This window comes from Humulus lupulus, chromosome 7 (genome assembly GCF_963169125.1).
Source record: "Humulus lupulus chromosome 7, drHumLupu1.1, whole genome shotgun sequence".
Taxonomy (NCBI): Eukaryota; Viridiplantae; Streptophyta; class Magnoliopsida; order Rosales; family Cannabaceae; genus Humulus; species Humulus lupulus.
In genome coordinates, this window is record NC_084799.1 from 21,237,287 (window position 1) to 21,309,375 (window position 72,089).

Sequence of the window (72,089 nt, forward strand, 5' to 3'; positions counted from 1 at the left end):
CTCCAAGGACATGGCTTTCTGACTCTGTAAGTTTTCTATAACTTCATAATTAAATAATGTTGAAAATTTATTTAAATGTTTCTATATGTAGTGGTACGATATAGGTACGATTGGTGTACGATGGTAGTACGATAATTATAAGTGTCAAATTATAAACTGTTTATATGTCAATGGTACGATTGTGGTACGACATTAGCACGATAGGAGTACGATATAATTTGTTAAGTAGTTACTATTACCATCGTGATTTTAGAATTTGTAGTGGGACGATATAGGTACGATGGTAGTACGATAATGTACGATGATGGTACGACAGTGGGACGCTAGTGGGTACGATGTTGTATAATACTAGTTTTTTCCATAAAGGTACGATGATGGTACGACATTAGCACGATATGGGTACGATAGAAGGTTTTATTGTTGTTATTTTGTTACTATATTCATGTACGATTGGGGTACGATTATGGTACGATTGGGGTACGATAGTTACTATATTCATGTTTGATAGTTTTTTGTTTATTTATTTTGGTACGATAATGTGGTTACTGACTTAATTTTCCTTTAATGTAGCATTTAGATGCAGCATTCCATCTCATGAGGAGGCGTCTAGACTTTTATCCTAATATGTACCCTCAGAAATGTGTTGTTATGCCTACAATTTTTCCCGAATCATTGAAGGCTCGGTGGGACGCTTTTCCAGGTTCTGACTACTCTAGATTTAGTTGGGATGACAGTATATTGGACCTGGTTAGGGGTGATGCAGTCCAGTTCTTACCGAGTTGGCAGAACAAGGAGTTCATTTATTTTCCCCTCTTCTTGAAAGACCAATTGATTTGATGAATGGGTGGATGCTCAACATCTTTGACTCCAGTATTGGATCAATTTCCGAAAACGATTTGATCAGCTTGATGGTTGACTGGTGTACCATTTTCCCGTCGGTCTTGGGACAGTCCGGTTTATTTGAGAACCATGACGTTATACTCGCGCCTCAGTTGACAGCATCAGAGAGCCAGGTCAGACCCTTCGATTGGAAACTCACTCCACGTGAATTCGTACCGCAAACAAAATCCAGGTGAACTTTATTAAATATCACATATTAATTATTATTTCTTTATTACAAAATTTATTAAATTATTGTTTATTTTCTAATGCAGTGGCGATTGCGGATGTTACGTAATTGAGCATATTGAACATAAGCTTCTACAACTACCATTTGATAATGTAACTGACAATAATATGAAACTTTTTAGGCAAAGGTGGTGTGTAGACTTATTCTACCAAAACTTATGTTGAACGGTCTTAATTTTTTTGAATTGTATAATTTTTTTGATTGCTCTTTTTGTAATTACTACATTTTAATGTGCTTAATCTTTGCATCGTACTATCGTCGATCACTATCGTACTCTATCGTACCCTCACATGCCTCACAAATTTTACGAAACTGTACTGAAACAATACCATCGTACCATTATCGGACCAATATCGTACATTATCGTACCCTAATGTCGTACATTAACTATCGTACTACATCGAGCAACGTCGTACCATATTGTAAGATACATTTAAATAATCATACAACAAACAATATCGTGCATTGTCGTATCGGCATCGTGCACTATCGAACCAACACTGGATTATTACATATTTAAGAGTTTCATAATGGAGAAAAAAACAGAAAATAACCTGCAAAATCCAGCACATAACAAATATTACTAGTTCAAGCAGAAATAAAACATAATAGGTCAACTAGAATACAAACAAAACAATTTAACCTCGGTACTTGCAAGACGCTTTGTTGTGCCCTTTACCACCACACTTGCTACAACATCGTTGTATCACAACCTTGTCTCCATTAGAAGGATATCGATTTTTCCTAATTCGTCCGACCTTTTGCTTCTTCGGTCGGCCTACAGGTTTCTTCTCAATCGGTACTCCAACTTGGATGTTCTTAATGTCTTCAGGCAATTCCCAATCATCCTCATCACCAACTGGCATAATTGTCCCCTCATATGTGCTCTTCCAACTCTCTCTTGTGTAATATTGAGAGCACAATGCGTACATGCTAATATTTTGTTCTTGAGCAGCAGCACATGCATGTGGACAAGGAATCTTCATGATTTGGAATAGGCCGCAACTGCATGTTCGTGCCTCCAAATCAACTATACCACCGCTCTGAACTGTTCCTCCGGGGTGGACATTAAATGTATAAGGTCCAGCTCTGTCGACGCTTAAGAACCGAGATTTCTCAAATTGACATGACAAGTCCCCCTCCATAACTGGTGATAGAGTCGTGCTACACTTTTCAGCATTTTCCTTTCGAGTAGCAAACCATGTTTGAATAGTAAACCTGATGAATTCAACAAAAGCAGTGATCGGGAAGGCTCTTGCGTCCTTAGTTTTGCTGTTGAAACTTTCAGCCCAATTACTTGTCATTACATTGTAACGGTCCCCTGGAAAGTACGCACGAACCCATCTTTCAAATCCAATGCCCTCAAGATATAGTGCAACTCGAACATCCATTGCTTTTATCTTCTCAAATTCTCTTTCAAAATCTGTCTTCTTATACGAGTATGCACAACTGTAAATATGATCCGTGAAGCAATCAGTCTTGAACTTGCTAGCCACGTTCATAATAATGTGGTGGTAGCATGCGCCATGGGGTGCATCAGGGAAGACAAGTTCCAAATCATGAACAATGCTTTGATGCCTATCCGATACGAATGCTAAGTTCTCAACATCACCAATCGCTTGTTTCAACTTCCTCATGAAATAGGTCCAAGAGTCGTGGTTCTCACTGTCAACTATTGCGAAAGCAATCGGAAATATGTGGCTGTCTGAATCCAATGCCACGACACACAACATTTGGCCACCATACCTAGTTTTCAAGAAGGACCCATCAATACATATAACAGGTCGACAAAACTTGAATCCCCGCCTACAAGCACCTAGAGAAAAAAAGCAATACTTGAAGCGACCCTCGTCTACCTTGAAATCAGTAATGGAATCAGGATTGTTCAACTGCAGCATGTGCAAGTACCCAGGTAACTTCGAATATGAAGCTTCAGGCGTACCCCTAACTATGTGGAGTGCTTTCTCTCTACATCTCCAAGCCTTCTCATAACTCATTTCGATCCCGAAAGAATTCTTCATATCTTCTCTTATTTTGGAGGCTAAATAATCTGAACCGTTAACTGAGAATTTATCCTTGATCAGCTCGGCAACTACCAAAGGTGATGCTTGACGGTTATCTTTTTTTCGAACATCGAGGGAACATGTGTGTACATTTTCAAATGCTGTCACCTCGAACATGTTAGAAAGTTGCTTCTTCTTCCCTCTTAACCTCCACCCACAATCAGGATCCTTGCATGTAATGTACCAAACATCAGTACCAGACTTCTTAACTATAAAGTCGAATCCCTTCTTCATTGCAAGCAAGCCAGCAACCTTCTTTAAATGTTCCTTGTCTCTGAAAAACTTTCCTAAATGAATCTCCCCGCCCGATGTGCCACCCATAGATATATAGTGACTATTATCCTCAATGTCTTCTCTTGTAAACATCTGAGCTTTGAATTTACTATAATATGTCGAAGAAGAGAGTGGATCACTAAATTCTCTAGCATCATTTGTTCCGTCTGGACGACTACTACTAGTACCAGGTGTTTGGCGATCTTCTCTACGGGGTCTACTTCTACATGTTGTTTGCCTCGGTATTTGGTACGACAGTGGACTCAGGCTCAAAGCTTGAGAACGGACCTCTGTTTCTTGGTTGTCTCTTACATCTTCATTGCAATCAAAATCAGCATCAGGTTCAGGATAATCAAGAAAATCGTCATTGCCCTCAAAATCATTTTCAGGGTCAGGACAATCAGGAAAATCATCATGAAATGACATCTGTGCTACATGATCAACTGTCGGTATGAAAGGGTTTGATTCAGGTACAGCAGTGGCTACCAGCACCTCCGAATTTGTTTCTGGAACATAAGTCCCAACCTCACTACGAGTATCCTTAACAGTATTTGGTGGAGGATTACGATCAACAATGATATTCTTCTCCACCAAAGTCACAAAAAGGGGAACAAATTCATCTGGCTTCTTCAAAAGCATTGACAAATATAAGCTTACACCCTTGTCATTCCTTATAAGTTCAGGTCAATACATTAACCCTTTCATGTACTTATAATTCACTTCTAATTTCAGGTCATACTGGACTTTGTCAACCTCCAGCTCTGAGTACAAAAGTTCAACAAGTTGTGAGTAAGTTATGTCCTTCTCCAACTCGAACGTTAAATTTTCGGCTCCATTAAAAACCCAATCTCTACCTTCACGCTCCCAAACACCATTATACATTAAGTACGCGAACAAAGTTGACCCTATCATGTACAAAGAAAAAAAAATCAGTAAATGGCAAAAAAATGTCGAAATTTAGTTCAAATGCTTTGGCAGCGTACTAGTATCGGCCCATATCGGGCGGTATCGGGCAATGTTTTATTTATGTTTTTGATCACTTAAAACACTAATATCGGGCAAGTATCGGGTAACATCGTGTACCATCATACTATTAGGCCCGCAGTAACTTAATAATAACAATCGGGCACATATCGGACTACTATCGATCCATTATCGTACTCAAAAGGGGGTATAGATTTAAAATAATAATCGGGCAACCATCGGGTAGCCATCGTACCTTTATAACAATCGGGTAACCAAACTATCGGGCAACCATCGGGTTGCCATCGGAACTTCATCCCTAACCTTGAAACTCAACAACTATCGTGCCTGTATCGGGCCTATATCGGACACTATCGGGCATTTAGAAAAAAACTCAGGGAACCCAAGAAAACGCAGATTTTCACATAACACGATTTTCACCCAAAAAAACCGCCAAAAATACCAACAAACTACAGATCCAACATCTAAGCAGCATTATGAATCATAAAAGCAACCAACAACAACAAGAATCAAAGAAAATCACTTACCCATTTAATCTCTTCACTATGAGCAAAAATAACACAAAGCTTGGTGTTTCTCCTCAAACAATCCACAATGTCTGAATGTGTATCTTTCTTGCAAGATTTTAGTATAAAAATCTTGTGTGTAAAACGTATGGTGAAGAGAGAGTGAGAGAGAATGTATGGTGAAGAGAGGTATGGTGAAGAGAGGTAGAGAGGAAGAGGGAGAATAGAGAGGAAAGGTGTTATGAGAGGGGTATTTTTGGTATTAAATGAAAGATGAGCATTGATATCATATGGTGGTTAACTTTGGTTCAAATTTTAATTATTAAGCTAATATAAGCATGATTTATCAAATTTCCCTTATAAATTTCCTTATATTTTTCTTCTATTGTCTTCTCCGTCTCTATTTCTCACGTTTTCCCTCTTTATCTCTCCCCATACACAAAAATAACAAGGCAGCCATCATTATCTTACTCTATACTAATTTTCGAGTTTGGATTTCAGGAGCAAGTTGTGAATCCTTTCAAGGCAAGAATTTCATTTTGGATTTCAGATATAGGGGCAAAAAATTGTATGGGTAAGTATATATTTGTTATATGTAGTGAGGAAACTTGTTTATCTACATTGCTTTTTCTATTTCGAACAGATTTGTGTATGCCTTCATGTTTTATTGTAATTTTTCACTGTCGAAATGGATTTTCGTTCCTTTCTTGATTTTTTTCTGGGTTTTTGTCTGCCTCGATGAGACTCGATGGTCCTCGATAAAACCCTCATATGTTTATATTAATTGGCTACCTCGATATGCCTCGATGAGACTTGATGCTCCTCGATGGACCTCGATAAAACCCTCACACATATAAGGAAAAATGGCTACCTCGATGAGACTTGATGGTCCTCGATGGACCTCGATAGAGGCATAAAACTTAATGCATGTAGTATATGCCTCGATGGGTTCATAAGAAATTTGTTGGGCAATCTGCCTCGATGTACCTCGATTGTACTCGATAGACCTTGATAGGTTGACCTCGATAGGCCTCGACATATCTCGATAGAAATCAATTTTTTGTTGTTTTATGTTATAGTTTTAATTTTTGACCTATTTTTTTTTATACATATTCGACTGTTTCCATATTTATTGCATTCAAGGGTGTTTGGGAACTGGAAAATAGGGATTGGATTTTCAGAAATGCTGAAAATCAAGTTCTGCCTTTGGAGAAGAGTGTGATGTATGAGAAACTGCTTGACATTCTGTACGATGAGCTTGAAGTGGATAAATGTGTGCATGACTTGAAAATTGAGGTCCCGTACACATGCCTCTCACAATCCGTCAAACCTACTGTTATAAAAAGTGATAGGCATGTGCGTGCATTCATTGGGTTAGCATCGAAATCTGTAGAGAAGCTGATTCCTCTATGTGTGACATTGGTTAAGAAGGGAGGTATAAGAAATGCATCAACCTCTCCCAGCATTAATAAAGAAGTTCGATTTGAAGAGAAAATTTCTCCCCCATGTCATGGTTTCAAATGAACTCAAAGTAAGGTTGGGACATTTGTTCCCGAGACAAATCCAGACGTTATAGTCCATGATGATATCCCTGTTAGAGATCCGCCATATTTTCATGACACAGCAACGATCCTTATGTCAACGACGATCCTGTTGCTGATGCAACAGATCTTGGTGGGCCAAATATTAGGGCATATTTGCCAACACAGAGTTCAGATGTTATGGTAGTTGAGGAGCGCAGAATAGAAGATTGACAAACACCTGGGATCAGCAGTAGTCCTCCAGGTCCAAGTAGAACTGATGATAGTTTTAGATGGAGTTCTCCATTGGACTTAGGTGAAGATCATAGAACATGGAGTGCTCCCATGATCACCAAAGAGGATATAGAGGTCTCACATCAACATCATTCCTCAACCGACAAAGCTTCAGGAGAATTGCACCTTGGCAAGTTCTTTCAGAACAAGGTTGAATTGAAAGCCAAAGCATCGATATTTGCGATGAAGAATAATTTTGAGTTTATGGTGAATAAATCTGGGACTGATGTGTGATACATTACCTGCAAGGACCCTGATTGTGGTTGGAGATTGAGAAGTAAGAAAAAAATGCGATCTGAAATGTTCGAGATTACTGTATACAACGAAGTACACTCTTGCTCACAAGAAATTCGAGATAAGGACCACCGTCAAGCATCATCGTGGGTTGTTGGCCACCTAATCAAGAGGAAATTTTCTACCAATGGTACTCGGTACATTGCAAACAACATAAGGGAGGACATGAAGCACCATTTTTGGGTCGAAATGAGCTATGAGAAGGCATGGAGATGCAGAGAAAAGGCTCTTATGTATGTCAGAGGGACACCTGAGGGATCATACTCCAAGTTACCTGGATACCTGTGTCAGTTGGAGCATAAGAACCCAGGTAAAATTACTGATTTTGTAGCAGAAGATGGTCGTTTCTTGTATTGCTTATTTTCCCTCAGTGTTTCTAGGCGTGGATTCCAGTACTATCGTCCTGTCATTTGTGTGGACGACACATTCTTGAAGAATAAGTATGGTGACCACATGCTCTGTGCTGTTGCGTTGGATGCAAACAACCAGTTGTTTCCAATTGTGTTTGCATTGGTGGACAGTGAGAACCATAACTCTTGGACTTATTTCATGAGAAAATTGAAGGAAGCCCTAGGGGACGTTGACAACCTAGCTTTTGTAGCGGACAGGCATAAAAGCATTAATCATGCTTTGGAGCTTGTGTTCCCAGATGTTTATCACAGTGCATGTTACCACCACATCTGTATGAATGTGGTGGAAAAATTCAAAACTGACCACTGTCAAGACATCATGGGGTGTGTAGCGTACGCGTTTCAAATAACAGAATTTCACAAGTTCTTTGACAAGTGTTGACATCGTTTTTCATCAACTTAGAAAAGAAGAGCAATTAAACTTAAAATACCAGAAGAAACAGATAATATAGATGCGATTTTTTACGTGGTTCAGCAATTAAAATCTGCCTAGTCCACGAGTCTGTGTTATTAACTTCTTGGAATTCTCTTATGTATTTTTGGAAGCAATTGTACAGATTTTTTCCCAGTATTTGTTTCTCTGTCCTTAGAAATGAATCATCCCACTCTATTTATAGAGTGGTTTTCCAAATATCTTCCCACATAATTTGGGTTGATATAATATAAATCAATTAAAATAAATGCCATTAAATGCATTACTTGCTACGTACGCGATTATATCCCATGATATTTGGGATTAGTAACAGATTACATCAGATCCCTTAAACCTAGGGATTTTACAACAATAAATATGTACACACACAGTTTACGAGCGTAGGCATTTGATTCATACGCCTTTGAGGTCGTTCACCCATAGCGAGCTCATAACCTCAGTTTGCCTATGTTGTCGACAAGTAATGTTGACGAAACCATCTTCTTCGAGCTCACAATACTCGAGCTCGAATCGCCTTGTCTGAGGACAGGAAATGAATCAGAAGATTTTATACAAGTGTTGAACTATTGCCATTGAGAGTTTTGAGCCTAACTTATAGTCTCGAAACACCTCTGAGACTACATAGTTTCCGAGCTCACCAATCCCGAAGTTGTCGCATTTACTACTTAACGACACTATCTTTGACTTTTTCATCAATGTTGATTACAAGATGAATATGCTTATTTTGAGCTTACATCTTACGAGCCTGAATTTCGAGATCAAAATCTCCATTCTCGAAATCTGGGTGTAACAACAAGATTAAGGTAATTATTTCGCTCATTGCTCAATATCTTGAGGGAATTGGTTTTGAAAGGTTGAGTAGCGCTTATTTTCTTGGAAATAAATACAATATCATGACGAGTAACTACAAAGAAAGCTTTAACAATAAAACTAAGGAGGCAAGGAGCTTTCCAGTTGCCACTTTCCTTGAATTCAGAAGATTTACTCTTCAATCTTGGTTTGCCGATAGACGTGGAAGAGCTGCAAAAGCAACAACTGTGTTATCACCTGAGATGGAAAAGGATGTGAAGCAAATAGGTGAGAAATCAATTTTCCTGGATGTCCAAGTCCTTGGTCATCATGAATTTCTTGTGGTCGATGGTAATGGTGATGGTGAGGTGAACTTGGCCACAAAATCATGCTCTTGTTGCATGTTCCAAACAACTGGGATACCCTATGTACATGCTTTTGTTGGAGCCAGAAAAAGAAGCATAAGCATTTACTTAGTGTGTTCCCCTTACTATAGAATCGAGGTATTGAGGGACACTTATAAGGAAACTTATTACCCTGTTGGGAACGAGGATGAGTGGGTAATCCCTGATCACATCAAAGATATGGTTGTCGGCGTCCTCGTTGAGAAAACCCCTGTAGGAAGGCCCAGGAAGCAGAAAGTGGGTAGGCAAAAGATAAACCGCTATGCTTTATGCGGGAAAAAGATTGTCAAGCCACGTAAGTGTAGCAAATGTGGTGGTAGTGGGCACAACAAGAAGTCATGTAAGGCTAGGCTTTAAAAATTTGTATTCTGTAATAATTCAATTGATTTTGCTACATTTATTATATTTAGGTACCTCTCCTAATACTTTGTTGGTTTTGATCTAAAAAAATAGTCTTCACAAAATTTTTCCTGTCTGCCTCGTGAGGATTCGATAGGCCTCGATTGGCCTTGACACAGTAGTCAGTTTACCTCGATAGGCCTTAAACTGGACCCATCAAGGCAAATCGAGTCCTATCGAGGTAGATATCGTTATGTATTATTATGAACCTATCGAGTCCTATCGAGGCATATTTGGTCCAGTATTATTATGGATATATCCAGGCCTATCGAGGTAGATTTTTTTAAGTATTATTTTACCTATCGAGGCCAATTGAGTCCTATCGAGGCAGATTTGGTTAAGTATTATTTTTTACATATCAAGGCTTATCGAGGCAGTTCGTTTGACCCATCGAGTTTTTTCGAGGCAGACATATCTTGTGAATTTAGTAGTTTTTCATTTATCAACTTTATCAAAAAATAATGTTTGATAAAAAAACCATATACAAAACTAACTATATACGAAACTATACAAGAGTTGTATCAAGAAAATGTAAAGAGCATCATAGTGACAAATTCTGATAGAATAGGTCCACACACCACTTGATCCTGAAATGCTGCATGTTCTCATTGATAGCGATATCGAGTGGTAGCCTGGAAACCAAATGCTCAATATGTTTGATGACAAACATACCACAATCCCCACTGCATATAATCGATTTTGTGTCAATACAAGATAAAAATAACTTTAATATTCAGATTTCAAAAAACAGTAATTAAATAGGGGAATGCCTTGTCTTAGTCTGAGGACACTCCTCAGGAGAAATACGACAATATGAAAAAGGCTTTGCTTTCTACTCAGGATATGTCTGGAGGTCATCATGGTCGTCAAACCTACCAGAACACCACAACAATGAAGGCAACAATAAGCACCAAGGCTTGATCACTTCTGTAACGTCCCAAATTTGATATTAAGGCTAGGCGCCTTGACTATAGAGCCTAGAGGGCCTAATTGGGATTTTATGGTGAGTAATGGATTTTATGTGTGATGATGTGTTATAAATGAATTATGTGGTAATGTGATTAGACATGCATGTTTGTGTGTATTAAATATGCATGTGGGCCCATTTATGTGAATAGGGGCGTATTTGTAATTTTGAACCGTTGGGGGCATAAATGTAATTATGCATGTGTTATGAGTGACCCCAGTGTCATGAGGATATATTTGAGATGTGTGGTCCGAGACGATTCTAGGGAGCAGATTAGCGGAATAGCCACAACGGGGTCAGATACCCAGCTCGAGGTGAGCCTAGGGGTGTTTTGAGAAACTTGGTATGTGCCTGGGGTTTACTGGGTAACGGGTAATTATTTAGTAATTATTTGGGTATGTCAGATTAAATGGGGAATTATAGGACAATTTGAGGATTAGCGGGAAATGTGGCAAATGACAATTTTTCCCTTGGGGCCATTAAAGGATAAGAGTATGCTTAGAGGTTGTTTTGGTCCTTTGGCCAAGGGATAGACCCAACCTTAGAGTGACTCAGCCATTCTGAGTTGTGTAGAACATATGGAAACACTTAGAACATACATGATACTCTCAACCTTGTCTCTCTCTCTCTACTCGGTTCTCTCCTTTCCTTTTGGTGTGCATAGAAGCTAGTGGGGTTCTTGAAGAATTGGTGCAAAAATTGAAGATTTGAAGGCTTGGGGACTGAGGAAACAAGCTAGGGTCATTTAAGGATTAACTCAGGGTCATCATTTGCAGAAGGGGTGAGTGAATTCCTATGTTTTCTTATTGAATTGTGAGTTTGGTTTTGGTGTTCATGAGTTTCAAACTCAAGGTTTATTATTTAGGCTGTGATGGAGTTTTGGCTTAGCTTATTAGTGTGATTGTGCTGTCTATGGTATTTGGAAATGCTTGAGAGGCTTAATTCTGGCTTTAGTTTATGTCTAGGATGGATTTTTGGTGGATTGAGTTCAGGGAAAACGTAGAAAATGGTGAGGTTTCTGGGTTTTGGGGCTCGAGCCGCGACCCTGGTCATCAGGTGCCGCGACTCGTTTGAACACAAAGGGCTGGGGGCCTCGAAATTTTTCCCAGGCATCGTGGCGCGCCTCAGCTTGCATTGCGGCCCGTGTTCCCCAAACGTGAGAGCAATGCTCTCTGACCTGAGCGTGCCGTGGCCCTTAAGCGCTGGGCCATGAATCAAATAGGAAATTTTGGCCAAATGAAGATTTTAGGCTCGGGAACCCAAATGTTAAGGCTCGGGAAGGATTCTACTACCCGGATTAGTATGATTTGAGGTCCCGAAGGCTAGTATTTGTATTTGAAGTTCTAAAATGATTAGAGATTGATGAATATCTATTTGTTATGGTTTACTGCTCAGGCTCGAGATTAGGAGTCGTGCTCGGGATCGTTTTGGGTTGTCAGCTCGGGACACCAGGTAAGAGAACTGTTTGTGCCCGTAGAGCTATGTGGTGTATATCTTTGTATGTATTTTTTATAATTGTTATGTCATACATGTGATTATGACTGATCGACAAGATCTGGAATCGATAAAGGCCGAAAGTGGCAAGAGCCGGAAGCGGCAAGAGCTGGAAGCGGCAAGAGTCAGGAGTGGAAAGGGGCCGAGATCAGCATTAAGCATGCGGAATGCTGGCCGCCATGGTGAGATCCTTAAGGGTGCTGTACACACCTGTTCAGCTGGGACTGCAGACTTGGTGCCTAGTAGCACACCGCGATCGGCGGAGGCCACTACTGTAATATTGAGTTGCTGTGTTATTATACTACTTTGTTATTGAGCTATCGTGTTATTATACTGCTGTGTTATTGTACTGTTGTGTTATTATACTACTGTGTTATTGTGCTGTTGTGTTATTATACTGCTGTGTTATGGTACTGTTGTGTTATTGTATTGTTGTGCTGCTGTACTATTAGGCTGTTATGCTATTGTGCTATTGAGTTGTTCTACTGCTGTATTGTTGTGCATTCCAATAGGAAGCGGTAGCTGTGTGTTGTTCTAATTAAGTATGTATTTGTTGAGGTATATTATTGTATGTTGTGCTTGAAGTTTTCTTGCTGGGCCTCGGCTCACGGGTGCTTTGTGGTGCAGGTAAGAGCAAGGAAAAATGGTCGAACAACTATGAGTTGGAGGGCATGGAGCAGTGTGTACATGTTTGGCCTACCTGGTCGCCACGACTGAGGTTATTTTAAGGAACACGTGGTAAATGTTCACTTTTGTCGCCTAGGTCCACTATACCATATCTTTGGATTGTAAATGTATTTTAAAACAATTTTTTGGGATCCCATTGTAATATTTTTTATGAATTTTAATGAATGACCAATTCTTTTTATCTAATGTTCATTAAATGAGTCTTTCTTTTGAAATAATCACACTTTTTAACCTAAAACCTCGATGTTATCCCCAAAATTTGAAAATGATGACATGGCAATAGAAGTGACAAATGGCAAGGAATGGCTGGGTAATTTGGCTTAGGAGTGATCCGGTAGACCGGTGAAGATTTTTGTCCGACCAGTCATGTGCTTGTCCGACCAGTCATGTGCTTGCCCGACCAGTCCGACCAGTTAGGTACTTGTCCGACCAGTCAGGTGCTTGTCCGACCAGTCAGGTGTTTGGCCAACCAGACACGTGTTTGGCCAACCAGTCACTTGTCTTGGCCAACCAGTGAGGGTTTGGCCGACCGGAGAAGTTTTGGCCCTCCAGTTTTCCTTCTGGGTGTGATATGGACTGACTAAACAGATCATTGCTACGCAAGAGATCCCAGTAACGACTTCAGCTAGAATCGGTCATACCTGTGCGAGAATCTCTCATATTATCCCAAAGAATCGCACATTATTGTATTTTAGATGTTATTATTAATTAAAATATTGAAAGAATAACAGAAAGATCCCGATTATGAGGGACTGCGTTTGTACGATCCTGGGCTTATAAATACAAAACTCATGGCATTAGAAAAGGGGATTTTCAGATTCTAATTTTCCTAAGAGAGTATTTGTATCTTGAGAGAAATATTGTATTCTTTTTATCTGCACTGAAGAAACTCAGTTGACTCAGGTTCATCTGATCTTGAGTGTAGATTCATAATCATAACTCTAAGTGGATTAGGCTATTACCAATACATTGGGGCTGAACCACTATAAAAATTATCTGTGTCGTTTTTTCTCTTAAAGGTTTACTGTAGTTTTGACGTTTACTCGTCGTTGGCCAAAATCGTTGTCAACACTCGATTAGCGAGCTAATTGCACATTTATAAATCACATGGTAACGACTCTAAGGAAGTAGGGCGTTACAACTCCCTCCAACAGAGTTAGACTAAGCACGCTATGGGTGGAATCATAAATGTTGATGCACCACAATGGAATGGAGACTTCAATGGCGATCCAATGCGCAACTTGCTCGACGTGCAAGGAAAAATATACTTCACTCACATTGTGCCAGGATACGAGGAATTGATTATCATCGCTCTTCAACATTTTTAGCACATCGTCGTCCCATGTATACTTAGTGCTGATCTCTTTGAAATGATTCCAACGAACTAGGCACACTTGGGGGAAGGTGGTGTACATGATCGCAACATCCTGCTTAAATGCGGCATGATAAAAGTGGCGTTGGCGACATAGCATGTGCAGAGCGGCATCAATATGCTGTAAAAACATGAAATTTTTTTAGTAGCATCAACATATTTTATGATTAAATTGAAAACATAAATGTAATTTACATTTGGAATCCCAAAGCCAAGTTTGAACCGTGTGCAACTGCAAGAACCATGCCACACTGTGCGTCCCAGTATGGACGTTTCAATCTCTCTTGTTGTCGATCTTCCCGATCATCCACTTATGGAAGCTCTTCTCCTGCTGTTGGTCACACTTCCTCAAAAGTTTAGTAACTAGCCCCTGTTTATATACTTTCATCCTCTTCGTTGGGTTGGTGAAGTCATCAAAATGCTTGGGCCTGCGTTTCTTCCTGACAACTTCAAGACTAGCTACCTCCTCAGGCTGTACTACTCATACACTGGGACTGTCAGCGTCACTGGCAACAAGAGGTGTTTGGGCCTATGGAGTGGAGGGTGGATCACCGGGCTCGTAGTCCTCAGGCAAGATATCAGACTCTGTATCTGATTTTAAGTGGGTGGATCGATCTAAGACTACTAAAATCAGCTGCGCCAACTGAGCCATGATCGTAGTCTGATTCTGAAGTTAGGTTGCCTAGTGTGACGTGCTGCGTCATGACACATCTTCAGGGGGCCATTTTGTATGTATGAGCATGCCTTGGTGCTTGATCATTAGTCAAGTCTTGCACCAAGTAACCTCAGGGGTAGGGAATGACACTTTTGTAATTATGCATATGTCTCCCAGACAAAAATCATATATGTTCCTGAGAAGACTTCATTTGCTTAGAATGCTCCTTAGGGCGGGGGGGCGGGGGGGGTGACCTGGTGACTTAAGGAAGTACCATGGCCACCAGCAGATAGGGGCTTAAGCTGTGTACTCCCTTGCCCTATCAAGGCCTTATATGAATAGAATGATGCTTTGCCATGTCCCTTTGTGTATGCTTTCTTTACAGTCTATGTGTTGCTTGTTTGTTGCCTTCGTTGGGCCATTGCGTGCCACTTGACTGTGTTGTATGCTCTGATTGTTGTGTGGGATGTTGCCTCTAGATAGCTTGCCTCGTGCTTGCTCCCGCTTCATAATTTCCCTTACTCGTGTGAGACTTGTAACGTGGCTAACCATTGAGTTTACTTGCCGCAGGTGTGAATTCTAGGCTGACTTGCTAGCTACGAGCGCTAATAAGTGCCGCACGTTCCGTCCTTTCGAGTATTGAAATTGGCGGCCCGTGACACCTAGCCCTCCTCAACCCTCTGGATCAACTGCTCATAATGAGGCTGGGAAATCTGACTAGAGTAAGGTGCATAGGCCTGTGAAATGCCCTCCTCAACCCTCGGGACAACCTCGTAAAAAATAGAAGCTTCCTTTGCAACCTTTGCCAGATTTTCTGCCTCCTTCTTAGGCACTACTTCCTTTGCTGCAGTCCCAGCCTCCACTACAGTTGATTCCAACTCAGATAATAACATGGAATCAACGTTTGGGAGGCTATTGTAGTAGACTACCTCACCGAGATGTGACTTCAGCATGGAAAATACCACTAACTGCATGGTCAAATTAAATGTGTCAGCGTGTCAGAAAAACTTTAATAAAATAAATCGTTAATCAATTAATTTGTGACAATTAACAAGATAAAGTGGAACTTACTCGACGCTTGGCGAACATAGGAACCAACTCAGTTGTTGAAAGAGTGATATCGGTCTTCGTAGCCCAGCTAAGCATCTTGGGAATATGGTTCCCACTATTCTCAGCGTATTTTCTCTCGATAGCTGGCATGGCTTCAAAAGCCCAGTACAAAAGTGCGGGGGCATAGCCATAGAAACCATACTTCGACTCCTTCCGTTTTTTGCTTAAACCCTCTTTCGTCTTCTCTTCATAATGTTTCAATTATTTTTGCATGTCCTTTTGAACTCCTCTAATAACCTTCTTGAAGGACAACTTCCCCCACGGATACTTGAAAAAGTAGTCAAGATCCTCAACCATCTTCAGGGAATCACCCCATATCTGTGTTGTCTTCTCTGGGGCATTTAGTACCCTTTCTATCAAATAGCACCAATCCAACTTAAATGCATCTTCTGGGTTTGTCGAGGCCTTCAAAGCATCTTCCAACTGGCCGAAACTAACCTTGGAATCACCATTAAAGTATTCTTGGATGATCCGATCACTTGAAATATGCTCTCTCAACTCATCTTGGGGACAGGGTGTTCCCAAAATTCAGCCCGCTGACTAGGGCAAACTCTGCAATCCCAAATCTGTAAAGAGTGTTGCGCAAGTAGAACTGGCCCTCTTCAACCTTCTTGCTTTCCACCTTCCGCAACATAAGCTAATGCAGTAGAACTAGGGCTGACAATTTGTGTAAACGTGTTAGATTCGTGTCGACACGATTATGACATGATACGATTAACGTAAACACGAACACGACACGATTATTAAACGTGTCAAAATACGAACACGAACACGACACAATTATTAAACGGATCAACACGACATGAACATGACACGACACGATAACATGATTATGACACGATTAATCATAACTATATGAAAAAAATCATAAAACCTATGAAAATTATTCGTGTTATCGTGTCTGACACGATTATGATACGACACGATTATTAAACGGGTCAATACGATTATTACACGACATAATTAAGGTAAACACGAACACGACATGATTATTAAACGTGTCAAAAACTCAAACACGAACAGAACACGATTATTAAACGTGTCATCCAAACCCATTTATTTTCGTGTCATGTCGTGTCGTGACCCAAATTGCCACCCCTTAGTAGAATCCCAGAAAAAATAAAGGGCTTAGCCTTGAAGAACTGTCCCAACGGGCATGCCTCTGCCCGTTCAATTAGCCCGTGCCTCTTAAACTTCTCTATAAGGGTTTCCAAGTAAGCACTACCCTATAGGTGACATGACCAGGAAAGTGCTTCTCCAATGGTACAAGGAAATTAGGCATCTGAAAAAAAAGTTAAAAATACAATTTTAAATAATCTGGTAACTATTGAGGACCATTGAGGCATGTCGATGCCCATCGAGGTTTAAAAAAATCAAACGGCATATAAACTATCGAGGTCTGTCGAGGCCTGTCGAGGTAGCACACAATATTGATGCTGACTATTACTGTTGAGGCCTGTCGAGGTCTATCGAGGCATAGGTAAAATCAGAATAATACCCAATTCTATCGAGGCCTATCGATGCCTATGCAAAATCAGAAAATGCATAGTTCTATCGAGGCAATGGTTTCTTGCCACTTTTTGTGCTGCCATGGTCGTGGAAGACAAAGTCACAGTGAATGCGCGAAAGGAGAGTGAGAGTTTTTGGGGATTTTTGTTTCTGGACCGAGAATAGAGAGAGTTCGAGAGAGTAGAGAGAAAAAGTGGGAAACAAATAAGAGGGGTATTTTTGGAACTAATGGAAATACTAGGATAAAATGCATATGTATACAGTGGGTAGTGTATTTTTGCTATGGTACCCCATTTAATGCATTAATAGTCAAATTTATATTTTTTCAAGTTATTTTGTACTCTGACTTAGTTTGATAATTTTTTGCAAAATGGCCTCCGACACTCCAAACTGGTCGAATTTTTCAGACAGCTAGTCAAAATTTTTAGACAACTAGTCGAAATTTTAGACAGAGATCATTTTGCAAAAAATTATCAAAACTAAGTCAAAATGCAAAATAACTTCAAAAAAGAGGCAATTTTCACCAATTACTCTATTATAAATTAAAATATATAATTTTGATATTAAATTGTACCAATTTGTTATGTTAGGTAGTGTATATCTATGAGTGTCCAACACCCCCTTATAATGATTAATGCAATTTAATATCGGTTTCATATTCTTTTAAATTAAAATATGTAGGAGTGGATACTAAATTGTACCAATAATAATAGTATTCTGTGTCAGGGTGATTGGGCAGCTCTGGTGCTACATAGCAGTACTCTGTCTATACATATATATAAGTGCATATTTTCTTATTTAAGAATATCCTTGACTTCCTAGAAAGAAAGAAAAAGAAATGATATTATCTTTAATCGCCTGTAATTAGTCTTTAAGAGATTTTGACACAATTAGTCTTTAATTTCTTGAGATGCATTTTTTTATAGTTGATTTATTTCTCTTTATTGTGACTAAGATTTGAAATGACCATGGGACTTGAAGCCACTTCATTAATTCTCATCTACTACTAGACACTTTGGATTTGATTAGATACCAAAATTTTCTATCATAATTATATGATACATACACTAGTTGATACGTGATAGCAGCCTATGTCACTATTTCAACCACCACCAATAGCTGATGGTCTTGATCTTTGTACTGTACTGATGGTCTTTTTTAATGAAGTAGGCATACATGCTTTTAACTGTTATTGGTTTAACACTCTAATTTTGAGTGATGTAGAAATTCTCTTTATATTATTGTTAAATTCAATTGAGTAATGTAGTTTTCAAAGAAAATCCTCAAAGTGGTTATTATATCTTTGATAAGCTTCCAACTAATAATATTCATTTTTTTTACTTTTATGACCAAACATATCGATTTTAGTTGGAACACTTCAATGAATTGTTTTTTGTAATACTAAAGAAAACTTAGTGGAATACTACTAAGTTCTTTTCAAGTATCGCTTTGCTCTCCCTTTTTTAAAACTTAAATCAGTGTAGACAGAATTTAAGCAATACATGCCTAGAACAGGCAAGTTTCTGTTTCATTTATTTTGATAGCAAAAACAGAACCAAGAACCAAGAAGGAAGATGAAAACAATTTATATTACAAAGACTGGAATGAATCATTCCCAACATAAGTCACAAATTCACAGACAACTTAATACTTTCTGATCATATACGAGTAACCCTTGAAAATTTTCTATATAAATTCCTCTAACATTGATTGAAAAAGTCTATAACTGACATCTATTGCCTCTATAAAGCTGTGTGACTTTCCTTCATTCTTCTGACAATTGTAACTCTTTATTTCTATTTGAAGCTTCAAATCACAGTTCCTTTAAAATATTCAGCAGCATATTTACAACCGAAGACATCAGAGGTCATTGATGAGGGTTGTCTTCTATGCATGACAATGCCACATGAAGCAAACTACTGCAACATTCCTCAAGCCTCTCTACACTGCCAACTAAGCCTTCTATGGTGGCTTGCTTTTTTAGAGTGATGTCAATAATATCAGAAATGTTGTTTGGGCAGCAAGAAAGTATCCATTTCCTCAGATCAAGCCCATCTTGAAACAAACTACTTGTGGGTCTCTTTCTGGATATCATCTCAAGAAGAATTACACCAAAGCTATATACATCTCCTTTAACTGATACTTCAATCCCCTGTCCATATTCTGTTTCACATTGCAACTCAAATTGTTACATTATCACAGTATTCTTTATTGCAAGTTTTTTTGACTATAAACAAATGCTCCATGCTTAAATAAAATGCTACTGATCTAAATAATACTAATTTATAAGAAAAGCATATTTGAGTTATAAAGGATACAGTTAACGGTATACCTGGGGGAATATAACCAATTGATCCTCTTAGAAAACCTGCTGTGCTAGCTTCTCCATTTGGTTTGTCTAAAAGAAGCTTTCCAATTCCAAAATCTGCTATATGAGCCACCATATCATTGTCAAGAAGCACATTTTGTGGTTTCAAATCACAATGTACAATTTGAGTAGGACAGCCATCTTGAAGATACTCCAACCCACTGGCAATATCTATAGCTATAGACAACCTTTCTTCCAATGTCAATTTACAAGGATCTTCCTCTTCTAACCTATTAGGATACAAATGCTGTTCCAAGTTCCCATTTGGCATAAACTCTAGAACAAGAGCCTTGAACTGTGAAGTCCAGGTTGATCCTATAATTCTAATTAGATTTCTGTGCTTGATTTTGGACAATATTTCACATTCTCTTTGTAAGCTTTTGTAACTCTGACTAGATTCTTCATGAGAGACCTTCACTGCAACAGTAGTTTTTCCTTGATCAATGACTGCCTTATAGACTGATCCAAAGCTACCTTGGCCAAGAAGATTAGCCTCATTGAATCCACCTGTAGCACTTTCAAGCTCTCTTTGGGTGTAAGTACTGGTCCCGTGAATGCTCGAGAAATAACTTGTAACTGTGTAATGTTGTTTTCCATCCCTTATTTTGAAGAGAAAGTACCTAGTAACGAACCCAACCAACAGAACAAGTAAGCTTAGCGTAACTGATGAGATCACATAGAATAACACCCTCTTCTTTGTCTTGTCTTTTTGGTGCTGGACTTTACATGTGGGAAGACCCATTTGTGTTGAGCCACCACACAATCCCACATTCCCCACAAATGAGTTTCTGGTAAAATTATCAAAACTTCCATTTTTGGGAACTTCTCCAGATAATCTGTTATAGGATAGATTGAGGGTCTTGATCACCCGTTCATTTCCAATCCAACTTGGAATAGTGCCATTTAATTGATTATGACTCAAGTCCAAAACTCCAAGATATGTGATTTCTTTCATTGACTCTGGAATAGAACCTTGAAGCATGTTGTTAGAGAAGTTAAGATACTCCAAAGCAATGCAGCCTCCGATTGAACTTGGTATGACACCAGTAAAGTTATTATTGGAAAAGTCAATTTCCTGTACAGATATTAGCTTTCCAATAGTCTCTGGTATGTGTCCTTCAAAATTGTTGTTTGACAGATTAAGTGAAAGAGACAAGCCAGAGAAATAGCTAATCTGTAGAGGAACATATCCTTTGAAGTGGTTGTAAGATAGATCAAGCAACATTAATAGAGAACATTGGGTGAGTTCAATGGAAAACTCTCCTGAAAGGTTGTTATGAGACAAATAGAGATACCTCAATTGTGAAAGATTGCCAAAAGAAGGTGGAATTGACCCACTAATCAAATTATCACCAAGATCCAGTGATCCAAGATTTAGCATATGTCCCATTTCATCTGGTATTGCCCCCATGATTTTGTTTCTTGCCAAGTTTAACCTTTGCAATTGGCCAAACCTTCCAAGTCCTGCGGGGATTTTTCCAGTCAAGAAGTTACCTGACAAGTTTAAATTGACTAGGCTTCTCAAGTTCCCAATGATGTCTGGTATGTATCCTGTGATGCGGTTTCTGTTAAGATTAAAGTAGTACAACTCTTTTGAAAGACCTCCAACAGAATCTGGTAGCCTTCCAGCGAACGAACACGAACCCAAGTGTAGTTTCTTCAAACGTGAACAATTTGTGAGAGCGGTTAAGAAACTTAGAGAAGAATTATCAGAGCCGCTAACCAGGTCATTGGAATGAAGGTAAAGATTCTCAAGATTTTTAAGCCTCCCCAACTCTGGAGGGACTTCCCCCAGTAGTTTGTTAATGCTTAAATCAAGTAATATCAGCTGAGAAAGATTGGAGAGATTCACTGGTATTTTCCCAGTAAACTTGTTTATTGACAGGTACAACTTCTGTAAGTTTTGCAGCTTGGAACCCAACTCTGGAGGGATTTCTCCACTTAAGCCATCCTGAATCAGCGAAATTTCGAGTAAAGCAGTGCAGTTGCTAATCTCTGGAGGTATTGATCCCTCAAGATAGTTCACATGTAAATACATTATCTCTAGCTTTTTCAATGCTCCAAGCTCTGGCGGGATTTTCCCTATAAAGGAGTTGAAAGAAAGTTCTAAAGTTGTCAATTTGGTCAAGTTTGACAGAAAGGATGGTATGGATCCTGTAAGACTATTGTTAGCGAGAGCTAAGCATGTCAAATTCTTCAACGAACCAATTTCCTGGAGAATGACCCTAGATAGATTGTTGTTTGACAAGTCCATGAGTTTCAAGCTATGACAACCTTGTAGTGAAGCCGGGATGTCACCTTGAAGATTATTATAACTCAGATTTAAGTGTGATAATTCTGAGAGGTCTCCAAAAGAACTTGGCACTTCTCCATGAAATCTGTTGGTATGCAGTTGTAGCTTCGTGATAAGCGAAAGATTGGACAGAAATGGTGATAAACTTCCTTGCAATCCCATGTCTACGAGTTCAAGAGCAGTGACCCGGTTTTTGAGATGTTGGTGGCATGTGACTCCAGTCCAGTTGCAGAAGGGGTTGGCTTCATTCCAAGCTTGAAGATTACCATGAGGATCACTTGTTATGCCTTTCTTGAATTTGAGGAGCATCTGGCAGTCATTGTATTTCTCACAAACAAATGCAGAACTACATGGCATGAGGAGTAAAACAAAGAGAATACATTATATCATTGCAGATAGGAGCTTCGGACTGTACCCCATTCTCTCTGTTATTATCTAAACTATATCAAGACAATGTTATACACATAGGTATGTATATCTGCAGTAAGATATATTTTCAACTCCTTTCGACTTTGATTTATCATGAAAAAGTAGATGGTAGTTATTAGACAAAAATTTCAAATTTAATATAGGGAAATTTAACATTTTAGGCTAAAATTCAACTCATGCTGTTTAATTAAACTATCTAATGATATATTTTTTAACTATTCTTTTCCATCCTAAAAATGCCCTTCTTCTAAACCAAAGTTTTGTTACCTTCATCCTCTCTCTCTCTCTCTCTCTCTCTCACTCTCTCTCTCTCTCGTTCTCTCTCTCTCAGACCAAAAAACACCACCACGGCTTGCAGTCAGCCGGACCTCCACCCACCACGACCTCAGCCAGACCTCAGCCGGACCTCCCACACACTCAACCGACCTCCACATTCATTTTTCTCACCCAAAAGCAATGGGTAAGTGTTTTTTATGCAAAATATTGTTGGCTTTTGTTATATTTAGTGTAAGTTGTATGGATCTGCACATTGTTGGTTGTATTTTGTCCATTTTGTGTTCTGAAATGAAAGTAGACTATGTTCCATTTTTTGCGTTTTTTCTGGGTTTTTCGTTTTTTTTGCGATTTTGAACGATAAATTGCAATTTTGTGCGATTTATACCAAACTCAGAGGTTAGGGATGAAACTATGCGACATTTGAACGATGCCATTGCGATTTTGTGCGATGTTATATGTGTGGCAAAAACTAAGAATTTTGGGCGATTTTAGTGCGATTTTTGGGCGATTTGTGGGCGACTTTAAATTTTTTTGTTTGTGACAGATTCAACTGTATTTGTGGCTGTATTGTATGATGGTGTTTGGGCTGTCGAGGGTTTCAACTGGGTATTCAATTCCCCAACAAGTAAGATGTTGATGTTTGACATTGACACTACTCTGGAAAAGTTGTGTGAAGTTTTGTATGAAGAGTTGGATGTGGATCCTTTGGTGTATGAACTGAAATTAGAAGTCTGTTACATGTACATGAAAGGCACCAAGTTTCCGCCGAAGGTTTTAGTGAAAGATAGTCAACTACGAGTGTTTTTTAGCATGAAGGAAAAGATGAGTGTGGACAACTTGCTGCCACTATTTGTGACTAAGGTGAAGAAGAATGTGAATTTGGAGCCTACTCCCCCATCTGTAACCCCTCGAAGTGTGGTAGGGACCTTTGTCCCAGAAACTGATCAGGGGGTTAGTTTGAATGAGCAACTACCTAATAATATAGATGACCACAGAGCCAATATCGCATTTGATCATTTAGATGAGTTCGATGGTCCCTATTACAGCGATGATCCTGTGGTAGATTTGGATGAGGATGATGATGTGGAGCTGGAAGTTGATGGAGCTGTACAGGTACCTCCCTTGAGGTTGGAACTAACTCCAAGCAACCAAGCAGAGCGACAAAGAAGACCCCCCCGTAGTGAGAATCACCAAACACCAGGAACTAGTAGCAGTCGGCCAGGTCCTTCCATTAGTACTCCTGCTTCTGAATTTGAAGTTTGTACCAAATTCAAACCTCTTATGTGGACTAGGGAAGACATAGAGGAAAATCATGTCTATACGACATCTCTTAGTGGTACGCCTTCAGGGGAGATACATCTTGGCAAGTTGTACACAAACAAGGAAGAATTTAAGAATGTAGTGGGAAGGTATGCACTGAAAAAGAATTTTGAGTGGATGGTGAGGAAGTCTGGCACTGATGTGTTGTACGTTACTTGCAAGGATCAAAATTGTAAATGGAGATTAAGGGGGAGGAAGAAGGCACGTTGTGACATGTTCGAGGTTACTGTGTTCCACAATGAACACACATGTAACTTGAATTCTAGAAATTCTGATCACCGTCAAGCAGCACCGTGGGTTATTGGCCGCATTATTAAGGAAAAGTACACATCAGTTGGAACTAAGTACATGGCAAAAGACATACAGAGCGATATGTTTAAGGATTATGGCATCAAGATTAGTTATGAGAAGGCTTGGAGGTGTAGAGAGAAGGCACTTACGTATGTGAGGGGTACGCCAGCAGAATCTTATACAAAGTTATATGGTTACTTGTACATGCTGGAACAGAAGAATCCAGGTACTATTACTGACATTGTGAGAGAGGACGACCGGTTCAAGTACTGTTTTTGGTCACTGGATGCTTGTAGGAGGGGATTTAAGTTTTGTCGTCCTGTGATTAGTATTGACGGAACATTCTTGAAGACAAAGTATGGGGGCACAATGTTACTTGCTGTTGCGTACGATGCAAACAACCAATTGTTTCCGATGGCCTTTGCAATTGTTGACAGTGAGAACCACGACTCTTGGAAGTATTTCTTGCAGAAGTTAAGGGAAGCCATTGGGGAGGTTGAAAACCTTGTGTACGTATCGGATAGGCATCAGAGCATTGAACATGCTGTCGAGGTCGTTTTCCCCGAAGCATGCCATTGTTTTTGCTTTAAACATATTACTATGAATGTCACGTTCAAGTTCAAGATTGATGTATGTAACACGCAAATATGGCTGGCAGCCTACGCATGGTCGAAGATTGAATGTGATAGACATTTTGAGGTGCTCAAACGGATGGATCCTCCCATTGCTACATACGTCGAGCAAATAGGGCTTGAAAAGTGGGCTCGTCCTTATTGTCCAGGCGATCGGTACAACATAATGACAAGCAACGCCGCTGAAAGCTTCAACAACGTGACAGAAGAATTCAGGAAATATCCAATAACTACTTTGGTTGAATTCACCAGGTTCACACTGCAAAATTGGTTTGCTGATCGTCTCGAAAATGCAAGTAAGTGCACTACCCCTTTGGCAACTACTTTTGAGAAGGATTTAAAAGCACAACATGAAGATGGTAGGTTCAGGACTGTCTATCGTAATGGTGCACAATTATTTAACGTTGGTACGGGTCCTGAAGGTCAGAGAGGTGGTGATGTGGACTTAGTCGAGAGAACATGCACATGCGGAATGTTCCAATCGCTAAAAATCCCTTGTCCTCATGCATGTGCCGCAGCAATTAGTCAGAATGCTAGCCTGTATGCACTTAGCTCCCCGTACTACACAAAAGACACGTGGAAGAAGACCTACGATGCAACAATTAATGTTGTCGGCGAGGAGGATGATTGGGTACTACCGGAACACATCAAGAACATGAGAGTCGGGGTACCAGTAGATAAAAAACCGGTGGGTCGGCCTAGGAAAAGCAATGCGGGTAGAAGACCGACGAAGCGTCGCCCGTCTAATGGTCAAGTGGTTGTGGAACCTCGCCATTGTACTAACTGCGGTGGTTCGGGGCACAACAGAGCTACATGCAAAGCTCGAGTTTGAAGCTTTTCTCTATTAGTGTACTTATCTATATTAGTTGTAATGCACTTATTTTTGGACTGGATTTTTGTGTTGTATTCCTGGTTGCTGTTACAGTTTTTTACCCTTTTTTTTTAACAGGAATGTGTGAACCATGTAGAATTTTTAGCACGCGATGTTTTTGCGATTAGTATGCGATTTTGTGTGATATATTTTGCGATGCTCAGTTAATGCACACTAGGAATCTATGAAGATTAATTATGCGATTTTCTTGCGATATATTTGCGATTTTTTAAATTTACACCAGAAACTACGGAGATTTTTGTGCGATCAATGCGATTTCAGACGATGTAAATGTGCGATTTTCAAAGCAAAATTAGCGATTAAAGACGATTTCTAACATATTTTACTAATCTGACAAAATATAATAGTGTCGTAAATATATTAGTGTCGTAAATATTATACATTCTGGTAAAATAAGTCAACACACCACCTATGTCTAAAGGTGAGCATGTTATCATCGTTAACTTTCTCAAACGACCGATCCAACATTTGATGCTCCACGTATTCAATGGCATACATTCCACAATTGCCACTGCAAATAAAAAGATATTGGTAATTATTAGTAACAATTTAGTCAAGTAATTCATAGTGGAGTACAAAATAAAATAAATACAAAAAGAGACATTTACCTTCTTTCCGCTTGCGGTGCAACTTCCGGAGTAGCTCATTTATAATGCATTGGTGGGAGCTGGCTGAGATCACCTGTTTCAATCGGAAATGCATAACTGTTGGTCTTAAAATAACCAGAAGCCCGCAATAAGGATGCAAATATCTTGGTATAAGGCTTCAAATATGACTTCATATTGTCCTCAGTCGTGGCGCTGATATCACAGTCATATACAACAATCTGCCAATTCTCAATATCTACCTCAACAGCCACCTAATGCTTCTCAGTAGGAAGGTTCAATGTGAAGTAGATGTACTCCTGGTTTTCTCAACAAGGCAAGTGCCGATGCTTCATCCCCCTCACATAATCAATAACTGACTCATCCCAGATAAATGTGCTTCTGTCACCATCATGACAACTCCAGTACATTGAAAATATTTGTGGAGCAGATGTGTCCAGAACCACACAATTCGTAGTGTAAACCTCAGGGAAGAGCTTCCTCCTTCTTCTTAACAAGTGGAATATGACATCAATTTGCTGCATTTGAAATAAAAATGTTTAGAATCGAATCGCAAAAAAGTCGCACAAATGTCGCAAACAAGTCGCATAAAACACAATTTCTGTAATTAAATCGCTTTATGTCGCACCTACATCGCCAAACATCGCGCATATCCCAATGTACCATTTTCATGATTTTCTAAGCGACTTAAAGCGATTTAATTGCGATTTAAACAAACAATCAACTTATACATCGCTAAATATCGTAAATAAAATGATGTATTGTTCAAAATGAGAAAACAGTTAAATTAAACAGTTAAGAAACAAGTACTTACAGAATCGTCGATCCATTCGTGCTCCACCATCAACTTCACGAACCAACTCCGATCGGCAATGCCAGTGTGCACTTCTCTAGGACGGCGGTTGTCCCTCAAGTAAGTAATCCACCTTTTGAAAAATTTGTAGAGTCGTGGGTCTGCTGGCCTCAAAGTATCAACCTCAATAGGACCAGTTCGTTGTTTCTTCTTCCCCGCTGTGTAGTCCTTCAAATACACTGGCTTCCGTTTTGCCCTCCTCACAAATTCCACTCCAGCTGGTGGCCCATCCAACTGTTGCACATCCTGAGACTGCGTATCTTCGATGGCCATAATAATGGCATCCGTTGGAGTAGAAGGAACCTCATCTACGTTGGGTTCCCAATCTTCAGGGCACACGTCGTCTTCAGAACCAGAATTATACTGACGACATTCATCCTCTGCTGGCTGTGATGGTTGCTTCTGTAACAAACTTATCACGGTCGCAAGTTGATCCATGATAAGCTTCTTCATCTCAGCCTGACTACTCTCCTGCTCATTCTGTGCAGCCAGAATTACTATTTGTTGGGCTTCGACCTTCTCCAATCTCTTCGCCAACCCAAGGTAGTCGGCGTCATTGGCTGCAGGAGTTGAGGTTGGAGGCACAGTGCCTGATGTGGACGACTCTGTTTGTTCTTTCGGTGGTGATGGTGGAATGATTTTCGCAGTTTGAACATATTCCGCCACCCATTTTGCTTGGGTTTCGAATTGAGTGGAATCTTGTGTTCTAGCTTCTGTTTCTTCCATCTCATCTGAGCCCATATCCACCGTGGGAACTTCACCCTCACAATTGGACTTCCAGTATTCAACCTCCCAATTCCGAGGGTGTAAGATTTGAAGAACAACCATCTGCATAACCAAAAAATTAGAAAACAATCAATATCCCAGAAACTTGAAGAAACATCGCATAATGTCGCAAAATTATAATATCAACAAAGTAATAAAAATCGCATTTATGTCGCAAGAAGTCGCAATTATGTCGCTAATATTTTTAAAAGAAATCAAATATAAATCACAAAATAAAACATCGCATAATGTCGCAAATATGTCGCAAAACAGATAATGTAAATCACATAAATGTCACGTAAAAATCGCACATATATCGCAAATAATACTGAAGGCAAAATATATCAAAACAACAATGAGAAATAGAGAAAGATTCACATACCCTTTTCTCAAACAGCAGTGCCACATCAATTTGCTTCACATCGTGTTTCGTAACAGTAACGGGGGTGCTCCAGTTCAACATTCTAGGGAATTTGCTCCCTTTGCACTGCCCATACTTCTTCCCCACATCTTGCATGACCTCAAACGCCCAATATTGCAGGGCCGGTGCATATCCGTACACATTGTACTTCGGTTCTAGTTGAGTAACTTTTTTCTCCTTCTTAGATTTCTTCTTCTTCTTATCTTTCTTGCGCGACAACTTATCCAGGTAGTTTTGCCGTAGCTGCTGCATATTTTTAGTTGTGGAAGACAACAACTTCTGATAAGAAAGGAGGCCCCAAGGATACTCGAAGAAGTTATCTACATTTTCAACTAACTTCAGCATATCAGTCCAAATATACACACCCTCGGACCGTGACAACAGAACGCCTTCAACAAAAGCACATAAACCCAGCTTGTAAACATCATCTTCAACATCACACGCCTCAAAAGCTAGCCAAAGGGTTTTGAAGGCCACCCTTTTCGCATTGTTGAAATAGTCCCGCAGCATTCGATCAGAATCACATTGTGTATTCAATTCTACTGTCGAGGGGCCACCGCTCATCTTTAGGCCTGTGATCAAACCGAACTCATACCTCCCAAATCTGGTTTCCGTTTTACCCACGTAAAACCACACTTCATCATTTTTAACTTCACTGACTTTCTTTTTCCTCAATAACAGTTGATGCACAATCACCCCAGAGAATTGAAGAACACTGGCATTCCAGAAAGATCCGAAGGGACTTTCCTTCGCCTTATCAGTCAACTTAAAGGCTTCGAACTTATCCTTTATAGCAGTGAAGTACCCACTCCCTCTGTAGCTGATACACCCTGGAAAATGCTCGGACAATGGGAGAACGAGCTCTGGAGCCATCTGCATTTTTAAAAACAGGATTTATAATCGCACAAATGTCGCAAAAGAACTCGCAAAACCTCGCAAAACTACAATTATAAAAAATGTATAAGGTTTTTAAATTAAAATCGCAAACCTATCCAATATAATCGCACAAAGATCGCACAAAGATCGCTAAAACAATACAAATGCCATAAACTATCATTATTTTCCCTACATAATCGGACAATATCGCCCAAATGTCGTTCAAAAATCGCAAATCAGACACAAACAACGCCAAGCAACCATTCTTGCCTTGATAAGTCGCACAAAATCGCACAAACATCGCTTAATATCGCAAATTTATAAGAAACCAAAGAAAAAGCAGTCCCGATACCCAGATTCTTCCCCAAACACAAAATAGTAGAAATCTGAACATTAATCACAGAATGCAATTCTAAAACAACAAACCAACCTCAAATACACCAATTTCATTCGAATTAAAAAGAGAAATTAAAAGAAAAATATAAAAAACAATCCTTGATTCCCGTGGGTTCAAATGGCGGTGGCGGCGGTGATCGGAGAGTGGGTTCTCGGAGGTCCGACCTTTCGTTCCTTGGTCCGCGTGGGTCACTGGGTTCGTGTGGGTTCGATGTGGGTCACTGGGTTCCTTGGTCCGCGTGGGTAGTGTTCGTGTGGGTCACTGGGTTCGGTGTGGGCGTGTGGGTTCGTGTGGGTCGCTGGTTCGGTGTGGCGTTGCAGGGTGGCTGGGTTCGTGTGGGTTCGTCGCTGGGTTGGGTGTGTTCGTGTGGGTCGCTGGTTCGGTGTGGGTTCGTGTGCGTTGCGAGGTGGCTGGGTTCCATGCACGACGAGTCCGTCCCTGGTCTGTAGAAAGATGGCGAGAATGGGAGAATTCAGGAGAGAGAAGAAAGTTAGAGAAAAGGGAGGGAAGTTGAAAAGTCAGGGGTATTTTGGGGAATAAATTGAAAGAGTGGGATAACTTTCCTATCTTTATTTTTTGAGTTTAATTTTTTAGCTTGTTAAATTTTTTAGCATATTATGTCAAATTTCCCTTTAATATATTAAAATTAATACCAAACACAATTTCACTTATGCCAATTTTATAGTATAAGAGTTTATTAATTTAAGTTCGACCCATCCAAGATTATAAGAATAACCTCTTAATTACTACCCTTTTTATTTAAAGAAAAACCTTTTGATTCCAATTATGATGATATTAAGTACTTGTATAATTTTGGGAAAATTTTGAGGAATTTGGAATTGCGACTGCACTCAGTAAATTTGACTAACTGAGCTGCCTACATACCTTCTTTACGAATGATCAAGTCACTTGTAGTTCTAGATAGATATTTTGGAATTTGAATATAAGAATTTCCGGTATATGACCATTTTCAGGAATACTTTGTCATTTGAAAATTTGGGAAAATTCCTAGGTGGATGACCTTTTATGAAATTTTGATATTTGTGTTTTTATACCATTTTGCGGCATTGGTGACTGCACTTAGTCTTAGCAACTAAGTTGCCTACGTATCCTTATTTAGGAATCAAGTCAAACGTAGTTCCGGTATATTTTCAAAGATTTTATGATGCTTTGATAATTAAGAGGTGCATGACCTCTTTTTGGGATACCATTTATTATGGCTTTGAATTTTAGTGCACTTTTAATTTTGAGGTAAAATTACCATTTTTGAGATTTTGTGAGGTTAATGACCTCTTTGAAATTTTGGAATGATATTTCATCATTTTGAATTGATTTTGATGAGCTCATTTGAGATTTGGAAATTTCATACAATTTCGCATGGTTTTATAATTTTATCATTTTGGTGACAATTTTATGTTTTGAAATATCTTTATATATAAAATAAATTATTAAAGAGATTATTTGACCAATATTTTAATTGATTATTCCAAAATTTGGTAATGAATAATCAAATTTAATATCAGATAATATCTATATACTAAAATTCAAATTTAATTTTAGAGATTTGAATTTAAAATTTATGATAAAATCTGATATAGATATTTATAAGATAATATCATTATTTTATATTCTAAAATTCAGTTTGAATTTGAAATATAATTAAGATATCATCTTTTGTCTATTTAAACCTTCTGCCATACTCAATATAATGCATTCTTCAAAGTTCTCCAAATTTGAGAGACATTGTTTAACTTTGAGAAGAAAGTGAAGCATATATTTGGGTATGTATATTTGTTCTCCTTGATTGTTTACATCATAAACAATTATATAAATATATAGTTCTAATCTCTTATGTATATATATACATTTAGGAGACGACAAAAGTTTATTTGTGACAATTATCTATCTTCAATTGTCATTTATTTATTGATTTAAAGAGTCATCTTCATCAAAGTTTGCTTCTCAATTTTGGTAAACAAAATTTTTCATTTACATATATAAAATATATGCGTATAAATATCAGTTTAATATATATATATATATATATATATATTTATATCATACGACACACATGTTTATATATGTTGAATATTAGTTTGGATCACAATTTGTTGAAAATCTTTTGACTCGGACATCTTTTGATATTTTGCCCAACTTTTAACTGCACTATCTGGATATACATATATGCACAGATAAATGATCTGGTTTCCAAATGTATATATATATATATATATATATAATATTAATAGTGAGTATTAAAATGCCTTCTTTGCTCGTAAAATCAATCAAAAAGTAAAGAAGAATGAAGAAAAAAAATTATAACTCTTCCTTTAGCTATTGAATATATATTGACCTATATGTACTTATATGTATATTATATAAGTCACATGCCAAAACAATGCCAGACCATGATTCATGAATAACATATTTCCTTCTTTTATCATTTTCACGCATTTACTATTCGCCATTTTGTTGCTTTTCATATACACATAGACATACAATTGAGAGCACATTCAGATCATACACAAGCAACAGAGCTTTTGGGTTTAACACCTTTGAATACTATACTGCCTTTTCTTTTTGTTTTGCTTTGAGTTTCGACAAAGATAAATCAGTTTAAACAATTATTTTGCTTGATTGTATTCTTATACCCTTGCGATAAGGTGCCATGTATTTTCTTGATTTTACTGTTTATACTCAACTGAAATTTTGCTACAATTTTGATAGCATAGTCAAATATGAATTTTATGATTTATCATTTTATCCATGACTATATCTCAATTTTTTTTGAGACATTTTATTGCTTACAAAGCTTAGGTCAAAGTGGATCATGAATGATAGAAAATCATCTTTGATTTTTGGAGAGATTAGACAGCATAATGGCATTTAATATTTATGATTTATCATGTTTTTCATGGTTATATCTCACTTTTGAAGATCTTTTGTGACAAAGCCTAGGTCAACGTGAACCATGATCAATCATGAAAATCAATTATAATTTTAGGAGAGATTTGGACAGTATAACAACATGGAGAAATAAGATTTTTCCCCTTTTCCCTTTGGCTATATCTCACTTTTAAAGACCTTTTGTGGCTTATAAAGCCTAGGCATTTTGTGGCTTATAAAGCCTAGGTCAAAGTGGACCAAAGACTAAAGAAGAAAATCACTGAGAAATAAAAAAAAAATTGGAATACCAAGAAGAAAATAGGGGCAAACCTTAGTACTCACTTTATAGAAATCTTTGAGGATGAAAATCTTAACTCTCTCTGTATTTCTTTCTTAATTTCTCTCTTGTGTTTTTTCTCGTAATCTCTCACACAATTTTGACAGAGTTTTTCCTTCTCTTTTTTTCTCCTCCCTTGTGTCTAATTTATTTCCCATTTTATAGACTTTATTTTACGTTATGTGAAGAGTGGTGAGAATGGAATGTGGGAAGGTGGAGAGAAAAGTGGAGATACTCCTCTCCACTAATTTGACTGAATCACCTTTTTTATAATAATATATTATTATATTTTTTTATTATTTTTTTTTCGTTCAACAGTAGTCCTTGAGAGATTTTTCATATTACTAAAAAAAGACAATTTTAATAAAAGGATGGGCCATGGTTCTACCCCTTTCACTCAATTTAGTAATATACACTTTGTTTATAATTCAGTACTATATCTTTGACATCTTAGTTGGTTGATACTTTCAGTCTTGAAAAAGCCATTTTCATATAAAGTTGATGTTGTGGGACAATGCTGAGTAATGAGGACAAGAAGTTGGCGACCATGAGATGAGTTAATTATTACGTCTAAAATTCTTAGAGGGTGTTTGGTGTCACGGGCCGGCTATTTGGGAACTCCAACTAGACGGAACGTGCGACACTTGCAGACTCTTCAAGCTAGCAAGTCAGCCTACAACACACACCTACAGGCAAAAAACTCAGCGGTTAGCCACATACACATCTCGGACATGCAACGGGCAATAACGAAGTATGAGCAAGCACACAGCAAGTCATTCCTAGGAACGTCCACACAACACAAAGCACACAACAAGGAAAATGGCACGCAGTGGCCCAACGAAGCTAACAAACAAGCAACACATAAGCAACAAGGAAGCACACAGGGGCAAGTATGGATAAATGTTATTTCATTAATATATAGCCTTGATATGGCAAGGGAGTACACAGCTTTGGCCCCTATCTTCTGATGGCCATGGTGCTTCCCTAAGTCACCAGATCACCTCCCCCTAAGGAGCCTTCTAGGGAAATAAAGTCTTCCCAAGAACATATATGATTTTTATCTGAGAGACATATGCAATATTACAAAAATGCCACTACCCTATCCCATGAGGTTGCTTGGTGCAAGACTTGACTAATGATCAAGCACCAAGGCATGCTCATTACAAAATGGCCCCATGTGGGTGTGCCAAAGGGGCCACACTCTCCCCCACTCAATCCTTCGGCGCCCTCGACGAAGTAGCTTGTAGATCTTTAATCTTCTGCATGAGCTTCTTCAAGTCTTCCGCCCTCTCCCAGTTGATCTCATCGTCTGCGAGCCCCTTCCATTTTACCAGATATTCTTTATGCTTTTTACGGTCAGTGGTGACCGTCCTTTCTGCCAGGATTTCTTCAGGTTGACGCTTGCTCCTTGGCTGAACGATGACTCCTCCTCTGGTTGACTGGTTGCGCGCTGGATTTGCTGGATCTTCATGATACGGCTTCAAGTTGCTGACATGAAGGACCGGGTGTATCTTCATCCAAGCTGGTAGGTCGACTTTGTAGGAGGTTAGGCCAACTTTTGAGATGATTGAGACCGGACCCTCGTACTTGCGAATGAGTCTGATGTCTTTGTCCCCTCGGAATCTCAACTGTTTGGGCCTCAGCTTGATTAACACTAAGTCACCTGCTTTGAACTCCAGTGGTCTGCGCTTCTGATCAGCCCACTTCTTCATTCTTTTTCGATGCTTGTTCTAAATAAGCTTCGGCAATCTCTGTCGTTTTCTTCCAGTCTTTTGTGAAGTGAAAGGCTCGCGGGTTTCGACCGCGATATTCATCCACTGTGTGGGGTAACAGTGGCTGCTGTCCATTAACAACTTCAAAAGGGCTCTTATTTGATGAAGAACTCTTTTGAGAGTTGAAGCAAAATTGAGCTACATCGAGTAGTTGCGGCCAATTCTTCTGATTGGCATTGAAAAAGTGGCGAAAGTACTCCTCCAACATCCCGTTGAATCTTTCTGTCTGCCCATTTGTCTGCGGATGGTAGCTCGAGGAAATGTTCAGTTGTGACCCCAAGAGATTGAATAGTTCGGACCAAAAGGTCCCAGTGAATCTTCCATCTCGGTCACTAACAATGTTTTGGGGCACTCCCCAATATTTGACAATGTGCTTGAAAAATTGTCTGGCTGTCTCTTCTGCCGAACAGTACTTCGACACTGGGATGAATGTTGCATACTTCGAGAATCTATCCACGACCACCAAGATCGCACTTAAATCTCCTGTCTTCGGAAGACTGGTGATAAAGTCAAGCGACACACTCTCCCATGGTCAGCTTGGGACTCGCAAGGGCTCCAACAACCCAGGTGTCTTGTTCCTATCGACCTTGTCTTGCTGGCAGACCAGACAGGTCTTGGTGTACTCCACTACATCGTCTCGCATTTGTGGCCAGTAGTATCCATGCTTCAAGAGGGCATGGGTTCTCTGCCACCCTGGATGACCTGCCCACAGAGTGTCATGCGATTAGTAATGTCCTTCGCAAATCTCCAGCTTTCGGAACATACAAGCGCCCTCCTTTAGCCCACAGAAGATCATCCTCCACCCAGAACTGGCGAGTCTTGCCTTCTTTTACGAGCTTCAGGATGGTCCTGACAACTGGGTCTTTCTCCAGGTTTTCTTTAATGCATTCCTTGAGTGGAGTGTTCACCACGCTAGTCGATAAACTAGCCATGATCTTTAGAGTCGCCAACTCCGCTTTGCGACTCAAGGCGTCAGCTTCCTGGTTCAAGCGTCCTGCCCTGTGCTCAAAACGGAAGTCGAATTCTGCCACAAACTTCTGCCATCGAGCCTGCTTAGGGGTCAGCTTCGGCTGAGTAAGGAAATGACTCACAGCTGCATTATCCGTCTTCACTACGAACTTTGACCCCAGCAAGTAATGCCACCACACTCGCAAGCAATGTATAACTGCGAGGAGCTCCTTCTCCTGGGCAGTATACCTCCTCTCAGCTTCAGACAGCTTGCGACTTTCGTATGCGACCAGGTGGTCCTCTTGTACTAGTACCCCTCCTAGAGCATAATCTGATGCATCTGTCTGTACTTCGAAGGGCTTGCTAATAGTTGGCAAGGCAAGAGCAGGATCCTTCATCGTAGCTTCTTTCAAAGTCCTGAACGCTTCAGCACACTTGTCAGTCCACGCCCAAATCACACCCTTTTTAGAAGCTCGGTCAAGGGTGTCGCCCTTCTTGAGTAGCCGTCCACAAATCGTTTATAGTAGTTGGCTAGGCCCAAGAAGGAGTGGAGTTCTTTCACGTTTGTGGGGGGTTTCCATTCCTGGATTGCCCTCACCTTCTCCAGATCCATACGAATACGGCCACGTTCCACCACGTGGCCTAAGAACTTGATGCTCTCCTGTGCAAACGAGCATTTCTCTCGCTTCACATATAGCTGGTTCTCTCTCAACTTCTGAAACACTTGAGCCAAGTGTTCTTGATGCTCTTCAATCGTGGCGCTATAAACCACGATGTCATCCAAGTACACCACCACGAAATTATCTAGATACTCGTGGAATACTTGGTTCATTAGTGTACAGAAGGTAGCAGGTGCAATTGTCAACCCAAACGGCATTACTCAAAACTCAAATGCTCCGTATCGAGTAACACACGTAGTCTTTGGTTCATCCCCATCTGCAATCCTCACCTGATAGTAGCCCGATCTCAAGTCCAACTTTGTGAAGTATTTGGCTCCACTTAGCTGGTCGAACAAATCAGCGATCAGAGGAATGAGGTATGTGTTGCGAACTGTCACCTTATTGAGAGCCCTATAGTCGATGCACAGTCTTAAGCTCCCATCGTGCTTCTTCTGGAATAGCACCGGTGCGCCATATGGCGCCTTCGACGGTCTGATGAAGACTGCCTCCAATAGCTCTTTTAATTGCTTCCTCAATTCTTCTAGCTCAGGGGGTGCCATTCTGTATGGCGCTTTTGTTGGAGGTTTCGCTCCGGGCACCAGCTCTATCTGGTGATCAATCCCCCTCTTTGGTGGCAAGGCTTTGGGGAGTTTATCTGGCATCGCATCCCCATACCCCTGTAAGACCCTCGTAATTACTAGTGGAACAATTCTTCCACTACTTCTTCGAACACGGTGGGTACAGCTACATAAGTGGGCTCCTGCTTCCTCACACCCTTCTTGAACTGTAAAGCTGATAGAAGCTTCACAGCAGGGGGTGGTTTCACCTTTGCAGGTACCAATGAAGGAGTCTCTCCCATTATGAGTAAGCTTCCAGTGGCAGGAATTGGAATGGCACCTTTCTCGGTTAGAAAGTCCATTCCCAAAACTACATCGAAGTCGTCCATATGGACGACCACCAAATCAGTCTGCCCTTCCCACGTGTCGATTTTCACTTTTACCCCTTTAGCCACGCCAGTTGTGGCCAAGGCTTTGGAGTTGACCGCTTTCATGCGGCCTGCATCTTTCTCCAGCTTTAGTCCCAGTCGCTTTGCTTCAAGTTCAGAGATGAAGTTGTGGGTGGCGCCAGTATCAAACATCACGCTTTTGGCAGGCTTGCCATTGATAGCGGCATCCAGGAACATTAGCCCTTTCCCCAGGGTCTTCTTCCCTTTCTCGCCATGCTTCTTGAGAGCGTTCAACAGGCGGACAGCGCTCATGTGCGCGTACTCTTCTTCTTCCTCTTCTCCTTCGCCCTGTTGTTCTTGGCCGATGAGGGCATTCAGCTTGCCCCGGAATTGGCAAACTGCCGACTTGTGTGGGCCTTTGCAAATCCAACAAGCTAGCGGCTTCTTCCCTGCAGCAGCATCTGTCCCACTGGAAGAATTGGACTCAGCTGTCCTCTTCTCTCCCCCACTCTTACCCTGCCAGGACTTCCCAGACTTCTTACTCCCGGCGCTACTTGAGCTGGCTGGAGGAGTAGCCCTTTTTGGCAGGTTGCTCTCCGGAGTGTAGTCTGTTAAGCGTTCGGCAGCAGCTTGAGCGGTGGCCAGATCAGACACTCGCTGTCTTTGAAGTTCTTGCTTGGCCCACGGTTTCAATCCCTCGAGGAAGCAGAAGAGCCTGTCCACTTCGGACATGTCTTTAATATCGAGCATCAGTCCCGAAAATCTCTTTACATACTCTCGGATTGTCCCGACTTGTTTAAGCTCTCGTAACTGGCGACGAGCTATGTAAGCTACATTTTCTGGCAGAAACTGCGTCTTTAATTCCCTCTTCAGGTCCGCCCAAGATGTGATAGTACACCTGCCATTCTCTATATCATCATACTTGGTCCTCCACCACACCTTGGCATCCCCCGACAAATACATGGTAGCCATGGCGACCTTTCCATCTTCCGAATTGGCCCGCACGACTCTAAAGTAATGTTCCATGTCAAAGAGGAAATTCTCCAAATCCTTTGCGTCCCTGGCCCCATTATAGGGCCTCGGCTCGGGTACTTTGGCTCGGCCATATTCCATACCTATCGGCCCTGTTGCAGGGGCATTCCCAACCGCTCGCATGGTCAGGTTTACCTTGGCAGATAGCTCAGCCATTTCTTCTCTGAGCACACCGACTGCCTCCCTGCAATCTTCCGTCGTGTCGTTTATGGAAACTTCTTATTCCTTCAGCATGCACTCCACTGCCGCGATGCGCTCTTCCCACCGAGGGGAAACAGAAGTACTTGTTGGAGTGTTTCTTTTCTCCAACGCGATAATTTTGGATAGAAGAACATCATTCTCCTTTTCCAACGCAGCTATGCGATTGTTTGCATCAGACGATCCCGAGTCCTGGCTTGCAGAGGAAAGATCCCTGACCCTCTCGTCCAGGCCATCTAGTTCCCCTACTCGCTTCTCAAGAGCTTCGATCCTCTGAGTGTTGCTCACCATAGTGTGTTTTTGCCAAGCGCTTTCTAACTTGGCTCTGATACCAACTGTCACGGGCCGGCTATTTGGGAACTCCAACTAGACGGATCGTGCGGCACTTGCAGACTCTTCAAGCTAGCAAGTCAGCCTACAACACACACCTACAGGCAAACAAACTTAGCGGTTAACCACATACACATCTCGGACATGCAACGGGAAATAACGAAGTATGAGCAAGCACACAACAAGTCATTCCTAGGAACGTCCACACAACACAAAGCACACAACAAGGCAAATGGCACGCAGTGGCCCAACGAAGCTAACAAACAAGCAACACATAAGCAACAAGGAAGCACACAGGGGCAAGTATGGATAAATGTTATTTCATTAATATATAGCCTTGATAGGGCAAGGGAGTACACATCTTTGGCCCCTATCTGCTGATGGCCATGGTGCTTCCCTAAGTCACCAGGTCACCTCCCCCTAAGGAGCCTTCTAGGGAAATAAAGTCTTCCCAGGAACATATATGATTTTTGTCTGAGAGACATATGTAATATTACAAAAATGCCACTACCCTATCCCATGAGGTTGCTTGGTGCAAGACTTGACTAATGATCAAGCACCAAGGCATGCTCATTACAAAATGGCCCCATGTGGGTGTGCCAAAGGGGCAGCACGCCACATTTGGCACCTTAACTAAAAAATTGTTTTTTTTGTTTTTAAAAGCTAAAAACTGTTTTTTGAAAACAAGTTGGGGTGTTTGGCGTTGTTTTCAGAAAGCAATTTTTAAAAACAAAGTTACAAAAAACAGAAAATTTTGAGAACAACAAAAAGTTGTTTTCTGTTGTTCTCAAAAAAATTTTGTCTATCTTTTTTTTTTCTCATATCATTTATTTATTTATTATTATTTAATATCATTTATTGTCACATAATTTTCTCTCTCATTAGTTTCTCTCACATCACTTTCTTTCTCATCACTTAATATATCATCATTTTCTCTCTCATTATTTTTTCTCTCTCGTCATTTCCTCTCTCATCACTCTCTCTACTCACTTCTCTCTCTTCACTTTCTTTCTCATTTTTTCTTGGATTAATTTCTCTTTCTCAATTTCTATCAAATTTTCTTTCATTACTTTCTCACTTCTTGTTTTTCATCATTTTTTTTTCAAATTATTTTATCTCATTATTTATTACAAACTTTTAAAATATTTTTGTCTTTGTAAATATATTTGTTAATATTTTATTTAAGATTTTAAAAAAATAAAACTAAAAAATTGTTTTTTAGAAAACATTAATCAAATACCTCTTGTTTTGTTTTTTTTTGTTTTTTTTGTTGATGAAATATCAACTTCATTGAAAAAAATTAGCTGTGAGGAAGTTCCGTCCTTTTGGTGTGAGGAAGTTCCGTCCTTTTGGTGGTGCTTTCATGAATAGCCCGTAAGGCTTTATGATAGCTTCCAACGGAGTGTCGTAAAGCTTGTCACAGAAAGCTTCGGAGTGGCCTATGATGCCACATATAAAACAAAAAGTCGGGACACGTTCATATTTGAAGTTCGCCCAAAAAGCAACGCCGTCGCGTTTCCGAAACTTCATTCTTCTTTTCAGAGGAGCGCTTAAAGGAACAGACACCCGAACGCAGAGATAATCACGCCACACTCCGTTGTAATTATTCGGGTCCGATTTAAGGAAAACACCTATATAATTACCTGCTTTTTGTACCACTTGTTCGGTTTTGAAACCCGATTGCAAGTCGTGAATCTGCACCCACATATCAAGGGTATCAAGGTTGATGAGCTTTGGATTGTCCCCTGTTTTCAATCTTTTGATTATGAGCTGTTTACGATCATACGTCCATGGGCTACCGTCTAAGACACGGTTGATGTCTATTTCATGATAGAATTGAAAGAGAAACCTGTTTTGCTCCAGGATCTTGACCGTCATTCCCTTACCAGGCTTCCAAAGATCTGCAATCATGTTTTGAAAGATATTGAAATCTGATATCTTTCCTGTAAGGAGGCGTCCGGCTAAGCACCATCGAGCGTCATACTCAGTGGCATCATCCTCTGTAATATCAAGAACCTCTTCACTGTCTTCTTCTTCTTCCAAACATATATTGCTCCATCGAGTTTCAATATCATTGGTGGTACCGCTGCTAGAAGCCATGGACCAGAAAAACAAAACCAGAAAAAAACAATCAAACTCTCTCTAAAATCATAGAGACAAAATCACATGTCAAAAGACATGACTCACTTTGAAAACACAACTTTGAAAACAAAAAACAGAAAACAACAACAAACAGGCCTTAGTCTCTCCCTCTATATATATATATATATATATATATATAAAATTTCGTCTATCTGTCCAAGTTGCTGGGTAATGAAAATCTATGGGACCACATTATTAATGATCTGAATTTTGATGAGCCCATTAAGACTTTTTTATACCAAGGGGGCCATGGGTGACAAGTGCTATTTATGAGCCCTTACCCAACCATTTAAAATACAACCCCAGCTACATAATAATAATAATAAAGGATAAATTTTACCTGAACCATTGCCGAATGATAGTCTACATATTAAAATAATAATGTATCTCTCATCTATGGTGAAACATATATTTATATATATATGTATATATATATATATAGAAGTAGTACATCACAAATGCATGGACAATTTATACAAACTCAATCTTTTTTTATCCAAATGATCGAGTATAATACATGCTTCATTAGTCTAAACAGCTATGCTAAAAAAACCCCATAATTCATCTCAGATCAGAATGCATTAGTGGTGATTGATCGCTATGCTCCACAGGTCCAGCAAATTGCAGCTCTTTCCTTGTGTTTGGAGCTTCAAATCTCATTTCCTTGGAAATATTCAACAACATACTTACAACTGAAGTCATGAGGGGTCTTTCATGAGGGTTCTCTTCTGTACATAACAATGCAACTTGAACCAAACGACAGCAACATTGCTCAAGCCTCTCTACACTACCAGTTGAGCCTCCTATGCTTACCTGTTGTTTCAGCGTGATGTCAATAACATCCAAAATGTCGTTTGGGAATGCAGAAACTACCCATTTCCTCAGATCAAGCTCATCTGAAAACAAACTGCTTGTGGGACTTTTCCGTGTAATCATCTCTAGCAACATTACACCAAAGCTGTATATGTCCCCTTTTGTTGATACTGGAGTACCTTGTCCATACTCTGTTTTACAATGCAAACACAAATTGTTATTTTAGATTATGGTTCTAGCAAAATGAAAAATCCATATGGGTACTATTGATGTAAACTGATTAAAATTGTATAGACCCAAATAGATGCATACCTGGGGGAATATAACCAATTGTTCCTCTTAGAAAATTTGTTGTGCTAGCTTCTCCATTTGGTTTGTCTAAAAGCAACTTTCCAATTCCAAAGTCTGCTATATGAGCCACCATATCATTGTCAAGAAGCACATTTTGTGGTTTCAAATCACAATGTACAATTTGAGTAGGACAGCCATCTTGAAGATACTCCAAGCCATTGGCAACATCTATAGCTATAGACAATCTTTTCTCCAATGTCAGTTTACAAGGATCGTCCTCTGCTAACCCATCAGGATACATATGCTGTTCCAAGTTTCCATTTGGTATAAACTCTAGAACAAGAGCCTTGAACTGTGACGTCCAGGTTGACCCTATGATTCTAATTAAATTTCTGTGCTTGATTTTGGACAATATTTCACATTCTCTTTTTAAGCTTTCGTAACTCAGGCCAGAATCTTTATGAAAAACCTTCACAGCAACTGTAGTTTTTCCTTGATTGATGACGGCCTTATAGACTGATCCAAAGCTCCCTTGACCGAGAAGATTGGCCTCATTGAGTCCAGCAGTTGCACTTTCAAGTTCCATTTGGGTGTAAGTTCTGGTGCCATGAATGTTGGGGAAGCCACTTGTAAACATGTCATCTTTCTTTCTATAACTTTTTTTGAAGAGAAAGTACCAGAAAATGAAAGCAACTAACAGAAAAAGGAAGCTCAGTGTAACTGATAAGATGACAACGAATATTACCCTCTTCTTCGTCTTGTGTTTTTGGTGCTGAAATTTACATGGAGGGAGTTCCATTTGTGTTGAGCCACCACACAACCCCACCTTTCCCTCAAATGAGTTTCTGGTAAAATTATTAAAACTACCATTTTTGGGAACTTCTCCAGATAATCTATTATAGGATAGATTGAGGGTCTTGATCACCCGTTCATTTCCAATCCAACTCGGAATAGTTCCATTTAATTGATTATGACTCAAGTCCAAAACACCAAGATATGTAATTTCTTTCATTGACTCTGGAATATGACCTTGAAGCATGTTGTTAGAGAAGTTAAGATACTCCAAAGCAATGCAGCCTCCAATCAAACTTGGTATGACACCAGAAAAGTTATTATTAGAAAAGTCAATTGCCAGCACGGATGTTAGCTTCTCAATAGTCTCTGGTATATGTCCTTCAAAATTGTTGTTTGACAGGTTAAGTGAAAGAGACAAGCCCTAGAAATGGCTAATCTGTAGAGGAACATATCCTTTGAAGCGGTTGTAAGATAAGTCAAGCAACATTAAAAGAGAACATTGAGTAAGTTCAATGGAAAACTCTCCTGAAAGGTTGTTACGAGACAAATAGAGATACCTCAATTGTGAAAGATTGCCAAAAGAAGGTGGAATTGACCCACTAATCAAATTATCACCAAGATCCAGTGATCCAATATTTAGCATATGTCCCATCTCATCTGGTATTGCCCCCATGATTTTGTTTCTTGCCAAGCTTAACCTTTGCAATTGGCCAAGCCTTCCAAGTCCTGCGGGAATTTTTCCAGACAAGAAGTTACCTGACAAGTTTAAATTCACTAGGCTGCTCAAGTTCCCAATGCTGTCTGGTATGTATCCTGTAATGCGGTTTCTGTTAAGATTAAAGTAGTACAACTCTTTTGATAGACCTCCAACAGAATCTGGCAGCCTTCCAGCGAACGAACACAAACCCAAGTGTAGTTTCTTCAAACGCGAACAGTTTGTGAGAGCAGTTAAGAAACTTAGAGAAGAATTATCAGAGCCACTGACCAGGACATTGGAATGAAGATGTAGACTCTCAAGGTTGTGAAGCTTCCCAAGTTCCAAAGGAACTGCCCCCTCGAAGTAATTAAGACTTAAATCAAGTAATATCAGCTGAGAAAGATTGGACAGAGTCACTGGGATTTTCCCAGAAAGCTTGTTTTTTAACAAGTACAACTTCTGTAACTTTTGCAGCTTGGAACCCAACTCTGGAGGGATTTCTCCACTTAGGTCATTCTCAAGCAGCGAAATTTCGAGCAAAGAAGTTATGCAAAATTTGACAGGCTAAAAATTGTACCAATTTCGACATACAATATAGCGTGTTTTTATGTCATTTTTATTATTTTAGTGTTATATTTATCAATCGACATTAAATATTAGATTTTTAATCTTATTATTTTATTATTATTTTTAATTATCAACAATAAAAATATAAAGAAAATTATTAATTTTTATATATTTTCAATAAATAATAAATGAGTATTAATGAAAGATTACTTTTTGCATCAGTTTTTATAAATGTGCATTGGAGTATAGTACTAAAAATTGTGTCAAATATATCACATATTAATTTTTTGTACCAAATATAACACAATATTTATATCTCCCATTGGAGATAGTCTTAAATATTTTAGATGATTTTACTAAAATATACTAAATATATTAATTTACCACATTTTTGGCACTCCATTAGAAATACTTTTACAACTTGGTGAAAAAATAGATATGCATGTGAAGTGGGTTGACATCTAACTAAGTTGTTTTCTTCATCTTATTCCTATCGAGTATAATTAAATAAGTAAAAATACATAAGTTACAATATAAATAAAAATTGAACAAACAAAATACTCCAAAATGAATATATACTAGTGATAAAAGTATATACAAGGTATATGTTGCAATTGAATTTATATAGATAAAACATATTATAAAAAAAGTGTGATTGATAAAATCTAAATATTAAAATAATTGTATTTTTTCACTGTGATACATTTGTTACAGTATAATAAAATCATTTATAACTAAAATTAAGCACAACATCAAAAAACTACATATACAGGTAGTATTATTTCATTTACATCACTTTATTATTTTTTATTTAATTACATAATTAAACTACTAAGTTACATAATTTATTTAATATTTTAAAGTTATAAATTTTATACCAATTAAATAAGATTTTATGTATATTTAGTTAGCAATTTTCAAGTCTCAAATTAAAACAACTAAATAAAATCTAAAATAAATATATAAAAAAATCATAGTATTAATATTTATGAACTCGATTGTGTGTGCTTAAAAAGTAAATTATTTGATGTAGTATATTATTTTAAAATTTAGTGTTCACAATAATTTAAATTTTGGTATTTTTATATTTTGATTTCGTTGATCCACGACTTGGTCAACAATACTAAGTCAAATAAATGATATAAAGTAAGAACTGAACTTAAGAATGATAAACGACAAACAAATTTATAGTGGTTCGACCTCACTGGTTGGTAATAACCTACGCCCACTTAGTAATCTTATTTATGGAAAACTCTCAAAACCTGCGATCAGATGACCAGAGTCGACTGAGTTTCACAAGCTAAGAGAGAGGATACAAGAATGTGTATAACAACACTAGATTCTTAGAATTATCTGAAAGGAAAGAATTACAACGTCAAAAATAATAAATCGCTGAGACCTCTATTTATAGACTCAAGAATGTACATAGATAAGTCATGGGCGTTGCGTAACTTGTGCAACAAGTAATAATAAAATAATATGTAAATAATACACTTTATATTTAAAATAACAGATATCCCACAAATATCTATACATTTAACTAATGTTGAACTTTTGTCGCGTTCCATCGAGCAGACCTGGTCGTAGCATTTGATTCACTTCTTTACCAGATGCTTTCCATAGCTTCTGAACTCGTCGTTAGGAACATCAAATCCCTCTTCTCTATCTAGTCGTGGGTCGACCAAATTTCTATTTATGAACTGTTATGTGCTTTCCAAGTGCTCTATTTCTAAGCCACGTCATCATGCCAATTTTTAGGGAAACAAATTTATATAGTATATACTAGATACAAGCAAAATGCAATGCACTTTTACTTAGTTTTATTTAGAAAATTTATTTATTATTTTTTTAAGTTTTTATGATTGAAATTTTTTAGGGAGATTCTCAGGTATTGGTGCTGAAAACGCCAGTACCATAGTATCGTTTATAAAAGTTTGAGGCGACTTACTCTCTAGCTAGCTACTATCTGCCAATTTTGGAAGTTATTTTAAAAAATATCTTTAAACAATGACATGTGGCGTTTTAAAAAAAATGCAAATACCAATTGCCATTTTCATTATATTAAAAAATTAATTATCCATCCAAAACTCAAAGGTTTCTTCGACTCTGCCACCACATAGACTTTAATTACTTTTTAGAAAAATAAAAGAGATAAAAACAGTTAGTCAGACTAGTTAGCAAATTAACTACCTTTGCACTAATTAACTATTTTTGCACTAATTATAACATTAAATTTTATGACTTATATAAAATATTATTCTAATACACCAAAAAATTAAATCCAGTACTAATAATAAGAAATATAATTTTGTCTTAGAAATGTCTAATGAAAAGATAGAAAATAAAAGAGTTAGCCATGCTTTCTTTATTATTATTTTTTAAAGCCTTTTTCATATATAAAATCTTGGATTTGGTTATGCAAATTCTGTATATAGATAAATTACACCAAGCTAATCCATTATGAAGAACTATATATATTAATATACATATTATATTGTATTTACTATACACACATTAATATAATCTTTTACAATTTAAAATAAATAAAAATATTAAGAAATGAGTTTTTAATATTTAAGAATATTTTTTTTGTTCAACAATCCACCCATACATATGGATGGATTATTTTTTTGTTGTCCCTATCATCATCCATAGCTATTTCTTTTCTTTGGTCTCCTTCCTTCTTACCAAACAAAGATAACCTAAAAATGGATAGCTTCCTTCTACACACCTCCAATCCATCTTTCCTCCAATCCATCATACCAAACAAAAAAAGGTTAGTATTCACAAGATCTATGGTAGTAAGTTAGTAACTAGAGAGAGAATCAACCGAAGACCCTGTAATTAAATTGGTTAAATAATTAATATTATATTAAAAAGTGTAGTGATGTGGGATAGGTGATGCTGACGCACACACCTTCATATTTTTCTAACTTATCCATATTATGTTTTTTAATAAACAAACAAGGGCACCTGTCATTGTTTAAAATTATTTTTTAAAATAATTTCTAAATTTAGCATATGGTAGCTTAGAGAGTAAGCCACCTCAGATTTTAAAAAATGACACTATGGTTGATGTGTGTCGTTAAATGTATCAAATTTAACAATTATTTATATGTAGATTTTATCAACTATTTCAGTATAGCGTTAAAGTACGAGTCAAACCAACAAGGACTATCGCTCTATTTATTATTCAGAATAGTTAAAAAAGAATTTTCATTATCTAAAATAAAATCACAAAAGAAATTGCAAGATTGAATTTAACAATTATAAAATATAGTTAAGAACTAATTTACTACCGCTAAACATTCATACCATTAATTAACAAAGTTCAATGATTCATTCCATCATAAATTAGCAATCGTAGATAACACAAAAGCAGTAATTATCCCAATCTCTCACATCCAAATCAATCAAAGGTAAGCGCTATTGACTAACTCTAAATAACCTAAGGAAAAACATCTAAGGTTCAACTTAGTAAAAGCATTAAAATTGATAGAGATAGATTGTTCTAGATAACAAGTTGACAAGCGTAACTTATTTAACCTAGGTCATATGTTTCATCACAATTAAAAATTGTAAAAACCTTTATGGGCTAACTTTAGTTTAGACAAAATATTTTAAAGTAATTGAGAAAAATCAGTGGCATATCCTTATTGATTCATAATGTAATTGTCATTTGATTTAGTTGGTTTTAGTGTGAAAATATCTTTTAGTGTGAACACAATATTTTTACCATATTTATCACAAATAATCTTTATTGGTAAAATAATGTATTTAAATTATCTTGTGAGAATATTTTTCGGGATTAGTATTATCTTATCAAAATATGTATGCAACGAGGATTGTTAGGTTTGTCTGAACAAAAATAACAATGAATTATGTAAACAATTAGAAAGTGATATTTAACATGGCATATTTTATATATAATAATGAATCTTTTGATAAGTTGCTTATGTACAAAATATGATGCTATTGTGCTTGCGAACATTGAGATAGTTGAGGGCGTTGTTCCTGCGAACGTTGAGAGTTGAGTGCGTTGTTCCTTCTTTGGAACTAAGTCATCCCCTTGGGTGTGTGAAAGAGAGAGTGAGATGCTCTACCATTTGCGAGAGGGGGCGACGTGATTGTATTCGAGCTTAGAGCGCAGCATATGAGGTAGAGCGTCGAAACTGATCCGAGATTGGCAGAGCCCAAGATCAGCCATTTTTCCATTGCACTCATACCTTGGTTTGTTAGGCGCCTCTTGCTGGGGTAGGCACCCCGAAGGAGGGGGTGGGCCATTGAACCCGACAGAGGCGGTCAACAGATGGGGTGCGATCATGAGTGCTGGAAAAGTTCCTCCCAGTCTTGGATTGCCAAACCACTTATGCTGGAACTGAGGCAGAGCCAAAGTGGGGTGTCCGATGGTTTTACTGTGGTAGTTAGGGCGGATTAGGCCGCATAGGCAGGGTTCCGTGGGATGCACGGGCTAGTAGGATCCTCTGTTTGATTGGGCCGGTGGCTAGACTTTGTGGAAGTTCATGTGTACAACCTTTAGCAAAGCAAGAGGACAAAGCAAATGGCAAATATCACCCTGATAGGTCAACTGAATTCGTGTAGTTAGGTCAGATTAGACTGCGAAATGGTTGGCCCTAGCTCCCCGTTGTTGTAGTCAGGTCAGATTAGAACACACTTGGTAGTGTAGCGTAGTTCCTGTATAGGAACGTATCGTGAATGTGTCATATTTGGACGAAACAGACTCATTGTGAAGGTGTAGGCTTGGCGAGGTCGCACGCCTTCGCCTGTAGGGAAACCAGTAGAAATGAGGTGGTACTATTCTCTTTGGTGTAATTTGTGTGTTGTTCGACTACCATAAGGGTCGTATTTATATTGGAAGTGGTAGGTGAGATGCAATCCATGTGAATAATGTTTTAGTTCGTGTAGTTAGGTAAGGATAAATTAATATATACACATTCACTGTTAAAAATGCCTAGCGTAGACCAAATAGTTTGATCAGCATTCACGTGGGTGTACTGTTTCACAATGTGCCGAGATAGATTCCTTATGCAGATTTGCGTCAGTATGTATTGACAAAGTAAAATATTTGAAGAGTGTTTTAAAAAAGGAATGTTGTTTCATTGCTTTTGAAGTTTTGAGTACATATGGTTTTCAACAATAGTAACACTTTAAAGACATTGAATTCCAAGTTTGTGGTACATTTCTGTCATTCCGTATATTTTTCAGAATGTAAGACCCTTGTCCTAATGCGTCCGTGACCTCGAAAGGACCTTCCCAATTGGGCTGTAGCTTCTTCTGATTGCCAGTAACTTTGCACAAAACCTAATCCCCCTTTTTGAACGAATGTGAGTGCACCCTTTTGTTGTAAAAGCGCTCTGCTGCCCTTTGGTATTTTTCGTGTCTGATTTGTGCGATCATGCGTAATTCATCTAAAAGGTTGAGGTTGTGAGAAAGTTGTTCATTGTTTGTGTTCTAATCAGAAGCGATTTCCTTACGGAGGGTCGGCAGGCCCACCTCTGTTAGGATAACAACTTCTGTTCCATATACCATCGCATAGGGTGATTCGCTTGTATAGGTTCTTTTGGTGGTTCTGTATGCCCGCAATACTTTTGGTAACTCGTCTACCCATGCGCCTTTTTGATGTTGGCGAAGATGACCTTGTTAGAAACTTCTGCTTGTCCATTGCCTTGGGGATAAGTGACAGAAGCAAAGCTTAGGTTTATTTTTAATGTATCACACAATTCTTGTACTTTAGCATTTTGGAATGGTGTCCCGTTATCTACGACTATTTCCCATGGGATTCCGAATTGGCAGATGATGTGCTTCCATATAAAACTCATGGTGTCTGATTTGCTGACTGTAGTGTAAGCCTCTGTTACAACCCATTTTGTGAAGTAATCAGTGGCTAACAAGGCATGTCGTTTTCCTCCAACAACCCTTGGGAGTTCACCAAATACATCCATTCCCCACTTTGCCAATGGCCATGGGGCAACAACAGAATGCATAACTTGCGCTGGTTGGTGTATGGTGGCTGCAAATTGCTGGCATCTGTCGCACTTTTTCACATGGTCACATGGTTTCGTCATCATGTATAGCTAGTAGTATCCTGCTGTTAGTGCCTTATGTGCTAAGTTGTGTCCCCTTATGTGGTTCCTGCAAGTTCCTTCATGGATTTCTTCCAACAATTTTCTTGCTTATGTTGGGCGTAAACACCGTAAGTAGGGTCCATTAAAGGATTTGCGATACATGGTCCCATTGATGATGGAGTAGCGTTGAGCTCTAAGGTGCAGAAGCTTGGCATCTTTTGCATTGGCAAGCAGTTCAGATGCGGTCAGATATCAGATAATCGGGTCCATCCAACATTCGAGTTCTGTCGTGATGGAACAAACTCTCGGAACCTCTCGCGTAAGGGTTGTGGAAATTGATGAGTGTCGCGTATATTATCCCACAGAGGCTTTCTTTGCAAGAGCATCTACCTTCTGATTTAACTCCCTTGGTATTTGTACAAGCTCAAATTGTTGGAACTGAGACTTTAGTGTGGATACCTTCTTCAATAGGTCGGTTAGGTGGGGTCCCTTCGTATCAAAGTTACCAACCACTTATTCTGTCATCAACTTTGAATCTCCTCTGACTCGTAGTCATTTGATGTCCATGATTCGTGCCAATTCTAGTCCGTAGATCAGGGCCTCATATTCGGCTTCGTTATTTGTTGCGTGTTGTTCTAGCCGTAAGGCTTCAATTTTTAATCCGGAGGGTGCCTCTAAGACGATGCCAATTCCGGCTCCTTGCGAGTTTGAGGCTTCATCTGTATGCATCGTCCAAATCAAATCCTTTTCTGAGTGTAGCAGTTATGGGGCGGTCTCGGTTGTAAATGATTGTATTTCGACTAGGAAATTGGCCAGCACTTGCCCTTTCTTCGCCTTTCGTGGTAAAAAGCGTATGTCATATGTACTGGGGTCGATTGCCCACTTGGACATTCTTTCATAGAGGTCAGGCTTGCCTAAGAGTTGCTTCAACAGAAGATCGGTGTGTACTATGATTGTATGTCCTTCAAAATATTGTTGTGGCTTATTTTTTGCTGTAATTAATGCAAGGACCAGTTTCTCCATTATGTTGTAACGTGTCTCAGCGTCTAACAACATTTTACTACAGTAGAACGCTGGCTTCTGTTGGCCTTCTTATTCCCTGAAGAGTACAGAGCTTACAACAAAGTTTTGAAATGGACAAGTATAAAAAGAGGTCCTCATTGGGGACAGGAGAGCTAAATATGGGCGGAGTACTCAGGTAGGCTTTTAACTCCTTGAAGGCTTTATTTTGGTCTACTCCCCATGCTGTGCTAGTGGATTTCTTAATGCATTGGAAGAAGGGTTGGAAACAGTCTGACATGCGGGATATGAACCTGCTCAAGGCTACCACTTTGCCTGTTATAGTTTGGATATCACGGATAGTTCTAGGCTCCTTAACTTTTGACAGTGAGGTAATCTCAGTTGGATTGGCCTTGATGCCCCTCTTACTGACTACATACCCTAGGAACTGCCCTGAGGATACTCCGAAGACGCATTTGGCTGGGTTCAACTTCATCTGGTAGGTATTAAGTATGTTGAAGCACTCGGTTAGGTCCTTCACGTGTGTGACACCATGTCGAGATTTAACCACCATGTCATCGATGTATACTTCCATGTTTTTACCAAGTAATGAAGAGAAGAGCTTGTGCATCAGCCTCTAATATGTTGCTCTTGCGTTCTTTAGACCACAAGGCATGACTTTATAGCAGTATAAACCACACTCTGTCGTAAATGCGGTGTGGATCCGATCTTCTGTTTTTATTGGGATCTGATTATATCATGAATAGGCATCAAGGAAGCTCATTATTTCGTAACTTGCCGTGGTGTCTATCATCTGATCGATTTTTGGGAGCGGGTAGCTGTCTTTGGGGCATGTATTTTTCAAGTTAGTATAATCGATGCATACACATTTTTTCCCATTCTTTTTTGGAACCACCAAGGGTTTGCTAGCCAACTTGGGTATAGGAATTCCTTGATCGCACCTATACTCAATAATCGTTCCACTTCTTCTTATATTGCTTGGTTGACTTCGGGAGCGAACCTTCTTTGCCTCCACTTGACAGTTGGGAAGTTTTACGATATATTGAGGCTATGACACATGACTTTAGGGTTGATGCCATGCATATCATGTGGGGACCAGGCAAAAGTCCCAATTCTGGTTTTGAGAAACTTGATTAGATCTTGTTTTTCTAAATCTGGCAATCAGGCACTTACCAGCAACTTTTTGGACGGGTCGTTTGAATCTATGCAGACCTCGTCCAGATCATCGAGAGTTGACTGAGGTTTATCGTTTTCTTCCTCATCTTCTACGCTTCTGAGATATGCTGGTAGTTTGCCCGCTAATTTCTATTTGGTGTGATCGTCATTAGAGGCGGAGGTGTCCACCTTGTTTATCTCCTTTAGGGTCAAGCATCACTTCTTTGCCTGCCACTAACTTCCTTTTATGCTGATGGTGTAGTGCCCATTGGGTGATTGGCATCGCATAACTTGGTGCAAAGTGGAGACAACACCTTGCATTCTGTGGATCCAATTTCGTCCCATGATTGCATTGTAGCTTGTGATAGAATATATTATCAGGAAATCCACTTCTAAATTGCGTTCTGCGGCGACTACGTTCAGTCTGATTGCTCCCTTCGGGTATACTCTTTGGCTATTGAACCCCAAAATTTGTGCAACAGAGAGCCTAATCTGAATTTCCCCAAGGCCTATTTTCTGGAAGGCTTCCTAGAAGAGGACGTCGACGCCGTTGCCTCCATCAATTAAAACTCTCCTTGATTGGCAACAATCTACTTGTAGCTTGATGACCAATGGGTCGTCATGAGGTAGGTGCACCTCCCGCAGATCTTCTTCTGAGAAAGTTATTGAAGCAGCAGGGTAACACCTCTCCTTTGCAGTGACAGAGTTGACGGTGTGCCCCAACGATCTGTATCGCTTCACTCTTTCCTCCATTCGCTTATGGTTTTTGGTTTTTTGCTCTTGTTCCATGGTTGGTTCCACGGTTCCATGTATCATGGGGACTTGCTTCAGAGGCTCTTGTGAACTCAAAGAAGCCACATATGTGGAGGTTGGTGTTACCGTGGGTGTTGGGGTAGGAGTGATATTGGGCTGCGGGATGCCTGTCTTATCAGATCCTTTGATGTACTGAGTCAATCATCTGTTTCTCATAAGGGCCTAAATTTGGTTGTGGAGGTTGTGGCATTCAGATATCGTATGTCAGTGGTCCTTGTGGAAGATGCATAACCTGTTCTTGTCTCGCCTCTCTAGAGGAGTGGTGATTTTGTATGGCTGCCAGATGGGCCAGTCTTTGTTCTCTTCATAGATGACTTCCTGTGGGATGGTGTATTCGAAAGAAGAGAATCTTGATGGATCTCGGTTGGTTCTTGGTCTCTTTCCCTTCTTCGAAGGTTCTGACTCATGTCTTTTCCTCTTTATCGTCCCCTTTAGATGAGGGAGATGGGTTGTTTGGCGGGGGTGTGGAAATGAGAGCGGTCTTCTTCTGGGCGCGCTCTCGATATTCCAAAACTCTGAAGAAACCTTCAACACGGGCCTATATTTCTACCATGTCATAAGGTGGGGTCATAATGAGGATTTCGTGTAAGAGGGACCCCACTTGCAGACTCTCGACGAAGAGGTTGGCTGCGGTTGCTGGCTCTACATCGTGAATTTGGTGCACAAGATTGATAATGCGTTGTAGGTACGGGTTTGGGTATTTGTTTTATCCTTGCTCAATTCGGTAGAGATCTGCCATAGTTCTTGGAGCCTCGCGGTTGGTACTGTATTGCTGTAGAAAAACTCTGCGAAGGTCGCAGAGGCTGTTGACAGAGCCAGGTTTGAGCTATTTCAACCATAGCAGAGCAGGTCCGGAAAAGGTTGTGGAGAATACTTTGCAATGTATGGCTTCATTATTCACTTCCAAGGTCATTTTCTGTTGAAGCTGGAATAAGTGACTAAGTGGGTCTCCCTTCCCGTTGAGGTTGGTAGAGGGGGGACCACGAAGTCTCTTGGTTTTGGCTCATTCTATATTCATTCAGTGAAGGGCGATCTGTCAGTGGTTCTTGAAACTAACTCGATGTAGTCTGAGCCATGTGCAGATCGTCCCGCGGAGGAACATTTCCTCCTTCCGACCCTCCAAGAACCAAACAAAGGGGGTAGGCTCTTCAGAGGTTACGTCGTGAACGATCTGCACCTGGGTTTGCTAACAACCACACTCTGTGGTGGTTCAGGTTGTTCTTGACGGCTCTGTATCGACTTCTGGATGTGTTTCGTACTGCTCGGTCCGTCATTCAACAGCCTTCCGTTGTTGGTGTGCTGGGGACGACGACATCGGGGCCTGAGATCCTTCTTTGATATGAGGAGTATTGTCTTCAGACTGGTCAATCTGGATGGCCTGAGTCTCCAATCCATCAACGTTGAGGTTTTCCTTGTCTTGAGTCTTGCGCAAGGCTATGTTTGTTCTCCGCAGCTCGGCAATTTCGGCCTCCAGTTTAGCCTGTGTGTAACGCCCTGGGTAGCCAAGACCGTTACATTGTGTGTTTATAAAGGTGCAAGACTTGCTAATCAAGTCATTTAGTTAGAAACGTGTTACTGAAACTATAATTGAACTAGGGTTAACATATTTTGGTCATAAAAGATACATTCCATTTAGATAAACATTTCGTACATGGGATCCTAAAAGAAATAGAGTTTAAAAGACAGTTTACAAAAATTCCAGGTTGTAAACAAGTGTTGGCCACTCTAAGGGCAAAACAGACATTTAGGCTTCTCCTGTCCAGTACCACTCCTTGGCCGCAACGGCCGATCAACTGACTATGTACATTCATGTAATGACCCAACTAATTCTAAAACTTTGGACCATTAAAACTACTATGCATAGACACTATTTTCAGGAAAACATACATAAGAAACCTTTACAACTTTATTAAAAACTCTAAGGTAAATGTTGAAATACATAAATGCGCAAAAAAAAAACATAACTTTAAATTTAAATGAAATTGTTTACAAACTAAGTGCAGAAAATACATAGAAACATAATAACAAGACTGAAAATGACGTCGTCCTTGAATCGTTCACGCAGTCCATCGAATCCATTATTCCTCAATACACAGGCCAAGCTACCACGAATCCTTCCGCCGCCATAATTATTTCCCTGCATACATAAAAAATAAAGGAATGAGCCTATTGCCCAGCAAGGAAAATCTACTAATAACATAAAACATATACATAAACTATATCATAAACATATACAATAAACATATGTCATATATTACTACAATGGCCATTATACTAATTAGGGCTTGTTAGCTAAGCAAGTCATATGCCCATTAGATTTGTGGGGCTTGCTAGCCAAGCAAGTCATATGCCCATAAATTATTAGGGCTTGCTAGCTAAACAAGTCATATGCCCAAGGTCTATAAACATGCTATACATAATGTAACATAAGATAGCATAACATATCATATAAACATATAAATTCTATCCTATTTTCCTTACCAAAACTGGGATACGAGAACAAGGACAAGATTTGGAACACGCCTAAAACCAACAATAAGAGAGTGAGTATTTCTAAAGAAATGAACTAAATCACCAAGATGAACCTTACCGAAAAGAAACCTTAAGTTCAAATAACTTAAATACCTAACCAAAAATGGAAACAAGGAGTTAGGATTTGAGTAAAGAAAACTATAAGAAACTAATGAAACAGATAAAAATGAACTAGAAATATGAATACCTTTGAATGTACTAGAACTGAACTACACCTCGATATAGAAAAACACACTATTTATCTTACTTCCCAAGTGTTTATAAAGCTTAAGATGATAAATCTTATACCCCAACCCAAGTGTTTATCACTCTATAGTAATCCTAGCAGCTTGAAGGCTCTGAACACAGCTTGAAGAATGAAAGAAATGGCTGGGTACTAGGTCCTATTTATAGAGTTCAAGGTGTGGAAAGATCTTCTTTTAGCTTGAATAAAAATAATGACTATAAATTGAAAAATATTTGAATATTCGTTCAACAGAGGCTTAAGACTCGGTCAAAACGTTCAGAGGCTTGTCAAGAGGTTAAGTGTTGAATTGAGCTCGGTTTCAAAGACATTTAAAAATGTAACCCTAGAGCCGATATATCGACCATTGTAGGCGATATATCGCCTGGGCTTATATCCCGAGGGCTCGTCGATGCGTTTGTGCGAAGTTCACATGTTTTTCGTATTCCCCGTGTGGCGATACATCGACTCCTAGGCAGCGATATATCGACATACGTGAATATTTAAACATGTAATTGCACATTATCAACTTAATTTGAAATGATTAAACATGTTTGACTGAGTAATACGAGATTCCAGCAGGTTCTGGAAGGGTCTAGAGCTTCTAGAAACCTCTATTTCTGAATTATCCACTTAAAATACTTAAATCCTCAAATAAACAAGATTCTAGAGCTTTCTTGAACTTTCTTTTGATTTAAACTATAGTTAAATCCTTAAATAAATCTGCACACGACAAGTGTCATGTTCTTATTAATCCTATCTAAACCTTATAGTATGATAAATGACATCTTAAAAATCAACTATATTAATCAAACCTTATGTTATAATTAATATTCTTAAACTGTAGGTTAAACTTATAAAATCTATAAGTGTTGCTACGAGTGTTCAACTAAGTCCCGGCTTGAACCAAAATCCACAATAACTAGCATACTATAACTACTACTATCTATTACTGCTATTACTATCTATTACTGCTAGTTAGATAGTTAGCTACTATCTAACTAGCTAAGTAAACATTCTGGGCCTCTACAATTCTCCCCTACTACAAAAAATTTCGTCCCTGAAATTTACTTACCAAACAAATCTGGATACCGAGCTTGCATGTCCTCCTCCAACTCCCACGTTGCCTCCCGTTCTGAACTATTACTCCATAGGACTTTGACTATCGGAAAACTCTTGGACCGTAACTGCCTAATCGGTTGTTCCTCGTAACTCAAGTCTTTCTGGAGCGCTATCGTATCATACTTTAGGACGTGAGATGGGTCTGACACATACTTACGCATCATCGAGATGTGGAACACATTGTGGCTATCTGCTAGAGCTGGCGGTAGGGCTAATCTATATGCAATTGCTCCCACTTTGTCCAATATCTCAAAAGGACCTATAAACCGGGGACTAAGCTTGCCTTTCTTCCCAAACCGCTTCACACCTTTCATAGGAGATATCTTTAGGAAGACTTGATCTCCGACTTTGAATTCCATATCCCACCACTTGGCATCCGCATAATTTTTTTGACGGCTTTGAGCAGCGAGCATGCGCTTTCTAATCAGCGCTACTGTTTCCTGAGCTTTTTTAACAGCTTCGGGACCAAGAAGTTGCCTTTCTCCTACCTCGTCCCAATGTAACGGCGATTGACACCTTCTTCCATAAAGTAACTTATAAGGTACCATCTCGATCGTTGACTGGTAGCTATTGTTGTAGGAGAATTCTATCAGTGGGAAGTACTTACTCCATGATCCTCCAAAATCCAGTACACAAGCGCGCAACATATCTTCTAAAATTTGTATGGTACGCTCGGACTAACCGTCTGTCTGAGGATGAAATGTCGTACTAAGACTTAACTTAGTACCCATGGCTTGCTGCAGACTTCCCCAAAATCTTGATGTAAACACCGATGCTCTATCAGATACTATTGTGTTAGGGATTCCATGTAGCCGTACTGTAATGCCCCAAATTTCCTAATAAGGTTTAGGACCTTGATTAGGAGGCCGGGAGGGCCATAATTGATTTAATATGATATATAATGATTATATGCAAGTTTACGTGAATTATATTATTATATGATGGTGAATGCATGCATGTGGGTGTATTTATTATTATAAGGGCATTTTGGTAATTTGGCCTGTTGAGGGCATATTTGTAAATTGGGTGCATATTATAATTTGTGAATGAGATTTAATTATTATGGAGATATATTCGAGCTATTCGACATGAGACGGTCATATATAATGGATTAGCGGTTTTGTCATAACGGGGTCAATTTTGGGGCAATAGAAATGTTTATTTGGAGATAGATTGGGAATATTTGAGATCAGGGTGAAATTCTGGAAGTTTTGACTATAGTGTCCCCTGGGGTGTTTTCGGGATCCCTAGCACTAGGTTTTATTTGAGGTTACTTAAGCCTGAAGTAGCTTGACAGATAAGAACGTACGTTAGAAACCTCTCGTTCTCTCTCAAAACAGACCGTTTTACCGTTTGAGCCTTTTTGAGGAAATCTTGAGTTCTGGGAGTCGGAATCAAGCGAGGGTCGAGGCATAGCGATCCTAGGAAAGATTAGAAGCTTCTTAACAGAAGGATTTGATGAGAAACAACCCAATCGAAGGTAATCTAAGTTTGAAGTTTGAAGTTTTTTAAAGTTTTAAAGCTTAGAATTGGACTTTGTTAATTGTTGAGTTTTTGGTTGGTTTGAGCCTTGGGTTTTGGTGGTTTTGGACCATTGGGGAGTTTGGGAACTTTGATTTGATTATTGGGGAATGTTTGGGAATGTTTTTGGAAGATTTGGAGTGTTTAAAACGCGTTTGGGAATGGCCCAGGGTTGGGGGCCGCGGCCCTGTTCTTGTGCGCCGCGGCCCTAGTTCGAAGAAGCAGGTGTCAGGAAGTGACCCTTGCTGGGCGCCGCGGCCCTTGATGGAGGGCGCCATGGCCCTAGCCTCAGAGAACCCTGGGGGCCGTGGCCCAAGGTGCTAGGGCCGCAGCCCTTGCCCTGTTTTCACCCCGTTTGCTCGTTTTGACCCCGGGAACTTAGCTATGGGCCTCGAGAGTGTCCCTACTACTTGGATTAGTTTGGATTGATCTCTTGGAGGTTAGATATTGGTTTGAAAACCTTTGGTTATCATGTTATTGATGGTGTTCCATTTTTGGTTATGATTAGGTGACCGCTAAGGGCTTAAAGGTTGACCGTTCTCAAGGGTCGTTCTTATATTGGTTTTAGCTTGGATTTGAGGTAAGAAAACTGCACCCTGTGTATATGTGACATGCGTGGTTATTATTGATGCATGTCGGTTGATTATTATGTATGCCATGCATGGTTATTATGGTGCATGTTGGTTGACTAATGGGTATGACATGCGTGGTTATTATGATGCATGTTGGTTGATTATTATGTATGACATGCGTGGTTATTATTGATGCATGTCGGTTGATTATTATGTATGACGTGCATGGCTATAATTGATGCATGTTGGCGGGTTATTAAACGTGACATGCATGGCTGTTATTGGTGCATGTTAGATTGCTGGATGTATTGTATATGATGCATGAGAAGCAGGTGATTAGGACATGCTTTGTATACTGGGTATGATATTGTTCAGAGCTTGAGCCTCTGTGTTATTGCATAGTCCAAATTGTACTGGTATCTATTAGTAAGCATGCTAAATACCTTGTTTATGGACATTGGACATGTGATATATGTTTGGTGGCATGGCTTACCTGTGTATGGCGCTGACTTATTAGTCAGAATCGACAATGGTGTCAGATCCGTCTGTGAAGCTGTGACTTATCAGTTAAGTTCACCACGGGCTGTGCACTGGTCGCGTTTTACCGAACCAAGGGTCAGAAGTGGCAGTGCGTTGTGAACGCCGGGCCGATTAAAGATTGGATCTAATCGAGGTCGGCATTGAATGACTCATATGGGGTATTAATGCTAGACCGACCGGAAGGTCAATGAGAACTATAAGCGCTTGCCTGGTCTACGACCAGATGACTATAGCCAAGGTATATGACCCCGGTGACTGTTTGTCACATGGCTAAGGGACGTTGTCCATAGTTTTGACTCTAGAGTCGTGAGGAAGGTTATGTTGGTGACTAATCACCATGCACCTATCCTAACCAATCTTATGAAAGAAACACTTATCAGTTGAGCCATGGTGACCCTATCGTCACGTGGCTAGAGGGAGCGATGCTCATTATTGTGACTTTTGGCTATTGTCACCTATCTAGATGGACCATTGGTTCCAAATGGTTACTATGGTTCTAGTTGATATTGTATCATGTTATATGGTGTTTTCTTGCTGGGCTTTGGCTCACGGGTGCTACGTGGTGCAGGTAAAGGCAAGAGGAAGCTGGACCATCCTTGAGTTGGAGAGCTTAGGTGATGACGTGTACATATGCAGCTGGTCGTCCGCCACGGCCGAGGTTTAAAGTGGAACTAGGGTTGAACCCTGTTTTGCCGCTTAGAACGGCCTGTTGTAAATATTTTCTGTAATAAACTCTGAAATTATATTTTCGGGATCCCAATGTATAAATTAAACGTTCTAGTGAAACGTTACATCTTAACCAAAATGTTTAATCCCTAAACCGCTAATCATACTTAGTTCATGATTTTGGCCAAAAGACTCGATTAGCGAGTTTAGCACTGTTTACAAGTCACACCGTAACGGTCCCAGGGGTTGGGGCGTTACACGTACTATCTCTTGGACATAAATGTCTGCGTATTGGTCCGCTGTATAAAAAGTCTTAACAGGCAGGAAATAAGCTGACTTGGTTACTCTATCTATTACTACCCAAGCCGAATCATGCTGCTTATTCATTCGTGGCAAGCTTGTCATGAAATCCATGGCTATATCGTCCCATTTCCATTCTGAAATGCTAAGTGGTTGCAATAATCCTGCATGCCGCTGATGTTCTGCTTTCACTTGCTGGCATACTAAGCATTTAGACACAAATTCTGCTATATCCTTCTTCATTCCTGGCCACCAATATATTGCCTTAATGTCGTGAGTCATCTTGTTCGACCCTAGGTGAACTGAGTATGGGGTATTATGCGCTTCTTCTAAAATCTTCATCTTAATCCTTTGATCATTTGGCACGCATACCCGATCCTTGTATCTCAATAACCCTTGACCTAATATTAAGAAATATGTGGCCTTACCTTCTCTAACTGCATCCATATGTGCTACTAATGTGTCATCATGCCCTTGTCCAATCCTTATATTTTCTAACAGATTTGACTGGATAGACAAGTTAGCCAGCTTACCGATGACTACTTCTATACCGGCACTGATCCGCTCCTGCTATAGCGACTTTTCTATTCCGGCTAGTGCTGCTAAACTTCCATAACTCTTCCTACTTAGCGCATCAGCAACTACATTTGCCTTTCTTGGGTGGTGTAGGATTTCGCAGTCATAATCCTTCACTAGTTCTAATACTAAGTAATATGAGATTCCAGCAGGTTCTGGAAGGGTCTAGAGCTTATAGAAACCTCTATTTCTGAATTATCCACTTAAAATACTTAAATCCTCAAATAAACAAGGTTGTGAAAAATGTCACGCTCTTAATGGTCTTGGAAGATTCTAGAGCTTTCTTGAACTTTCTTTCTATTTAAACTATAGTTAAATCATTAAATAAACCTGCACACGAGAATAGTCATGTTCTTATTAATCCTATCTAAACCTTATAGTATAATAAATGACATCTTAATAATCAACTATATTAATCAAACCTTATGTTATAATTAATATTCTTAAACTGTAGGTTAAACTTATAAAATCTATAAGTGTTGCTACGAGTGTTCAACTAAGTCCCGGCTTGAACCAAAATCCACAGTAACTAGCATACTATAACTACTACTATATATTACTGCTACTACTACTACTACTACTACTACTACTACTACTACTACTATTTAACTAGCTAAGTAAACATTCTGGGACTCTACAATTCAGCCTCAAAGCTCTCCAACTTAGGGCTGGTCCACCTTGCCCTTTCCTTTACTTGCACCACATAACACCCGTGAGCCAAGGCCCAACAAGAAAACTATAATGCATAGCATAAGCAACAATCAACAATCAACAGACAGATAATTCACAAACCATCAATCAGATATACAACAGGTCATATTGCTCATATAAACAATGATACCAACCTATAAGCCAATAATCAGTTATTCAGATAACAAACTCGTCACAATCAATAGTTTAAACAACAATAAACCTATCACACCAAAATCCAGGGTCGACGCCCTTAGGCCACACCCTCTGATGGTCCCACTGACTCCGGCTCGCTTTGGTCGAGCTAAGTGATTATGCACTTAACCTCAGCTACCAGTGGCCGAGCCACACCCTGTGCGTAAATATTGATTCCGACACTCTTAGGAAGTTTATCATATGTCCCCATGGCATAATACCATCTCATGACATCACATACAAATACAGCGAGCTCTTAGTCCCAACATAATCGCATAACCGGGTGCAGTTTCTTACCTTTGATTTCGAGCGCTTTGGTTAATTGAAATGATCCTCGAGCACGATCCCGATCGAGCCCTAGCGTACACCTAGTCACCAATGTAACATAGAACCCTCATTAACATTCAATTCCGTAACCTAACCTCGGGACCAATCCCAAGCCCTCGGGAAGCCCTAATTCCACCAAACAGGGTGGTGAAATCAAACCTCGAGCCCTCGGGCAAAAACCCTAAGAACATACCCAAAAATCCATTTATGAAGACAAGGTCGCTACAACGCTACAAGCAGAGACAAAAACGCCCAGGAAAACTAGGCCTAGCGCTGTAGCGCCCTACAGTTAGCGCTACAGCGCTACTAACAGCACCAAAAACTTCCCCTAAGTTTTCCTTCGAATTTCCCCGAGCCAAAACTCCCTAAAACCACTCCAAACCTCAACCACACTCCAAATTGAGCCTACCAACCACTACATCTCATCCTACATAGCTTAACAACATAAAACTTGGCCACATGCACCATTAAACAAAGAAAACAAGAATTGAACTTAAAACTCAAGAACTCATCAGAAAACTAGAATCAACCCAGCAACCCATATGATCAAGCTCAGAAATCCTTACCTTTAATGGGGAATTCGACCCTAGGTTGCCCTCTAATCCCTTCCAGCCTTTAGCTCCTCAGTTCCCAAAGCTTAATTCCCTTAATTTCCATCCAAAACCCAAGTTCAGAAATCAACTCTAACAAAGCTTAGAAAACTCATCAAAACCTTTAAACCTTACCTCAATTGAGTGGCTAATTCCTGCTAAACCCTCTAGCTTCACCAAGGACCCTAGCACTAAGCTCCAGCCTAAGCTTCCTCTGAGTTACAGCTTCAAAAATCTTCAAGGAGAGTGAGAGAACACGTGATCGATAGGGAGAGGGAAAAATAGTCTTTGTTTTTCTTCTTTCTTTCTTCCTTTTCCTTCCTTCAGCCTCTACTACTTTCTAAAAATTCCACTAAGTCTATAAGGAAGAATATCACTTATCCTCTTTTAATCACCTAAAAGACCATTTTCCCCTCCCATTAAAACCTAAGCCTTTAAACATTCTAAGGGCATTTTGGTCATTTGTTCCCAATTCCCGCTAATTCCTCGAGTGTCCCTAATAATTATCGCTTAAATCCCGACACCTAATTAATCACCAATTATTTTCCTCAATGTCAAGTAGTCTCCAATATATTCCCTAGATTCCCAGAAATACCCCCAGGCTCACCCCGAGCCAGGTATAAATCCCTGCCGTGTCTTTTTTGCTCAACCGCTCACTAGGATCGCCTCGAGTCACAAGCTGCAAATATATCCACATAATAATGTGGTCTCAACAATTTACCACAAATAGTTACATTTATGCCCTCAACGAGCCAAAATTATGAATATGCCCTTATAATCTAATCAGGGCGTACATGCATACTAATACTCATAACCATGCATCTCATATATCCAAATAATCATATAAGCATACTTATCACATAATCATGCATTTAATCATTTAAATCACACATAATCCAGTTATGCCCTCCCGGCACACTAACCAAAACCCTTAAGCCTTATTAGTAAATTTGGGTCGTTACACTGTGCCACAGTCAATGTTCTGATGGCCTAATCAGACTTCTATTGGCTGGCTTCCAGTAGTCGGCACATTTTGTCAAGTTGCTCACTGACATCCATTGCAGGGGTGACTGGAACTACCGTGCTCGATGCCCCGTTAGTCTTTGGCGGCATGGCTTTTATGTTCGACAAAATCTTGATTGTTCAGGACTTTCTTGATTCAAAAAATTTCTTGAGAAAATTCCCACAGACGGCGCCAACTTGTTGATGCAACATTTTTTTCTTTCTATTTTGGGAGGTACTTGACGTCAAACTTCAGTTCTCCGATCTCTTTCCGGCGGTGTAGGTGGCGCAAGTGATCGTCAAGCAATCTGGGTGTACCTATAAGAAAGACACTCTAATGCTTAAGTCAGTTCTCCCTTTTTTTCTGTAATGAAATGATACATATATATATATAGGACGAAAAATACTAAGGAGTAAGTTGGTTAAGTGTACTTCCTGATTGATTATTCGAATAACTGAATTTCCTGCCAAAATGTCTTCCGGCCCTCTTGTTTTGCAGAGGACAGAGGCGGGGAGAGGACAGAGGCGGGGTTCGCCTCTGATCCGTGGCTTATGATCTCAGCTCCTCTGCTCGGATCTAAACGCCATGTTTCACTTATTTTAAAATATCAGAATACTTGGGCCCAATATTTTGAGCCCAACAATTATATTATAATTATAAAATAATATAACATTATCTAAACTATATCAAGACAATGTTATACACATAGGTATGTATATCTGCAGTAAGATATATTTTCAACTTCATTCGACTTTGATTTATAATGAAAAAGTAAAAGGTAGTCCTTGAGAGATTTGTCATATTACTAAAAATAGACAATTTTAATAAAAGGATGGGCCATGGTTCTATCCTTTTCACTCAATTTAGTAATATACACTTATCTTTGATATCTTAGTTGGTTGATACTTTCAATCTTGAAAAAGCCATTTTCAGATAAAGTTGATGTTGTGGGACAATGCTCAGTAATGAGCACAAGAAGCTGGCGACCATGAGATGAGTTAATTATTACTTCTAAAATTCTTAGGGCATGTTTGACATTGTTTTCAGTTTTTTATTTTCAAAATTGTGTTATCATAACTGAGAATAGAAAACTGTTTTTGTAGTTTTTAAAAAACAAGAGGTGTTTGTTTAATGTTTTCTAAAAATAATTTTTTAGTTTTATTTTTTTTTAATTTTAAATAAAAAATTAACAAATATATTTACAAAGAGAAAAATATTTTAAAAGTTTGTAATAAATAATGAGATAAAATAATTTGAAAAAAAATGATGACAAAAATATTTTAAAAGTTTGTAATAAATAATGAGATAAAATAAATAATGACAATAAATGATGTTAGATGATAATAATTAAAAAAGTGATGTGATAAAAAAAAAGATAGATAATTTTTTTTTTAGAATAACAGAAAACAACTTTTTGATATTCTCAAAATTTTCTGTTTTTTATAACTTTGTTTTTAAAAACTGTTTTTTGAAAACAACGCCAAACACCTCAATTTGTTTTCAAAAAACAGTTTTTAGCTTTTAAAAACAAAAAACAATTTTTTAGTTAAGGTGCCAAACACTCTCTTAGTCTCTCTCTATTAATATAAATATATATACTAGATATAACTAACGTGCAATATACATGTTTACTTAGTTTTATTTATAAAATTTATATTAATACTATATAAATTTTAAAATAAATATACTATTTTAATTAAATAATTTATTTATTTTTATTTAAGTTTATGTTTGTTCTAATTTTTGAATTTGGGGTAACAACAAGAGATTATATATTATATATTTAATGTAATATTATATATTATACATATATTTTAAATTTAAGTATCTTGCTAGTTTTAAAAAAAAAATCATTTGTTGCTAATTCACAATAGATTATATTATATGTTTAATATGATATTATTCTAATAAGCGAGTTTAAGTTTAATTAAATTTTATTTAATTTATAAAACGTATGATTTTATTATTTCTAAATAATTATCTTTGTAAAATATATGAAAAATATCTTATTTTAAGTTGTTTAATTATTTATTTGTTATACCCAGATTTTGAGCTATGATAAGTGTAACCTCGAAAGTTGGATTCACAAACGAATGAACTCGTAAGGTTTAGAGTATGCTCTAGGACTAAATATCGAGCCTGCAAGACTGAGACGACCTCGAATATGGTGACCTCGAAGTGTTCACGATCTCGAAAGATAGCTCCGGAGACGCATCTATCCTCAGGGATGACCTCGGATCAGGGGTCCCGAGCTCGACGCACATATGATCTCGAAAGCCATGTGTAGAGTCCAAGAACTTTACTTAGCTAAGATAGATAGTAGTATGATAGTATTTATAGCATTATCTTTGTTACTGTGGATTTTTGGTTCAGACCGAGAATTATTTGGACACTTATAGTAGTACTTATAGATTTTCTAAGTTTAATCTATAGTTTAAGAATATTAAGTTAACCTAAGGTTTGATTAATGTGACTGATATTAAGGATTATAAGGTTTAGACATCAACCAATAGGATTTTAAGCACATGTTATGAATGGTGATTAAGGATTAAGTATTTTTGAGGATTAAATTTAATAAGGAGTAAAGTTTGAATGTTATAGGGTCAGTCAGCAGCTTTGAATACGTTGAGGGCTTAGTCAAGGCTGTTTACTCCATTCAAACTTAGCTAAAATTGTGTAATTTCGTGTTTAAATATTCAGCGTATGCCGATATATCGCAGCTATAGGGGGCGATATATCGCAGCACGTAGATACGAAAAACACGAATCGATGCACGGTCGCCTCGGGAACAGTGGTCCAGGCGATATATCGCCTCCACCAGCATGTTTTCAAACACTTTTGAATTCTTTTCCTTTCAGCCATTCAAACTCCTTCAACAGTCCAGCATCTTTTGAGCGAGTCTTCAGCCTCTGCTGAACGATTATTCAAATATTTTTCACCTAAAAAGCCATTATTTTTATTCAAGTAAAATCAAGATCTTTTCATCTCCAAACTCTATAAATAGGACCTAGTACCCAGCCATTATTCACCTTTTGCTCTAAGTTCAGAAGCTGCTAGTGTTAAGTGAGTGTGAGAGTGTAAACACCTGGTTTGGGAAAAACTATAAGCTTAAACATCATAAGCTTATCAAACACTTTGGGAAGTGAGTTCTATAGTATTTCGGTGGAGGTGTAGATTGGTCTTTCAAGTCTTTGAGGTAACCAAAACTCTAGTTCCTTTCTGTATTATGTTATTTTCTTTCTCATAGTCTTCTACTCAATCTCTAACCTTAATCTTCATTTTGGTTAGGGAATCTAAGTTCTTGAGCACATAAATTCGGTAAGCATGTTTCTCAAATGGTTTAGTCTTTCCATCTCCTTTCTTTAGACTCACTCTTTCTTATGGTTTTAGGAGTGTTCCAAAAAGTCCCAACTCAGTCCATTATATCCCGGTAACTTTGGTAAGGAAAATAGGCTAGAATCAATATGTTATGTGCTTATGTTATCTATATGTTTTATGTTATTAATGTGTTATGATATGTATGTATGTTTGTAGGCTTGGGCATATGACCCATATGACTAACAAGACGCCAAATGGATTATGGGCATATGACCTACTTAGCTAGTAGGACCCCACTAATTCCATGGGCATATGCTTGTTTAGTCTATGGGACCCCAAGTAATAATGGTCATTATAATAAGTGTATGTTATATGTATTATGTTAAGTCTTTATGTTTCTTATGAAATTATGTATATGATTAAGTGTTAGATTTTTCCTTGCTGGGCATTAGGCTCATTCCTTTCTGTTTATGTGCAGGAAATAAGCTTTAGAGGTGGAAAGATTCGTGACGCTTAGAGGATGTGTATCGATGGTGAATGGAGTCAAGGAGCCGAGCGTTATTCGATTCGAGGATGTAGTCTTGTTTATGTTTTTATGGTTTTAAATGTATTTTCCGCATTTTCTATGTAACTCTTTTTAGTTTTTAAGTCATTTTTGTTTTAAAGACAATGGGTACCCATATCCTACTTATTTTATGAAAGTAAACTTTGTTTCTACAAGTTTCTGATAAATTATGGTATTTTCGCAAAAATGTAAGTTTTATGTATAGTTTCGTTAATGGTCCAAAAAGTCTAGAGTAGTGGGTCATTACACCATGTGACCTCGGGAGATGTCATTAGCTCGAAAGCTGACGAGAAATCCGGGAGGCTAAGGCCTTGGAGATATATGATAAAAACCGTGAATATCTATAAGTGTTATCCATAAGAGACGTAATCTTCATTTATTACTGTAAATCCCCTAAAGTCGTGGGATATTATTTGGTTAGTTATACGCCCCCTGGTCTTCAGGGGACGTTTCCTTTTATATCTGATTATAAGCATTTAATGCCATTTATTTTATTTACACAAAAAGAGTAACTACCCAAAATATGTGGGATAGTATTCTGCGACCTTCTCTATAAATAGAGAGGTCATGCACCATTGTAATGGACCGAAATTCTGAACCTTGAGAGAAAACTCTGAAGAATTCATGCTTAAGAATTTTCAGAGATAATCTTGAGTTTAATAACAGAGACTCGTGGACTAGGCAGATTTAACTGTTGAACCACGTAAAAAATCGTGTTTTGTGTTGTTATATTTTAATTGGTCATTACGGTTTGTTGTTTACGTGCTCTTCTTTCACTGATTGACGAAAAACGGCGTCAACAGTTTGGTGCTTTCATTGAGAGCCTTAAGCATTCATCCCTGAAAAAGTCATGGCCACAAACAATCAGAACACACCTGAGGAAAATTACCCAAGAAGTCCTGGAAAACAACCAATGGAGAACCAGGATGTTGAAGAGAGAAGTGGGTCTTCTGATTCCCGGGGACCACCTCCTCCACTAAGGGATGAGGATATGTACTACAATCCGGAGCAATACGCTCCTATTGTAGAACTTGAAAACCGGCAATTGAAGCAGCTGTTGGCAGAGGCCAACAAACGGAATGAAGAGTTGACAAGGATATCCGCAGAGGCGCAGGTGGCTCAGCCCCCGCCTCCGCGCGAAAACCAAGTCCCTCCTCCAAGGGACGTGCATGTTCCTCCCCGGAGACCTTGTGGGCGTCCACGAAAAGATGCTGCTACAAGGAGGCCTACTCAACCTCCGGCACCAGCAGAGCCATCCGCTCCACCTAGGCCCCAGAGGAGTACTCGAGCTCGGGCCCCGGCTAACCCGCCTGTGGAAGTGCCTACAGGAACTGAGAATAACCGAACCCCTACAGAGGCTCAGACTCAGGTACCTAGGAGCGCACCAAATGCGACCGACCCATCTTGGGAAAATTCTGGACCCTCTAGGCTGCGACAAGGGTGGCAGCCATCGTCGCCTATACGATTCCCTCCGTCACCCATAAGATATCCTTCGCCCCCCCGCAGGAACGCTCAACCCGTTCGAGATCAGAATGAAGGGCGTGCGTGGGAAAGACAAGGAAACAGGGAGACTTTACAGGAGCGGAGAGGCGCCCCATCTGAGAAAAGTCAAAAGTCTCGATCTCGCACGGCGGAGACGAGGCGACGTGGGAAAAATCCACCACGAAATAACCGAGCAATGAGTTTTACCAATGATGCCCCCTTTCCTCAAGGGGGGGGGGGGGAAGAGGACTCTGACGAGGAGCTCGAGCCATTTGCTCCCCATATTTCCAACACTCCATTTCCTCAAGGGTTTCGGATCCCTCACGTCCCAATGTTTGAAGGAAAGACCGACCCGTGTAGTCACTTGAGCACGTTCAACACTATCATGAGAGCCAGTAACGTGGGTTACGAGCTCAGATGTATGTTGTTTCCAACATCATTGGCAGGACCTGCCAAAAGTTGGTTCGAAAAATATAAGAGACACTCAATAACTTCTTGGGAGCAGTTGTCCAAAGACTTTAAAAAGAAGTTCGAAGAAATGATGGGGGTCAAACCAGAGGCATCCACCTTAACTAACGTCCGACAACAGCCGGGCGAAACACTAAAAAGTTACCTAACAAGATTTAATCTGGAAGTCGCCCGAGCTCGGGACATGGATGACAGTGGGAACCTGATGGCTATCCGAGCTGGTGTATTGCCGGGAAGTGCCCTTTGGGACGACATGCAAGGGAAACTGGTAAGGTCAATAACCGAGTTTAACAGACGAGCGCAGAGGTTTGTCAATGTAGAGGAAGCGAGGTCGACGCTCAATGCGACTTCCCAGCCCGAAACTACAACGATAAACATCAACTCTGCCTCAACCTCGGCGGACCCAGCAGCTCCAAAACCTGCTACGGAGAACCCCTCCAAGAGGAAAAAGAACGAAGGAAGTAACCCCGAAGCCGAGGGAGGAAAGAAAAAGAAAGGGGAGAGGTATTTCTCCGTGTATAGAGTATACACCGAGCTCAATGAGTCTCAGGAGAACATATACCTGGCTAATGAAAACCAGGTCCCCTTTAGGCGTCCGGACCCGATGAGAAATCAAAAATCCAAGAGGGATTCTAGTAAGTATTGCCGGTTCCACAGAGACACCGGGCATACAACCGATGAATGTAGGCAATTGAAGGACGAGATCGAAGGGTTGATCTCGAGAGGTTACTTCCGCCAATATGTCAAAAACTAGAGTACTGGTCAGACGGCCGCAAGCCAGAGAGTAGCCGCGCCTCCGACGACACAAAACAATAATTCCCGAGCTCGGGAAGAAGACAGGCCCCCGCCGATAGATGGAGAGGATGTAATAACCATCTCGGGAGGGCCTCATCTCGCAGGAATGGGTAGGAATGCCCAAAAGAGATATGTTAACGAGCTGAAGACTGGGGACGGGTCTCCTTATGAACCCGAACCTAGGGCTCCAAAAAGTCAGAGGATTGAGACACAACCAATAACCTTCACCGAGGAAGACGCCTCCCATGTCCAGTATCCTCACCATGATCCGCTGGTCATTACTCTTCCGCTGGCCAACAAGAGGGTCCACCGAGTTCTCATAGATAATGGGAGTTCAGTCAACATACTTTACAAAACGACCCTCGAGAAGATGGGACTCTCCCTTCGCGACCTGAAAGTGTGTGCAACTACGTTGTACGGTTTTTCAGGAGAAGGAACTGCCTGCATGGGATCCATCGAGCTCCCCGTGACCTTGGGAGATTATCCAGTCTCGGTAACCAAGATAATGGAGTTCGTGGTAGTAGACTTACCATCTGCCTACAATGTGCTGCTCGGGAGACCCGCCCTGGTCGGGCTGGGGGCAGTTTCATCAGTGAGGCATCTGGCCCTTAAGTTCCCAACTCCTAGCGGAGTCGAGACATTGAAAGGAGACCAATTAGCAGGAAGGGAGTGCTACAGCATCTCCTTGAGAGGAAAGAAACAGACGAGCGCACAAGCACTCGTCATCATACAAAACAAAGACGGAACGGTCTTAGAGATTGACGAAGAGATTGATCCAAGAATTGAGGAGAAAGCTGACCTCGAACCTTTAGAGGAGCTCGAAGAAGTTCAGCTCGAGGAAGCTGATCCTTCGAAAAAGGTGAAGGTCGGAAAACACCTCCCAGATGAGACAAAATAGCAATTAATTCACTTTTTGAAGAAAAACCAGGATGTCTTCGCGTGGTCACACTCAGACATGGTGGGGATAAGCCCGAATATAGCAAGCCACGCACTGAACATAGACAAAAGCTTTCCCCCGAAGCAACAAAAGCGAAGACAGCTGGACGAAGACAGAAAGAAAGCACTGAAGGAGGAGGTTGACAGGTTAAAGGCAAACCGATTCATTAGGGATGCCTTTTACCCTGACTGGGTAGCCAATCCGGTGTTGGTCCCAAAGCCCAATGGGACGTGGAGAACCTGTATTGACTATTCAGATCTCAACAAAGCTTGCCCAAAAGACTGTTTTCCGTTACCGAGGATTGATCAGCTCGTGGATGCCACAGCGGGGCATGGCCTGATGTCGTTAATGGATGCTTATTTTGGATATAACCAGATTCCCATGCATGCCCCCGACCAAGAACATACGAGCTTCATCACAGATAAAGGGCTATACTGCTATAATGTCATGCCATTCGGGCTCAAGAATGC

At 39.4% G+C, this 72,089-nt stretch overlaps 3 protein-coding genes, 1 long non-coding RNA gene and 1 pseudogene across 4 annotated transcripts; 2 read left to right on the forward strand and 3 right to left on the reverse strand.

The window, feature by feature from the left end:
• The first annotated feature begins 850 nt into the window (after positions 1-850).
• Positions 851-1,338, forward strand: LOC133789494 (uncharacterized). The gene is made up of 2 exons (XR_009873576.1): positions 851-1,072; positions 1,155-1,338. It is a non-coding gene; the product is annotated as an uncharacterized LOC133789494 (long non-coding RNA).
• Positions 1,339-18,803: 17,465 nt separating this feature from the next.
• LOC133790920 (putative receptor-like protein kinase At3g47110) lies at positions 18,804-22,415 on the reverse strand. Its single transcript, XM_062228762.1, has 2 exons — positions 19,625-22,415; positions 18,804-19,455 (listed from the first exon to the last, which is right to left on the reverse strand). The coding sequence occupies exons 1-2, from the start codon at positions 22,308-22,310 to the stop codon at positions 19,160-19,162; spliced, it is 2,982 nt and encodes a 993-aa protein (XP_062084746.1). The 5' UTR covers positions 22,311-22,415; the 3' UTR covers positions 18,804-19,159.
• Positions 22,416-22,838: 423 nt separating this feature from the next.
• On the forward strand, positions 22,839-25,733 carry LOC133791471 (uncharacterized). The gene is made up of 2 exons (XM_062229398.1): positions 22,839-22,842; positions 23,203-25,733. Exons 1-2 carry the CDS (start codon positions 22,839-22,841, stop codon positions 25,731-25,733), a joined length of 2,535 nt encoding a protein of 844 aa, XP_062085382.1.
• Positions 25,734-40,105: 14,372 nt separating this feature from the next.
• LOC133791472 (uncharacterized) lies at positions 40,106-40,918 on the reverse strand. Its single transcript, XM_062229399.1, has one exon. It carries the CDS (start codon positions 40,916-40,918, stop codon positions 40,106-40,108), a length of 813 nt encoding a protein of 270 aa, XP_062085383.1.
• Positions 40,919-41,283: 365 nt separating this feature from the next.
• Positions 41,284-50,209, reverse strand: LOC133791473 (receptor kinase-like protein Xa21; annotated as a pseudogene).
• Between the last annotated feature and the right edge of the window lie 21,880 nt (positions 50,210-72,089).

Bases quoted from the DNA above. Each gene is read 5' to 3' on its own strand.
- LOC133791472 (XM_062229399.1), bottom strand. From the start codon at position 40,918: ATGGCTTCTAGCAGCGGTACCACCAATGATATTGAAACTCGATGGAGC.
- LOC133790920 (XM_062228762.1), bottom strand. From the start codon at position 22,310: ATGCCATGTAGTTCTGCATTTGTTTGTGAGAAATACAATGACTGCCAG. The intron at 19,456-19,624 runs GTATACCGTTAA...AATGTGAAACAG, and splicing joins AATTGGTTATATTCCCCCAG to AATATGGACAGGGGATTGAA.